Below are 72,089 nucleotides of genomic sequence, written 5' to 3'. Positions count from 1 at the left end.
TTTGTAATGTTTTTGTTGTTGGTGTAGCTTCAAATAAGACTAAACCTAATCAAATTAGGAAAAAGAAATAAGGAAATTAGCGTTTGGTTAAATTTGGACTATAAACTATTTCCATGTGGGCTAAGATTTTTCCTTCTTAATTTAAGTTTTTGTTTTCTTATTAATTTAGGATTGTGTTTAAGGCTAGCTCTATACACTCCCATGTGACTCTATGTTTTTAATTCATTTATTAGTTTTGTGATCTTAGAGAGAGGTACACAATAGTGAGAGTGAGAGACAAATCCTTGGAGAGAGAGTTTGTGAGATTGAGTGCGAGAGACTCTTGTAACTCCTTTCATATTGATCTTGGTAAATCCATAGTGGACGTAACCCTTAATTTGGGTGAACCATATAAATCTCTTGTTTTGTTTTGTTTTGTTTTGTTTTGTTGAGATTGATTTTTCGTTATTTTACTTCTCCGTTCTAGTTCCGTTGTGTTCATGATTGTTTGCTTAGGTCTTGAAATTTGGCATTAATCATATATACCATAACAATTTTAATCTTATTATATTAATAAAATTTAAACTATATTTGTTATACATATAAATATAGTTAATAAACAAAATTGAGGTGAATGTGGGGGAGCAAAATTTGTCTCAGGCTCAATTTCTAATCGAGGCAAGAAAAACTTGTGTTGGCTGTAACGGGAGAAGGAGGTTGGGTTTGAGATATTTGGCACCTATGGAGAACTTTTAAAATTAGGCCCTTAATAGATAATTTTAAAAAATAAAAATTTCCATAAAATGATAGGTACTTATATTTTTTTTATTTGCATCTACATAAATTCTATTTGTATATATAATGACTAAAATTATATATTAAATTTATTTACATAGATCAAGATCTGAAAAATTAATTACAATAACTAAAAAATATGATTTTACTGCTTTATGAGCTAACAAATATAGATTACAACAAAAGGAAAAATAAAATAAAATTTAAACTTATAATGCAAAATAAAAATTAAATCAATTACAACATTCGGTTGATTCTACTTACACCACTATTTAACCTCTTTACACCCTCTATTTCATTACACTACTAAAAAAAATGTAATTCTCATTACACCCCTAATATATTATCAAAATTAACTCTAAATTAACTATTTCATCTCTTTACACCACTAAATATGGTAACACGGTGCTAAATAATTTACATTATTCTAGTGTTATGTTGCTAGAAAAAATAGATCTCTCTAGTATTTTGTTGCTATACATTTCCAGAGATACTTTCTTCCAAACAATAATTTTTTAATTTGTGGTGGGCCTGTTCGGTAATACAACGCTAATTAATTTGAATTACTCCAGTGCCATGTTATCGGACAATATTTTTTTTCCCAGCATTATGTTGCCGTCCAATTAGATGATAACAAGAAATTAATTTGGGCCACTTGTGAAGTGCATTGTAATGGCCCAATTTTTTTTTTAAATAGCCAGTACATAATTTAATTGAGAAATTTTTTGAATTCGATTGCTGTGTAAATTTTGTACGAAAACAGTTTGGTTTTGTATTTTTTAAAAATAGTTCCCGATCTCATAAAATTTTGTGCGAAAACAGTTTGGTTTTGTATTTTTTAAAAATAGTTCCCGATCTCATAAAATTATGAAATTTTTATATGTTGTTCCCATATGAGTCTAGCACATTGGATACAAATTTCAAAATTAAATGATAAATATTTATTTTATGAAAATTCACGGACTGATTGGTGTTCAGTTTAATTTATAACAGAATTTAAAATTTAGTTTTGGGTGTTCGGACCATGACTTGAGATAAATTTGTTGGGTCTATTTTGGTACATAATTGGACCATGTTTGACTTATAGGTGAGACCCATGATTTAGATTTAATTTAATTTGAGTTTGTTCAGTGACTCATGTTTAACTGTTTGACCCCTTTTAATTACGTGATTGGTAGTAACCACCTTGGGAGTCGTTATTATTTATTACATAGGATTATAATAAATATTTGATAGTTGATTTTATAGTGTGTACCATATGGTAAAAAAATTATATATTTTTATAGTGAATGAAATTGGTGTATATTTCATAGTGAACAAAATATTATATTTTGTGGTGTACGAAAATATTACATTTTGTGGTGAAAAAAATTATATCATTTTATAATTTATATTATAAATTTTAAAATATTATTACAAAAATTATATTGTATTTTTTTTTTTTGAAAAAAGTCAATTCTTGGGAAGGCATCTCGTCCATCTTTTCCTTTCATCTTTTTTGCTTGCATTTGCAGAGCTTCTTTCCCTCTCTCTCTCTCTCTCTCTCTCTCAGCGTGTATCTCTCTCTCTCTCCCTCTTTCTTTATTTTCCATTGTTGCTCAATCTTTGTGTTTCGAATGTGAGTCTTTAGAGTGAGATTTTACAAAAGTGTTGTAAATCAAAGTTGGAGAGCTCGTCGTGATCTTCGCAATTGTGTTCTCGGATTCATGATCGGGTGATGTTTGCATTTTCGGATTACTTTTCTTCATATTTGACGTAGAGACTTTCTTCATATTATTACATTAAAAATATGTTCGGATTATTTTGAGAAAATATATATTCATAGGAGGCATTACATATATATATATATATATATATTTTCAGATTTTTATTTGGTAATTTTTAGAAGAGAAATTATATTGAAATGTTAAGAATATTGTTATTTAGAAATTGATTTGGAAAAAACATCTTATGTTGGAAATACTTGTTAAAAATTCGAGAATAAAATAAAATAAAATAAAATAAATAGTTGTATGAGTTGTATCTACCTCATATTATGGTTAGATAATTTATTTTGGAAAAATAATGTTGAAATATTTATCTCATCTTTGAGTTTTGAAATTTATTTTTGAGAAAAAAAAAATTGATATTGATGAATATGGTGTGAATTGTTAAGTTGAGATTATACAATGATTTTGGAATTTAAGACTCTAAAAGTGTGATATTTATGATGTTTTGTAAATATTAATTTATTAATTTTAGAAAAGTTGTGAAATTGTGGTTTGTAGAGATTTGGGAAAAGTGGCTAGGCATGAAATGTGGTGGTATTTTGAGTGATGAGTCATGTGAATTTATGTTTAGTGTTATTAATTTGGAAGATAGTGAACTTAATGGGTTTACTAATTTGATGAATTAAATTAGTTTGGTTAATATTTAAAATCCTTCGTAATTAAAGGGGTGTTATTAGGTTTAAATTCCTAACTTTTAATATTATGAGATTAAAAGTGATGATGTTAACCAAGAATGAGATTTGGGGAAATTAAGCGAGATTAAGTTGATGTGATATGGTATTTGGTCCATAGTTTTACTAGTTGAGTTATGTTATCATAATAATACATAAAATTCATATATGAGATATTCGAATTGTTTTGGCAGATTTTGACAATAAAGGAAAATAATATGATTTTACCTCGTTTGGAGCAAATGGATGAATTGGATTAAAACAAGAATGAGTTATCAAAATTTTTATTTATTTATTTATTTTTCCTTGGTTTAATTTGATGCGGTTGATGTTGATAATCGGAAAGTGAACACTTACGTTATATTTTATATTTATAGTCAAGAGAAGGTTTTGATATAATTGATTAAATGTTAGTATATTCACTTATGCTTATTGAGAATTATGATTGAACTTGAAGATCTCGAGATTTCACTTGCATGAGAACAATAAGAATTTGATTCTATTTAATGTTTGAAATGGGGATGAGTTTTGAAAAGATTGTAATTATATTTCATTGATAAAGTATGTGAGTTAGAAATCGATGAAAACTTGAACCCACTTTGGTGTCATATGTTATTGCTATTGATGAACCTATCGCTTAGAAGTTTTAGTTTTGATAACTGGTAGAGGATTGCCACGCTGGTATTTAAATGAGGAGATTTTTGGAAAAGTAAGAAAATGTTTGACTTTGGAAGTTTGTTTTATATAAGGAATATTGTTGAATTGTCTTGAAAAGACTAAGTTAGAAGTTGTTGATTTACATGTGGTAAATATATGAACATTGGCATTGTTATATTATCTCTTGGGATTGTATCATGATATTACATTGATAAGGATGTGGAAATTGATCACAATGGAGAATTGTGTGGAGGAAATTAGAAATTGAATCATATGAAGGATTATACATTTTGCATTATCATTTTATCAAATCACTATTGAAATTGACTTTTAATCTTTCATTGGAAGGTTATGGTTTTAAAAGAGAAATTGTTTTATGAAACAAGATCTATTGTTTTGTTTTTGGTAAATATGTTGGTAAGTCCGGATAGGGGGTGTAGTTAGTATTGGTTAAGTTGGCCTGAGTGTCCATGGTGAAAGACCAGAAACCCGTGCGGATAGGTGTCGAGTCTTCCAGTTAATACTGGCAAAAATGACAGATTATAGGTGTCGAGCCTTCCAGTTAATGCTGGTAAAAATGACAAATTGGTAGTACTTGTATAGTCTACTTGCAGACACCAACCTAGGGATTACCTGAGTCGTATTTACCATCTTGAAATTTTATTGAAATTGTTGGATTAATGTGTTTTCAAAATGGCATTGTGTGTAAGATTTTCAAAAGATGAGAAAAATATTTTGAGCATGACATGGCATATGCATTCATCTCATAAGACTATATAAAATGGATTTGATGAATTGTTTAATTATTTGATTCAATTGATAATGAGATAATTGAATGAATTGAAAAGGATGTCCTGTTGCTATTGAAACATGTTTATTTATTTAAGTTAACTTGTTGTGGTTAATTAAATAAATTAGATTTAAGAGATTATATAATAAAATCATATGGTTTTGACATGATATGATTTCACGTGTAACGCCCTCAAAATTAACCCATTATATATCATTGACATGCATTATTTAAAGAAGACAATTTATTAATTCATTCATCAGAGTATTACCAAATAAAGCATTACATGTAACATCGAATAAAATGCCCTACAGGCTTACATCTTTCCAAGCCAACACTTGGATTCAAAAATATGAGTTCTAATCTCAATACAAGAAAAGCCCTAGGCTTGAATGTTTACATGTACTAATAAATAACAACTATTAACTAAAAGTAGTCTCCTTCAATCCAGATGCCAAACCCTCCCAAGCTAAGTCCTTGGAGGTAGTTTATCGCCTGAACCTGAAAATGATGTTCCCATAAAGGGTGAGCCACAGCCCGGTAGAAATATACTAAACCACCCATAAGCAATGAATAAAGCAATAGCATTCAACAGATGGTCAACCAAAATAATCAATTACTTCATTTCACAGTCTCATGACACTATTGCCAAAGATACGTTTTACTTTCCAATTTTATCAACATGGCTCAGAACCTGGCCAAACTTACAACAGTGAATCACATATATCATATTCACATCCTTCCAATAACAACAACAAATGAGACTCAAGCTCAAATCAACACTTCATACTTCCAGATTGATACACATTTTAGTGCTGTATCAATAAAACACTTCTATATAAATAAGCACACATAAAAGTGATGCCAATGGAGTCCATCCCCTATCTCCTCCCAAACAAAATCCGGTTTAGAGGTCCATCCCCTATCTTCCCCTAAACCGTGGAGTACATCCCCTATCTCCTCCCACACAAAACAATGTATGCAAATGCAATGCTCAATCAATACATGTATTTTCTGTATCAATGCAATAGTCAAAATTAATGACTTAACCAATGTGATTAGTTTCAGTTATTCCTAATCCACATGCAATGTCTACAACAATCACGACTATCCTCCACCGATAGCCCAAAACAGTTATTTCTAAACTGAAAATAACTATGTCGACAATTCAATAGACAAATAATTCAAATTATCCAACTACGCCATTTAATCAATGAATTCCCCAATTCCATGAATTTAACCATCTTTTCCCAATTCCATGAATTAATTATACAAATTAATTTAATAATACAACTAGGGTTTTTTCCCAAAATTTACCAAAGTATCTCCAACATATCAAAATACCAAAGCTTAGAACAAAACCTATAAAATGGAGTAGGAAATCCCTACCTCGAAGACAACAACTCAAAAGGTGAAGACAGAGATGAGTGCCCAAATACCAATGTGCTCCAACTCGCCAAATGTTCAGATTAAATGAAAGACCTCAACTCACTCTATCTTTTTAATGAAGGATCTAGGGTAGAAACACACCCTAAGTGGATCAAATCTAAGAGAGAAGGTGAATAGGGAGAGAGAGAAGTCGGACCTAGGGTTTGGAATCAAAAAGAATATGAAAAAGACTGATCAAAACCCGCTGTTGCGTATATAAACTGGACAGGCTCGCTCGAGCGAAGACTTGGTCGCTCGAGCGACCAGACACAGAGAAACTACGCTCGAGCCAAGGAAGCCTTGCTCGAGCCAACAAGCCAAGAGCTCGCTCGAGCGAAAGAAAGCTCGATCGAGCGAAGAACTCAAACCCTCAGGTCTGTAACCAGACACACGCTCGAGCGAAGGAACAATTGCTCGAGCGAAGAACGAACTAACTCGCTCGAGCGAAGAAAAGCTCGCTCGAGCCAAGAATGCAAAGCTACAGGTCCAAACCAGACACAAACTCTCGCTCGAGCTACCAAACCCCGGCTCGAGCGAAGAACCAAAAACAACAGCTCGCTCGAGCGACAAACTCCTCGCTTGAGCGAAGATCCAAAATACTGGACAGCAACACTTGATTTCTAAACCCAACCAACCTGAAACAAACCTGCCCAACACATCCTATAATTCCAAATGAGAAATAAGGGACAACAACAACCGTTATACGATGACAGAATCTACGGAACCTAAGTCCGGATACAATAATCAAATGGGAGAAGGCCGGGGTCGCTATATCACGTATATGTACAAGTATTTTGGTACCCGCATATCTTCTAATGCTTTAATATGAGATTGCTTGGTGAGTTAGTGGTTACTCACCCCCTGCCTGTACATGTGTACAGGGAATGTTTTCGGATTTGAAGATCAAACAATGGTTTTTACCATTTCATAAGTGTAATGTAGTGATGGATTGTACTATTTCATTTGTTGTTTGGCTGAGTGCTATTTTTTTTTTTGTAAAGAGTAGTGTCCTCTCTTTTATTGTAAGCCTTAGGGCATTTCTTTTATTTGTATGTAAATGTCATTGTTGTATAACGAGAGAGAATATGTATATTTAATTATTCATCATTTCCTCCAAGGACGAAATGTTATTTGTAAATGGACTTAATTAATGAATATTGGTAAGGTTATCCGAGTAATAAAATATGGGGCGTTACAACATGGTATCAGAGCTAGTTGACCTATCACTTGAGTGCAGGCATATCACACATGGGAACTCTCGCTTGTGACTATGTCACCGAAGCAAGACTCTCCGCCCATGAGGTGACGATGTACCGTTGGCATCGGTGGCCGGCTAGGCTGATAGGTCCAGTTGTTGGATGACATGGTGTGCCCATGATCAGTGACATGCATGTTCAGTGACACATTGTTATACAAATTGAATTACTCTAGTGTCATGTTGCCAAACTACAATAGAGTTGTTTAGACCCTCGTTACTGTACATTGAAAGATTTACTTTTTCCTTGAAGAATACATAAAAAAATTTATAAATCAAACACGTATCCATAAAATCATACATAAAAAGTATCCATAAAATTATTCATAAAAACATCAAGTGTACGAATATCTATAAAATATCCATAAAATCTATCATTGTTGCATCCATTAATCAAACATGTTATTACAATTAGTCTTGGTAATTTGTGGGTTATTTTTTTTCGTTTAATAGAAATAGATATCTACACTTTTTAGAACACGTCAACCTCAATCGTTCCCCCTTGATCTTCCTGTTGTCTCTATAGTAACCACTTCTTTTACAAACAAGTGTATGTCCTGGTTTTTTACCTTTGCCTCCCGTATTTGATGTCTTTATAACAATGACAAATCTAGTCTTCTTCCCAACGTCAGAAACCCATTTAATTAATGCTTATGACTACTAAAAATCTAAAGATAATAAATACATTTATACGTCAAATTATTAATAAAACTCAACACAAATTAAAAATAAGAAAAAATTGTATTCATGAAAAAAAAAACTTAACAAACCTCTTCTGTAATGAATTCATGACTACAGTCCACTAATATTGCAGTACTTGCATTGTTGCAATGAGTATAAGTATAATCCTTCTAGGCAAAAAAATAAAAATATAAAAAAATGAAACTGAAAATATATGGTAATGAGAAGCCGAACAAATTAAAAAAATTCAGTTTGGGATTACCGGAAATGTATCTTGAAAAATCTAGAAATCCCTTAGATATTGATTTGTGATTTTGTATCAATTTTAATGAGTAAATAGTAATCCCAATCAAATAATTAAAAACAAATCAACACAACGATTTAATGTGGAAAACCACAATTGGAGCACCTCCAATTGTGATAAAAAATCACGGACAAAAGTCACAAAACAATCCACTAAGAAGACATAAAGGAATTACATAAGTGTACTCTCAATTACCTAGCGAATCCACACCCAAATCGAACCGACCCCTATATGCCTCTTCCAACCTCGTCTTCACCTCGGAATTGTCCTACCCAACGTTGAATCCACAACACCGATGTCGAATCACGACGATAAGGCACTCCGAAATCCACCAAAGCTTCAGGCCCAAATTGCACGAAATCCACCGAAGAACAACACTCTCTTTTGTATTAAATAAAATAAACAATCCTTTGATGTATACTTTTCAAACCAGATTTAAACTCAAACAAAACATCAAAGAAACTAGCAAAGAAGCTCCAGATATAAACCTTAATATCCAAGAAGAAGATCTGGAAGCCGTAACTTAAAATCTGATTGAACCGCACCTTTTATAGCAAACTGTTCCGCAGTCTCCGCTCGAGCGGACTGATGCTCGAGCGCAGGAAGTCCCGTTCAAGCACAAAAACACAACTTCCAGTACTTTTGCTGACAGTTCAAACTTCTAGAACCAAAGATTCTCCACTCGAGCGCACAAATGGCCGCTCAGCTCAATCCCCGACATAGTCAGCGAAGTGGCAAACATAAAAGAATAAACTTCTGAAACATCTCTGCAAGGCATAATTCAGGGTTGGATTCGCATCAAAAAACTCATAGCCTCATTGAAATAAAAGTTGAACAAAATTACAATTGAAAGGAGTTTGGTCAAACAAAATTGTCAAGAATAAAAACCTAACAATCTCCCCCTTTGCCAATGCCGTGACAAAACACACCTAACAAATAAAATCCTAATCACCCCAACTCATTACAACTAACAAAAAACAAACTTCTTCTCAAGGTCATGATTTTCAAAACAGCTATTAGTGCCACAATCTCCTAAATAACTATTAGTGCCACAAGAGTTTATGAAAAAGCAATAGACATATGACAAGATTATCTTGAAGCATGAGATGGAAATATGAATAGATGTAAATTGGAGATTCTAAGAACATGAAGCATGAATAGATGAAAATCCCAAGACGCATACACCATGTAGCATGAATAGATGAAAATCCTAAGACACATGCACCCTCAAACTTTCTCCTCATTGTCATGAATTGACAAAGAAAGCAAGATCAAAAACCACACAAACAGGGCAAAAGGATGTAAAAATTAATAACCTGCGAGAAGAAACAATAAATATGTAGTGGATAGCAACATACAAACCAACTAATGCCAATATCTCTTGCCAAACTAATAAATTTAAGGTCATGCTAAAAAAAACACCTTGCAATGATAAGCCAAACTTCTCCTCACTAAAAGTAACCACAAACACTAAAAATAGTAAACAAGAAGAAAGAGACAAAAATAATATGGTGGAGCAAGCAAGGAATTTCAGATTTGTACCTTAAAAACACACAGGATTATCCAAGAAACACAATTACTTGAAAACACAATGCGCACAATCTCTAGAAGATTCCTCATAAAAAAAAAAGTGATGCATTATGTAAAAAGCATAGATCCCATGATAAAAGTGTGTGTGTGACTCTTGGAGTTCGACAAACACTAGATTCAAATCCTAGTAGCGATCTGAAAGCTGGACCTCTGACAAGAGAATCTAAGCACAACTAAGAAAAGTCAAACCACTAGGAAACAAAGGGGCATTTGGTGAGTAAAAGCAGAGGCTCCCTGTAGACACCCCATTTTTGACCGCCTTTAAGACCTGGGTGCCACTGATTACTTACTTGATGGTGAAGGTTATGTTGTGCAAAGGTTCGATTTCTTCGGCAAGATGAGCTCCAAATCCTAACCTCACACCCCATTTTTGGACCAAAACAATTTTGACCAAAATGATTTTTAGACCTTAAAACCCTTCTTTTCAAAATATTTTTGAAAAACGTTTCTACGATGTTTCAAGGCTCGCATTTCATTAAATGTTGCGCTTTTCAATAAACCGAGCAAGGACAAAGTGAAAATGAATAAAAGAGAGGGGAAATCTATAGCGATCCTGATTTTACCTTCATTGTTTAATTGTAATATATGACAACTTTTCAAAGATTATACATGATTATACTAGATTCATTTCATTAGTAAGATACATGTACATCAATTAGATGGTGACTAATCATTGATACCTATTTATACAATGTATAGAAGACTAATGCTAATACATTGAATGTGATGGATTTATTATGAATGAATCTTAGAGATGCATTATGTATCTATTATGAATATGTAAGATACATTAATCTATCTAATGAATTCATTAATATAGAAGATGCATTATGTATCATGAATGTATGAGATACATTAATCAATTTAATGAAGTTCATTGAATGAATAACTTGAGAGTTTCTCTCTCTAGACTACATCTTCTCTCTATAAATACATCTAGTTCTAGTGATCTTCTACCCTAGTTCCTTTGTATTGAGTGTGGAGCTTCCCTTGATCTTCATTTTAATCTGAAAATTTGGCGATTTGGAGCACTTTGGTTTTTGGCCTTCATCTTCTCCTTTTGAGGTAGGGATTTCTTTGTTCTTTTTCAATACTCCGTCTATAGATGGACATGTGGTAATTTTGTATTGCATGAAAATCATATCCGTGTTGGATTTGTTTGAAAATCATGAGGGGAACCTAGGGTTGGTTGTTTGAGAATGGTTTTGTTATCATTGACTGTGGTTTGGACTAATTAGAGAATAAAATTAGCATGTTATTATTGAAAGAAGAGAAAGCCCTAAATTATATTTTGATTTGGTAAAATAAAAAGGGTTTATGGTTGAACAATGTTAGTAAATTTCTATTGTTAATATGAGTTGTGTAGAAGGTGTTAACAGTTAAAGGATTAATTATGGTATTGGAGTTAACAGAGATACTGGATGCTCGGATTCCACGCTCGAGCGGCACTTCCCCCGCTCGAGCGGAAATGCAAAATCTGAAAATTCCAGATTGCACCTCCAAGCCAAAAACCAAGTTCAAAAGCATCAAAACCGATCCTCTTGGGCCCATTTTCTGGAAAACATTTATAAACACATAGAATAACATGTTTCAAAGCTCAATTTTAAGAAATCAAAGCCCAAGGGTGTTTAATTCAAACTCAATTTAAACCATTTTTCAAGCACAAGAAGAACATGCAAACATGCATGAATTCAAACCATTTTGAAGCTCCAATTTGATGCTCTAAGGAGCCAATTGATCCAAAAACAAGTTAAAAACATGGACCATTACAAAATTATGGACATGCATGCACCATTTTGCCATGAACTCAACTCCAAATTCAACCAAGCACACATGCAAGCATGAATTATGCTCTATATCAACATGTATGAACTAAAACATGACTTAGCTCTACAATTTAACATGGACCATGCAAGAATTAGTTCAAACACAAGAATGAGAAGGTAAAATTCATACCTAAGGTCCTTGAATGCAAGTCTAGGGGTTCAATCTAGCAATCCACCTTTCAATTAGCAAGCAATACACCAAGCAATTCAAGCCAATTCAACAAAATGAACTCAATTCTCTCCTCTAGTCTCTCTCTAGTCGGCAAGGCAAGGAAGAAGGCTGAGGTAAACGTTTTTGGCTCAAGTATAATGAACTCAAAAGTGTATAGGTAGTGGCCCACTCAAGGGCAAGGTTGTAATTAAGGCCAACTCTGTATTTTATCAATATTTAATCTAATTTAATCATACCTAATCAATTTTCAAATAATTATACCATAAAATCACATTAATTATGACGATCATAGGACACCAATCGGTTTCTAATTCGGCCGTCGATAAGGCCTTCAATTAGCGGTTTAAACACAAAGGCATGAACAGATAATTAATCAATCAAACAGATAGAATATGCAACACAATAGATATACTTGGCTAATTCAGTTTCAATTTCAGTCAGTCGGTTCAGTACTTTAATCAGTCCAATTATCAGTCATTAATCGGTAAACAGTATGAGGGTTGTTACAGTCTCCCCTCCTTATAAAGAGTTTAGTCCTCTAAACTCAAGTTACCTTCATTCTGGAAGAAAACAGGGTTCAGTGGGAACAGTTCAGGATATCTTTTAGCCATGTCGTCTTCCCTTTCCCAAGTGGCATACATGCCACCATGGTTCTGCCAGTCGACTTTCACCAACGGGATCTCTTTGTTTCTCAACTTCTTGATTCGTCTATTTACAATCTGTATAGGCCGTTCCTCGTAAGTGTAGTCATCACTCAACACTACTCGAGTAGGCTCAATCACATGGAAGGGATCCCGGAGATAATCTCTTAACATCGAAATGTGGAAAACATTATGCATGTGCTTCATTTCAGGAGGGAGCGCGACTTGATACGCCACCGGATTAATTTTCTCAATAATCTCATATGGTCCGACGTATCTTGGCGCTAACTTGCCTTTGACTCCAAAACGAGTCTGGCCCTTCATTGGTGTCACTTTCACAAAAACGTGATCACCCACTTCATACTCTCTGTCCCGTCTTCTGACATCTGCATAACTTTTCTGACGGCTCTGTGCAATTTTCAATTTCTGCTGTATCAGTTTCACTTTCTCAGTTGTTTCATAAACAATCTCGGGCCCAAGCAAAGGCCCATCTCCAACTTCTGCCCAGCAAATCGGAGATCTACACTTTCTGCTATACAATGCCTCGAAAGGCGCCATACCAATACTCGAATGGTAGCTGTTGTTGTAGGCGAATTCAACTAATGGCAGATGACTCTCCCAATCTCCCTGAAAATCAAGGACACACATTCTCAGTAAATCCTCCAGAGTTTGGATGGTTCTTTCTGATTGGCCATCTGTCTGAGGATGATAGGCACTACTCAGCCTCAAATCAGTACCCAATACAGTCTGTAGACTTTGCCAAAACCTCGATGTAAACTTTGAATCCCTGTCAGAAACAATAGACACAGGCACTCCATGCAGTCTCACAATTTCATCAATATAGATAACGGCCAATTTGTCCGCATTATAGATTGTTTTGACAGGTAAGAAGTGAGCAGATTTGGTCAGTCTATCAACAATAACCCAAATTGAATCCATACCTTTTCTGGAGCGAGGTAACCCAACGATGAAATCCATCGTGATATGCTCCCATTTCCACTCTGGTATGGGTAGGGGTTGCAATAATCCGGCAGGTCGCTGATGTTCAGCTTTGACCTGTTGGCAATGAAGACATTTCGATACAAAATCGGCGATTTCTTTCTTCATTCCTGGCCACCAGAAATTCTGTTTCAGGTCTTGATACATTTTCGTATTCCCCGGGTGGATAGACAATTTCGAATTGTGGCCCTCTTGCAGAACTCTTCTTTTCAGTTCAGTATCATTTGGTACACACAGTCTTTCATGAAATTTCAGTACATTGTTCTCAAATTTGAATCCCGGTCTCGGTTTAGATTCTCTTTCTTCAATGATCTTCTTCAAGAAGTCATCCTGTTGCTGTTTCTCTTTAATTTCTTCAATCAGTGCCAGTTGAGCAGAAATAGCAGCTAAGATTCCACCTTGTTCTCTCAAAACAATTTCAATTTCAGATTTCTTAAGGTCACAAAGAAACTCTTTCTGTCCGGTGAGCAAACAAGCTAAGTTGGCAATTGACTTTCGGCTCAATGCATCGGCCACAGTATTGGCTTTTCCCGGATGGTACAGTATCTGTAGATCGTAGTCTTTGATCAGTTCTAGCCATTTGCGCTGTCTCATATTTAGTTCTTTCTGTGTGAAGAAATATCTTAAACTCTTGTGGTCGGTATACACTTCACATGTCACCCCGTACAGATAGTGACGCCAGATTTTCAGTGCAAATACTACTGCAGCAAGTTCCAGATCATGGGTCAGGTAGTTCTTTTCATGTGGTCTTAACTGTCGAGAAGCATAAGCAATGACTCTCCCATTCTGCATTAAAACACAGCCCAAACCCTTATGAGAAGCATCACTAAATACAGTATAACCATCCGTTCCTGAAGGTAAGGTAAGAACCGGTGCAGTCACTAATCGAGTTTTCAACTCCTGAAAAGCAGATTCTCTTTGGTCAGTCCAGTCAAATGGTATCTCCTTCTGAGTCAGTTGAGTCAATGGTAAAGCAATCTTGGAGAAATCTTTGACAAATTTTCTGTAATATCCAGCCAATCCCAAAAAGCTTCGGACTTCATTCACGTTTGTCGATCTAGGCCAGTTCACTACAGCTTCAATTTTCTGCGGATCAACAGAAATCCCATCTTTGCTAACAACATGCCCCAAAAACATAACATGGTCAAGCCAAAATTCACATTTAGACAATTTAGCATACAGTTTCTGTTCTCTTAAGGTTTGTAGGGCAAGTCTCAGATGATGTTCATGTTCTTCTATATTCTTGGAATAAATCAATATGTCATCAATAAATACAACAATAAAATTGTCAAGGTATGGTTTAAAAATTCTGTTCATAAGGTCCATAAATGCAGCAGGGGCATTCGTGACTCCGAATGGCATAACTAAAAATTCATAATGGCCATACCTTATTCTAAAAGCAGTTTTATCAATGTCTTCCGGTTTAACCTTCAGTTGATGATATCCCGATCTGAGATCGATCTTAGAAAACACTTGCGCACCCTGTAACTGATCAAATAAGTCATCAATGCGCGGTAATGGGTATTTATTTTTCACAGTTACCTTGTTCAGTTCACGGTAATCTATACACAATCTCAATGAGCCATCTTTCTTCTTTACAAACAAAACAGGCGCACCCCATGGTGAGGTACTGGGTCTGAAGAACTTTTTGTCTAACAGTTCTTGCAGTTGCACTTTCAGTTCTTTCAATTTAGTTGGAGCCATTCGGTACGGAGCTTTAGAAATAGGCTGTGTTCCGGGAACCATATCAACAGTAAACTCAATCTCTCTGTCAATCAAATCTCCTGGCAAATTGTCTGGAAAGACATCTGGGAATTCTCTGACTATAGGAATACAGTTCACGTTAACATTATCATCAGTAGATACAGTCAGTACAGAACACAGATATCCCTTACATCCCTTTCTAATTAATTTAACGGCTTTCACTGACGAAATCAGATACGGGGGAGGTACTACTCCACTCCCATTAAACACGAATTCAGGCAAACCAGGTGGACGGAAAACAACTTGCTTGGTCACACAATCAATAGTGGCATGATATTTTTGTAACCAATCCATCCCCAATATTACATCAAAATGATCAATGTTCAATGGTAGTAAATCAATAAACAGATGCATATCCCCAACAATGATTTCACATGCGGGGTACATATAAGCACATGCCATGGATCCTCCTACGGGTGATGATACGGCTAGCAGATAGTTCATGGGTTCTAAGGGTCTATTCAATTTCCGTGAGAAAGCATGCGATACATAAGAATGTGTAGACCCCGAATCAATCAATGCATATGCATTTTGTGTACAAATAGAGAGGATACCTGACACAACGGTCTCTGTATTTTGCACGTCTCCCGGTACTAGGGCGAATACTCGGCCCTGCCTCATGGGCTCTTTCCCGGTAGCTTTGGGGTTAGGCTTTGGTGCTACAGTTGATGCTGCCATGCTTGGTACAGCTTTACTACTGGCTTGTGGGGCAGAGGGGCAGTCTTTAACCATGTGACCCACCTTGCCACACCTGTAACAGGCTCCAGATAGTTTGTAGCTGACCCCTTTGTGCTTCTTGCCACACTCAGAATAGGGTGGTATGAACCCACTCCCTTGGCTGGGGTTGGTTGTCGACCCCGTATTCTGTTTCTTGTTGGCTGGGTTGTGCTTGCCTTTCTTGAATTTGAAACCCTGCCTCTTACTACGCCATTCCGACGTTGGTGTTTCAGTTTTCAGTGCTTCAATGTTTGATTCAGCCATCAAGGCTCGGTCAAGAACATTTACATAGTTCGGTAGCTTCAAAACATTTATTCTGTTGAGAATTGCAACATTAAGGCCGCCTTCAAATTTTCTGGCCTTCTTATATTCAGTATCCACCATATGCGGTGCATATCTAGCAAGCTCGGTGAATTTCATCTCATATTCCGCAACGGACATTGTGCCCTGCTTCAGCTGTTCAAATTCAGTCACTTTTCTATCCCTGACACACTGAGGGAAATACTTTTCAAAGAAGGACTCCTTGAACTGAGCCCAAGTCATAACAGTATTTGTATCGCGGATCAACATCCACCACCTTCTAGCTTCTTCTTGTAGGGTGAAGGTAGCTAACAATACTTTATTCACTTCTGAGCACGGGAACACCTCAAATAGTTTTTCTGTTTCAAGCACCCAAGCTTCAGCCTTTAGCGGTTCCAGTCCTCCCTGAAAGGATGGCGGTTTCATCTTGCTGAATTTATGGGTGAGAGCAATAATATCCCCATCATTCACATTCACATTAGGTTCCGGCTGTACCGGAGGAGGAGGAGGAGGTGGGGGTTGTTGGTTCTGTTGTTGTTCAAGTCTAGCAGTTATCAGTTCCATCATTCTTTCCATTCTTTCCATTCTTGCCTCAGTAGATAAGGATTTAGGTTCATTTTCATTGTCCATTTCACTATAAGCAGTTATAACAGTTATAGCAATTGTAACATAAACAGTTGCATATTTAGACAGTTATCACACCAACATGTATTCAGTCATAACATAGCCACACACTTTTCAAGTTCATGAAATGCCCTAATCACTTTTCTAGGACACCCTATAGCTCATTTGGACACGTGTGTGCGGTATAACTCGTGGTTAAGTATCGCTCTGATACCACTCTGTCACGACCCAAACCCGGCCCTATGGGTTTAGCACCGTAACCGGCCAGTAATCCGAGATTACCGAAGGCCTGCAGAACAGTAGAATAATAAAACAGAGTACAGGGCCTGGCGGAAGCCAATACAGTAAATAAATAATGTCCATTGAGCTGTGACAGTCTGCATGCCAAAAAGATTTTTCATGCATTCATACATACAAACAGTACAGTCTATACAATAATTTACAGTCACACAGTACAGGGACCTAATCCCTTGATAACAGTACAGTAAACATTCAGTCTATACAGAACAGTAGACGGTACAGAAGGGGGAATTGTAAAACACCCCTAAGCCTTAACACGATAGGCTCGGAACCTCGCAGTGAGGCACATAGGCTGGCTTGACAAAACTGGAGTTTAACTCACGCTCCTAGCTCCGATCTGGTGGCTGAGCACCTACATATATATATAAACAGTGAGCTAAAGCCCAGTGAATAACATGATGCGTAAAGGGTTTAAAAATGAATGTCCTTACAGTAATGAAAACAGTCCATTAAATCAGTATTTCAGTCAGAACAGTTATTCAATCATATGTGGTACATCCGTTAGCATAGCAGTAAACAGTAGGTCTTAAAGACCGAACAGTATTGATGGCCATCAATCAGTAAACAGTAGTGGTTCCACGAGGGAACCGACAGAGATCTCTGTAACAGTAACAGTCAGTAACAGTAGTTGCTAAGGATGCCACAATACAGTTCAGAATAGAGGACATACATTCATTCAATTAACAGTAACAGTTCAGAAAGCAGTACAGTTCAATTGTTCAGAAAATAATCATTTTGAACATATCTTTACACAGTTGTTACTCACAGAGTTTGGGCTACAGTATGCTAGAGCGCGCCTCCCCAGTCGCCAACCCTACACAGTTAACAGATTGAACACACACTAAGCTACACAGTTGGGAGATAACATAATTTAACCCCTAATGCCTCGGTGTGTTCTACATCTATCCTCAACAAGATGTCTAAAACTAGGCCTAAGAATGCCTAGAATGAAATGAGGATGCAAAGATGTGATCAGAAGACTGTTTCAAGATTTGCAGAAAAACAGAGTCCCGCTCGAGCGCAGGTTTCCCCGCTCGAGCGGTTATGCAACAAAGGTACACGCTCGAGCGTCAACTTTCCCGCTCGAGCGTATTGTAAAAGTACTAGATGGGTGAAATCTCCGCTCGACGCCCGCTCGAGCTTGAGACATGACTCCGCTCGAGCGCCCAATCCTCCACTCGAGCGGACTGTAAAACAGTGCAGAGATACTGGATGCTCGGATTCCACGCTCGAGCGGCACTTCCCCCGCTCGAGCGAAAATGCAAAATCTGGAAATTCCAGATTGCACCTCCAAGCCAAAAACCAAGTTCAAAAGCATCAAAACCGATCCTCTTGGGCCCATTTTCTGGAAAACATTTATAAACACATAGAATAACATGTTTCAAAGCTCAATTTTAAGAAATCAAAGCCCAAGGGTGTTTAATTCAAACTCAATTTAAACCATTTTTCAAGAACAAGATGAACATGCAAACATGCATGAATTCAAACCATTTTGAAGCTCCAATTTGATACTCTAAGGAGCCAATTGATCCAAAAACAAGTTAAAAACATGGACCATTACAAAATTATGGACATGCATGCACCATTTTGCCATGAACTCAACTCCAAATTCAACCAAGAACACATGCAAGCATGAATTATGCTCTATATCAACATGTATGAACTAAAACATGACTTAGCTCTACAATTTAACATGGACCATGCAAGAATTAGTTCAAACACAAGAATGAGAAGGTGAAATTCATACCTAAGGTCCTTGAATGCAAGTCTAGGGGTTCAATCTAGCAATCCACCCTTCAATTAGCAAGCAATACACCAAGCAATTCAAGCCAATTCAACAAAATGAACTCAATTCTCTCCTCTAGTCTCTCTCTAGTCGGCAAGGCAAGGAAGAAGGCTGAGGTAAACGTTTTTGGCTCAAGTATAATGAACTCAAAAGTGTATAGGTAGTGGCCCACTCAAGGGCAAGGTTGTAATTAAGGCCAACTCTGTATTTTATCAATAATCTAATTTAATCATACCTAATCAGTTTTCAAATAATTATACCATAACATCACATTAATTATGACGATCATAGGACACCAATCGGTTTCTAATTCGGCCGTCGATAAGGCCTTCAATTAGCGGTTTAAACACAAAGGCATGAACAGATAATTAATCAATCAAACAGATAGAATATGCAACACAATAGATATACTTAGCTAATTCAGTTTCAATTTCAGTCAGTCGGTTAAGTACTTTAATCAGTCCAATTATCAGTCATAATCAGTCATTAATCGGTAAACAGTATGAGGGTTGTTACAATGGACCTATAAACCGGATTTTGTTTGGGAGGAGATAGGGGATGGACTCCATTAGCACCACTATATGTGTGCTTGTTGATATTGGAAGTGTTTTTACATGTTGTTGACACAACACTAAAATGTGTATCATTTGTGAAGTATAGAAGTGTTTTTGGTTGATATTGATACAACACTAAAATGTGTATCATTTGTGAAGTATGGAAGTGTTTTTATCTGAGATTGATACAGTACTAAAATATATATCTATTATGAGGTATGAAATGTTTAAAATGAGTTATTATCTCGCTTATCGCTTGGCGTATCCTTAGCTTACTGTGCATATAGCCGGTAGAGCAGAGTTTTAATTGTTATCATCAGTGTATCTAAGTATGTTATGGGTTGCGATGGTTACAGTTTTGAAAGGCCGAGCTGCCTCATTTGTGGATTATATACATGTTGATGATTTGTTATTTCCCTTTCATTTAAGGCATGCATGTATTAATATGAATGTATTAGGAACAAACCAAAAGCCATTTTGAGATTTTGGAAAGTGTGAAGGAAAATGGGGTATTTGTGAACATGTTTTCAAAAAAGGTCATTTTGTTATAAGTACAGAAAATGGGGGAAGAGTAATGGGCTTGGTGAAATTGTTTTTTTCTAAAACTGTTATAGTCATGAAAGTTTGGAAAAATGGGTAATAAAAAGGAAAAAAAGAGGTGAACCGTTTATAGCGTCGAATGAAATGGTTGTTTTCGAGAAAAGTTCATACTTATGTATATTTTGTATAAACTGCCACATTACTATTCTAGTATGAGAATGAACATTCATGATCATAGCTATCTGTAAGTTGTTATTGTTGGAGATCATGTTGAGATCCCTACTGGACTATATGTTCATCCCACGTTGTTGAATTTTTTTCAGGTGATAGCTAGGATGTTCTACAAGGTTTTGGATCTTCTTATTTGTTGGCCACGGGGCCTCTTTTGTGTTGGCGGAATGCCATTTATGTAAAAAGGGTTATACCCTTCTTCTTGACTTTTAATGATGTAAGCCCAAGGGCAATTTATTTAGTGTAGTCATGTTGTATTTACTTGCATACGAATGAGAGCAATGTTATTCACTTCTACAAGTTGAATATACGAGTTTATTTCCACATGTTATCTCTGAAATGGAATTAAGTAAATGAAATTGGTAATGCTTTGAGTAATAAAAAGTGGGACGTGACAAAATCTTTGAAAAATCTTTCAAAACATCTTATTTATAGGTTTGAAGTTAAAGAAAAGTGGAGGAGAGGGAAGAAACCTAGTTGGGGAAGAAGTTGGGCATGAACCGTTAAAAGAGAACCGGACAGCCTTCAGTAAATCAGGTCTATCCTTTTGTACACTTGGATTTCAGCTATGAGGCCACCACCGCTGGAAAGTGGACTTCCGGGGCTTTACACTCAAGAATCTCCTAAAGCTGAGTCCGGATGAGGGAGATATGACTAGTTGAAGTTAGGCATCAATCCGATTGAGCTGGAAATGAGCAGTCTTCACTAAGATGAGAATATCTTTTTTCACACTTGGAATTTTGATGTGAGGCTTCCACCATTGGAAAGAAGACTTCTGGGGCTTTAATTTAGACTCGAGAATAACCTGTAAAGGAGTCCGGATGAAAGAGATATGCCTAATTGAAGTCAGGGCCAGAAACCAATTTTTGCTTTCCAGCCACTAATGAGGCTTGACGGCCATGTGTCGGCCACAAATGGACTTTGTCAGCCATGTGTTGTCCAAGGGTGACTCTTGTCGTCCACCAATGGTGGCCATCAGCCACCGATGGTTGCCGACCGGCCATGGGTGCAAAAATCAGATATTTTGTGCAGATCTTTTCCTCCAACTGTTTCACACTGCTCTAGTTGTCTCTAATTCAGATATTTTCGACCTGAGCTCTTGTATTTCTATATATAGAGGCCATTCCCTATTGTTTTAAAGGTTTGAAATTTTGGGAGCCTCTCTCTCTCTATAATTCTTTCTCTCTTACCCCTTTTGTGCATACAAGTAGAGATACGCTTCTAGTTTGCCTATCAACCCTTAACCAAAGTTTCTTATCTTTGGGTTGAGGTTATTTGGGACCCTCTTTGAGCTCTAGAAGGTGGTCTTGGCTTGATTTGGTGCCTCATTTGTGCCTATTTTGTGCTTTGGCTCTAAGAGGTGTATTACTTGCTTTGCTAGCTTGTTTTGCACACTTGCTTTGCCATCTTTTTCTACTATTTTTGGCCTAGTTTTCAACTGTAAAAACCTCTATTTTTATGACCTAAAAATGGTGGTTTGAGGCTATTTTGTGTTAAGGGGTAGACCACCCTTCTTGTCTATTTGTTTGTTAAGCTTTTGTGCCATTTTTCATCACCTTCGAATCAAACTTTTTAGGCCTTTTAACCACTGAAATTCAGAGGTTTTTCAGTGACAAAAACCTCATTTTGAAGTCCAAAATTGGAGGGGTTAGCCTCCCCTCTTTGTGTCTTGCTTGCATGCCTAGTTAGCCTCACATGTTAGCATGTTTTTCTAGCCTAACTTAGCTTTAGTCCACCATGTTTTTGCCTCTGTTTTGACCTGCTTTAGCTCTGTTTTGGGTTGTTTGGGTCATTTGAGCTTTGTATTGCATAGTTGTGGTGTAATTTACTTCATTGGCTTAGTGTTTCTAGGCTTTGAGCATCATTTGTGTGTCTTGGTTGCATGTTTTAATGCTTTTTCATGCCTAATTCCAGCACTTAAAATCTCTACAACCTCCCTTTTTGCTTCACTCTTTTATTTGCTATTGAGAGTTGTTTCAACCTTAGGGTTGTTTAAGCTTGAGGTGGAGGCTCATGCTTAATGGTTTAATCCTCTTTTGAGGGTTCATTACCAACGGCATAAAGCTTCCCTTATGCCTTGAACTACTCCTTGGTTGACACTTCTTTCGTTTTAGAAGACACTCATCAATGGACTAATTGACTAAGGAATGGTTTGGTAACGAAAATGAGTAAACAAAATTTGACAAGTAAAAGTGTGCAAGATAGGCATTCTTTGTGTTGCGTTGAATATGTTCGAATCGGACGTTAATTCGAACACAAGGGAAATGAGACATTTCATAGTCAAAAGTGATGAAATGTGCCACTTTCCTTGGTCACCATCACCCTTGATCATGAATGATAGGGTGGTGGTTTTTTGAGTCTTGTTTTGCACTCATTAAACTTGTACAAACTTGGTTCTTTGGCCATCATACACGGAAATTGCTTGGTTGATGGTTTGAGAGCCAAAAGTTACACTCTTTTGAGCTAGTGTGATGATAAGGAGGGTAACAGTACAGATAACCCTTGAGAATACATTGCTTTGCCTCTGTTTTCTCTCTGTTGTAGCAAAAGGGGAAGTTCTGGACAGGGGTAGCCGACCGGCCACTAGCAGTAGCCGACTGGCCACCAATGAAGAAAGTTGCTCAGCGTGACGGACAAGGGGAACAAAGTTGTTCTGGAAGTTGGCAAAATTTTCAAAGTTCAAATGTGCAAACAGAGCCACTCGGCAGCAAAGCAGTGACTTTTCGAGTGGAGAAACCGAGCATGCACGCATCCCTCGCTTTCCAAGGCCTTTTAGTTGCTTTGCTTAGTTAATTAGTGGTAGCTAATTCATACAAACGTTGTAATTATTTAAGTAGATTAGTTAGTTAATTTATGTTGTAATTAATTGGCCTAGTCGCTTTGTAATTAATTAGTTAAGTATTTAGCTAATCAGATTGATTTGTAATATTTAATTAGCTTAGAATAGTTAGTTAAATATTGTGTTGTAATTAGCTTAGCGTAGCTAGTTGGTTAGCTTATTCATTCAGACTCTCCTTCGTGAGGGCATAATGTTGTAATAAGTGTGTGCGCGTGTGTGTATGTCTTCTAACCCCACGTCTTTCTCCCTTTTATTTAATCGTTTTCGATGGTTAGATTAGGGACATTTTCAAGTAGCATACATTATGCTTGCATGATTGCATCCATTCATTTGTCTTGCATGCATCGAGGCTCGGCGCATCATTCAAACTGTATTTTTAGTTCAAATATTTCTTTGAATACGTATTTTAAAGCATGCTATCAAAGTGTTGCAAATACCATGATTAAGTAGCCGAGCCTATTTAGTTGCATTATTGCATGTGTTGCATTAGACACTTAACATAGTTAGGATCATGCATTTTTTTTAACTAGCTTTGTTTTGGCTCAGAGTACTCGGTGAGTTTTATGCTTTAGCATACCTGCATAAGTGTGATTGCCATGTTGCCATATTTAGCATGCTTGCCATGCGGCTATGTACTTATTTGCTAAACTGCATGAATGCCTGTGGATGGAGGCTTGTTGCTTAAATTGGAACAATTCAACGAATGTGTGTTTTAAGCCCACTTTGTTGTGGCAAAATCATGTTTTAAGCCCACTATGTTTAGTGGCAAAACCGCATCTTTAAGCCCACTTGAGGGTGGCAAATTCAAACCATTTTCGTAAATAAACATGAATTGAATTGTTCCAAGTCTTGCGATTAGTCTATACTTGTTTGTGTGCGTCACATAGTAAGGTCAGTTTAATAATCGGAATAAGAACACATAACATTTATAAAACGATATATCATGATTAGTAGAGGCCGATCATTGATCAGGCGAGCGGGGGTGCTCAATTCATGACCTTCCCCCTTCGTACCTAAGTTCCCGAGCCGAGGCAACTTTGGCGATGACGGACACGTGGCCTTTGGCACGAGTCAGGGTTTCTTAAATTTTCCCAATGTAAAAATATTTAGGTGGCGACTCTATAATCTGGCAAAGCAGTCCAATTTTGGCACTTTTTGATTTAAAATTGATTTTCCAAAACAATTTGCCAGATTTGGACTCTTTGGTGTTTTTCAATTTCACATTGCACTTGTGAGGCTAGATTCAGAACGGCGGGAGTCCGAACTGTGAGGCCTTTCTTTTCAAACCCTTTTCGAAAGGCGGGGCGTGGAAAAAGGCGAGCCCACACTCCCCCTCAATCAATGAATTTTTCTTTTTTTCTTTCTTTCTTTCTTTTGCACATTTTTTCTTTTCTTTCTTTTACATATTTTCTTTCTTTCTTTTGTACACTCATTGGCAGCTGACACACTCAAGAGTCTGGAAACTGAACCAGAAAAGCATGGAGACAATAAGGATAGCCTAGTTGGTGTCTCTGAGGTAGCCTTTTTCTCATGCCTTACCTGCAAAGAACTGAGGGGAAAGCCATGGAGATGCAAAAAGATAGAAGGTGGTTAAGAGACTCAGCATCACCCATGATATGCTAGTATAGGTCAATTCCTCTAGAAAAGCAAAAGATACAATGCCAGAAGTCCATAGAGAAAAAAAAAACACTAAGGCTGAAGACTACAATATTGCTAATTCAAGAGTGTGTATAGAATGAGACATACTAATCAAAGAACACACACTCCAAAATGAGTAATGACCACAGAAAGTACACACATATTAATATGTAATGGATATTCTCATCAATTCCAATATGAACCAAGGACTTCTTCAAAATTTCAAGCTTGCAAAACCATACTAAGGAAATCTTTTTGGTTTTTGTTTGTTTTTTTTTTTTTTTCAAGACAAGTCAAAAAAAAAGAAAGAACAAGTACACACAAAAAAACCCAAACTGAAAATAAAACAAAATTCTAAAACACAAGAAGAAAAAACACACAAACGAATAAACATATTAACACAAGTCGAGCTTTCTCACCCAAACCACTTTAGTATGAACAAAATTGTGAGAATTGTAGTTCTTGGGTCGTGTCTTGACATTGTGGTTCCCTTCCCCTTCAATGGGAACCCGTCTCAACTTGGTTTCAAACCTCTTACTCCAAGGTCTAGGCAAATGCAAACTCGCTTCATGCTTGGTCTTAAGCAAATCAAAATAACGAGGTCTAATATGACCCTTAACCTCATTACCACCAATGATGTCGACTTGGTTTCAAACCTCTTACTCCAAGGTCTAGGCAAATGCAAACTCGCTTCATGCTTGGTCTTAAGCAAATCAAAATAACGAGGTCTAATATGACCCTTAACCTCATTACCACCAATGATGTGGCTTTTACCCCATGAGATGTTAAAATTTCTTCTATCTCTATGAGACATTCTCCCATGCAACTCATAACAATAAGGGTGAATATGACAATACATACCACAATGATGACAAATAAAAACAGGGTGTACCTTCTTTTCTTTGACCTTACCAACTCTAGGAAGATTGAGAAGTCTTTCCTCTCGTTGAATCTTTTGCTCCCCCTGCCCTTGAGTTCTAATATCATGAGATGTGGATGCACTCTATTTTTTCTCTTTCTTACCACCAAAGCCAATGCCACTCTTGTCATAAGACATTTGTTGAGACCCAATGATATTGCCCAAAGTCTTTGATCCTTTGTTCCAAAGACCAATAGTAGCCATAGCACACTTGAGCTTTTCCTCTTTCTTGATCATTAGTTCTTCCAAGGCAACTTGAGACATCTCAAGAGTTTCAATCTTTTCTTCATATGTTGCATAGATTTGATGTAGCTCATTCCTCTCTGTCTCACAAGTCAAAAGTTTCGCACAAAGAGCTTGTTGATCAATAGAAATCTTAATAGCATCTTTCCTAGCCTCGGAAATCTCCTTCTTTAATTTGACATTCTCACTTTCATATGCTTTAAGTTTCGTAGTGAGTTTGTCATTCAATTTGGATAAGTTAAGAGATTCCTTATACAACTTTTCATAAGCTTGCTGAAGCTCTTCATTTTCACTCCTCGAGGATTCATCATCTATGACACTCTCAACTGGCCTCTTCGGATACTCTATTTGTCCTTCAGTTTCGGAAGCCGCCATGAAAGCAAAGAATTGTTAATGCCCCTCTTCACTTTGTGCTTCGTTGTCATTTTTATCTTTATTAGACTCGGATTCATCATCCCAAGTGATAGCGAAGGCTTTCTTCTTCCTCAACCAATTAGGCATTCTTGAGAAAAGTGGCCAAATCCTTGGCATTCATAGCATTGGACTCTTTCAGAGTTCCTTTGTATTTTTCCTTTCTCCTTCTTGGTTATAGAATTAATTTTGAATTTATCTTTGCCTTTGGATTTATGAGTTGATTCCAAAAGATTAAGATTCTTTTTCAGAAAAGATTTTTTAAATTGTTTTACAAAAGCATTTGTAATCTTGGAATTAATCTCACAATCCTCATCAGAATCCTTTCCAACTCTATGAGCGCTACTTAAAGCAATATCATCTTTTTGTTTCTTTTTGAAATTTCTATGTGCCTCATAAGTTTGGAGATTTCTAACCAATGATCCAGCTTGAGGTTGTCAACATCTTGAGCCTTCTCAATAGTCGTAACTTTTGGTTGGAACCGATCGGGCAAGGATCTCAAAATGTTTTACACAACCTTGGATTCCGGTATTTTTTCACCTAAATTGAAGCTGGAATTTACAATGTCACCCAACTTCGCATAAAATTCATCAAAGGTCTCACTATTTTTCATTGAAAGGTTTTCAAAACTAGACGTGAGCCTTTGAAGTTTTGAGCGTTTAACAGAAGGAGTGCCCTCATGAATAGTTTGTAAGATATCCCAAACCTCTTTTGCGACTTCATAATTGCAAATATGACTAAACTCTTTTGGTGTGACAGTGCAAAAGAGAGAATTGATAGTTTTACTATTCCAGCTACTATTTTGATAATCAGTTGTGTCCCACTTATCAATTGGTTTGGGGAAGGTTACTCCATCAATGGTAATCATCGGTTCGGTCCACCCAGACATCACAGATTGCCAAACTTTTTCATTAATAGATTTTTAAAACGATTTTATCCGAGCTTTCCAAAAAGAATAATTGGATCTGTCAAGTAGGGTTGGTCGAACCATAGAATTTCCCTCACGAATTGAATCTATTATCAAAAATCAAACAAGATCTCGCTCTAAAAGATTTTTTTTTAAAAAAAATAGAGTGACTTACTCTGATACCAATTGAAAAATCTAGAAATCCCCTAGATATTGATTTGTGATTATGCATCAATTTTAATGAGTAAATAGCAATCCTAATCAAACAATCAAAGACAAATCAACACAATGATTTAACGTGGAAAAACCATAATTAGAGTGCCTCCAATTGTGATAGAAAAACCATGGGCAAAAGTCACAAAAAAATCCACTAAGAAGACATAAAGGAATTACACAAGTGTACTCTTAATTACCTAGTGAATTCACTCCTGAATCGAACCGACCTGACCCCTATGTGCCTCTTCCAGCCCCGTTTTCACCTCGGAATTGTCTTGCCCAATGTTGAATCCACAACGCCGATGTCGAATCACGACGATGAGCCACTCGGGAATCTACCAAAGCTTCAGGTCCGAATTCCACCAAAAAACAACACTCTCTTTTGTGTTGAACGAAACAAACAATCCTTTGATGTATACTTTTCAAACCTGATTTAAACTCAAAAAAAACATCAAAGAAACTAGGAAAGAAACTCCAGATATAAACCCTAATATCCAAGAAGAAGATCTGGAAGCCGTAACCTAAAATCTAACTGAACCGTACCTTTTATAGCAAACTGTTTTGTGAACTTCGCTCGAGCGCAAGAATGGTTGCTTGAGCGAGCTGACACTCGAGCGCAAAATCACAAATTCTAGTACTTTTGCAAACAGTTCAAACTTCTGGAACCAAAGATTCTCCGCTCGAGCGCACAAATGGCCGCTCGAGCGGACAAGCAGCTCGATCCCCGACATAGTCAGTGAAGTGGAAAACATAAAATAATTAACTTCTGAAACATCTCTGCAAGGCACAATTCGGGTTGGATTCGCATCTAAAAACTCGTAGCCTCACTGAAATAAAAGTTGAACAAAATTGCAACTGAAAGGAGTTTTATCAAATGGGATTGCCAAGAATAAAAACCTAACATATCTTTTATTCGGTAGTTGGTTTACCAGACTTATATTTTTTGTTCGACAATGTGATGTCGGACTATTTTATTTTGTTCGATTTCGAACCACCAAACGAAAATCGAACACCAGTCCAGAAAAACGAAACAAAAACCTACCAAATAAATAAATAAATAAAATCACCATTTCACTTTTTTGATGGTTCTTCACCACCGTTTCTTCATCCATTGCTTTCTTTAATGATCAAAATACTATGATTCTTACTTTTTTAAAAGAGATGTGTAAGAGAAAGAAAAATTAAGAAAGGAAAAAGAGGAGTAGGGATTGAAGGCCAAGGGGTGTAAGGAGCTAACAAAATATATTTAATTTAAGTGTTTTGTCCTTAAAGGTAATTTCATACATGGATAAAATTGGAAAAAAGAAAAAAAAAAAACTCAAATGAAAGGTGTAAAGAGGTAAAGTAGTGGTGTAAGTAGAATCACCCAATATTAAATAGTATCCTTATCATATTTTTTAATGTATAATTACTAACTAAGCATTATTGGGTATTATTTAATAGAGATAAATATCATAAAATTAAACTTTTAAAATAAAATTATTTTCTCCATACATTAGGCATTTTTAACTAATAGTGAAAATTTTGGTATGAAATATTAATTATACGCGAGCAAACTAAAAATGATATGATGCAATAATAAAAAAATAAATTGATTGGATTAGTATTGATGTAATTTTGATATAAATATAAAATGACACAACGCAATATCCAACCTAATTAGGAGCCCTACATTTTGTTTAAATTTGAGGCCTGAGGTGACCACCTTGATTGCCTCATCTCAAGGTCCGCCTTGACCACCTTCAGCTTCATCTATCACTTTTACTACTCTCTCTTTCATAACATGACCACCACCATGAACTCCAGGCACCATTGGTGAGGCAAGGCGGGGGCGTGCTTGTAGTGCCCCGCTTTAGCCTTCTATCATATCAAGGGCGAGACAAATGAGAGACAATGGAAAAGGGGTGAAGTCAACTTATTTTTTTTAATATTATTTTTGTCTTATTATATCTAAGAAATATAAATTATATATATCTTACATGCATATAAATATATTTAATAAATATTTAGAATGGGTAAAATGAGTCGAGGGTAGCAAAAAAAAAAAATTCAAAGATTGACTCTTTAACAAATTAAATACTAAATTTTTAATTTTCTTATTTTCAATCCTAAATTTTGATTTGTTTTTAATTTAATCAATTTGCTTATTTCCATTAAGCAAAATCGATGGAAAAGAAGATATCATAGTCATTTAAATCAATGACAATTATATTGTTTCATGTATACGTATATTGAGTTTAATGACTAAAATACTATTTTTCTATTGGTTTTACTTAATAAAAATAAGTGAATGATTTAAATTGAAAATAAATTAAAATATTAGAGTTTAAATTAACAAAATTAAAAACCCATGGTTTATTTCAAGCTCAAATCCTAAGTTGCTGTTGTTGTTGTGTTTTTTTTTTTTTAATTGTCAAAAAAATTAACTAAATAATGAAATTATATAATTATTTTTATTGAATTGATCTAAATATTTTTAAAATGATTTAGATACAAAAACTCAAAAATTAAAAATGAAATCTATCATTAAAATAGGCTTATATATATATATATATATATATGTCTTACCCTGATTTGCCTCGCCTTCAATATGATACGAGGCATGGCGATGGTAAATTATCATACCCATTGCTATATCATAAGGTTGGATGCTTAAATGAAATATATGTATGAATATCAGTGGATGGAGGTTGTTTTGCTTGTGTTGGAATGTGATTGATTCTTATGCTTCTGAGTTTGTACAAAAAGACTTTTCAAAATGCATGAAATCAAAATATAACTAAAATTGTCGACACAATCCATACTTGATTGTCTCAGATAGTAATGTTAGCATTATTAAACATCGAACTATGAGCATATATTGATTATAAAAATCACATCATGACTTAGTTGAGGCCGAGCTTTTGATCGGGTGAGGAGAGTGCTCAATTAAAAGCATTTCCCCATTCATACCTAAGTTCCCGAGCCGAGACACTTTGGTTATGACGAAGAGTGGCCTTTGGCATGAATGACGGGCTTTTTTAATTTTCTCAAAAGATTAGGCATCAACTCTAAGATTTGATGATGTAGTCCATTTTCAGCAAAGGTATACAAAAGTTGCCAGATATGGACTCTCATTTTCTGTTTCACATTGTACTAGTGAAACTAGATCAAGAAATTGGGAGTCTGAACTGTAGGCTGCGCATGGTAACCCCAAAAGCATCCCACATTTTTTGGCAACTCTACTAGGGTCATTAAGAAAAATTGTCTTGAATTTCATGGTGTGGATTTTATTTTCGTATATATGTTCATCGCATTACATGCATAGTGCGCTTAAGTCATTATATTTGCCACCTAACACCCCGGACGACTTGCCAGCCATGGGCTCTGTTGTGATGAGAACACAAGCCTTGAATCCAGATCACCAACATACTACTTGATCCTCCCTTCAGTCATAGGTGTTGGGTAGGGTAGGTATATCGGTGTCTTGTTGAGGTACCCGTTTTGACTAGTCTGGCCTAGCATATATATAGATGCTCTAGCAACTTCCAAAATTAGGAGATGATGTTTTCCCGTGTCTAAAATGTGATGATGCCGCTTATTTGAATAGTGGAGCACTAGATCGTCCCAAAGCTAGGACAAGGTAACCTAAATCCCCATAGGTGTGTTTTATTTGCCTTACTTGCTATGTGCTATGTGTGTGGAGATCTATACAGGGGTTTTTTAGTTTATATCAGTGGTTTGGATATATCAGTGGTTGGGTTAAGAATAACTTAGTGGAGTACATAGTGATTAATAGTACATACATGATAACTAAGTCGAAATGTTGCCAGATTGTACCTAATGTATGTTTTGTTTCTTTGTTTGTTTTTCTTTTACTAGGTAGTTAGTTTATCATAGCTTCAGAAAACCCTGACATCCCTCAAAATCTATGGACTCGTGCTGGTAGGCTCTACAAAACTACAGATCTAGTTCAAGGTCAGCTACTGCTGGTGTCACTTTCATCAATTGTCAATAGAAGAAGAATTAGACAAACCCAGCTAGATCAGAGTCCTCATATGTCACCTCTCAGATCCCTTCAACAAATTCCACATTAGTCACCTGTCTGATCCCCTCTGCATAATATCCTAGTTGTTCGTTCACCAATTTCTACAATGGCTCAGAATCCACTAGATTTAGTAGAGATGATTACCAATCTTCAGCGAACCATGGACAATCTTAATCACACCATAACTATTCAAGGCGATGCCATTGGTAGCATGCAACAACCAACAGGGGCAATTACCACACATCCATTACTAATCAATCATTTGGTTTTAGACCCACTTCCGATGGTCACGAATTTCCCAGAACTTGGCCAGTAAGAGAAGCCAGCTCAAGCCCTAACCTTAAAAGCTCCAACACAGCCTATTGAAGGGCTTTTCCTCCTTGACCTCGCTGAATTTGATTCGGCTATGTTAAAGATAGCCAAATTGGAGAAGATGTTCAAAAAATCCTAAGGGATCAATTCCATTCCAAACATAAAAGATAGGTATACAAAGGCGGCTGTGAGATTACCGAAAAGGTTCAAAATGCCACATATGGATTGGTTTGATGGGTTTGGGGACCCTATGGTGCATATCTGCTTATTTTCAGATGTTTTGAAACCCATGGGTCTGACCTGTCCTCAGAAATTGTCTCTATTTGTGAGGACTTTTTCGAGAGTAACTGTCACCTAGTATGCCAAGTTGGAGGATAAAGTAAAAGAAAATTTAGAGGAGTTAGCTGAGGCTTTCATTACTCAATATTCCTATAACACTTAGATCGAGGTAACCACTCTAGAGTTAGAGGTTACCCGTCAATAACCAAATGAGAGCTTTGTGGAGTTTGTAATTAGGTAGAGAGCTAAGGCGGCCATTCGAATGGTGGTTAGAAATATGCATGGAAAAATGTTATAAAAGATGATAGTCCTTCCACTCTTTAGTTTCAAGGAATTACATGAGATGGGGGTCCAGATTGAGGACGCCATAAAGTAGGGAATTATAGTAGATGAGAAAGAGCTCATGAGAAAAACATTTCTTTGCGGTTCCAATGCTATTAGCAGTAGTGGTACAGTTGTGAAGCCTTCAGAAGTCAGTACTATTACTGTATTGGCCAAAATAGTCAACTCGTTTGCCAATACCCACCCACAACCCCACAATTCAAACCGACCCCTGAATCGTAACTTTTACCCCTTTTACATGATCCTATTCTGAGCCATGAAAGTGTTGGTCGAGAAAGGCCACCTAAAATCTCTTGACCCTCACCCTCTTTCTGACATTCTTTTTTCCAGGTACGATGCATCTAAATACTGTTCCTTTCACTGGCAACATGGCCATGAAACTAACCGGTGTGTTCGCCTCCGTCATGAGATTCAGGATCTCATTGATCATAAAATCATAGCTCCACCACAAAGGCCAAAATGTCACCATCAACCCACTGCCTCCCCCTAACCGAATACAACTATCTTCTCGCCTTAACCTTACCCATACACTACCACCCACCTTTAAACCCAGCATATATATCACCCCTTCCCACTTACCTAGACCCGAGGTCCATATTCCTGAGAGCACTAATCTATGCATGATGGATACTTCTCAACCCCAGCCAAGACCTAAAGATCTTGTGATGGCAGTGGCATCACAATTTGAAGAGAAAGAGATAATGATAGAGAAAGAGGAGTCCGTTCCAAACTCGACCCGTCATACAATATATAGTAAATATTAAGTATTGACTTTTATATTTAAAACAAAAAATTAAATAGACACAAGGAGTAAGACTCAAACCTCTGATCTTAGGTCAGGTAAATAATACTCTTACCGCTTAACTAGCACATAATATATATAGCAAATATTTTATTTTATTGTTATTTATTTGTGTTGCATATGTATCACATGTGCTAACCGCTAGACTGTATATAAAAGTGAACACTTATGTTGGTGTACAGAAGCCTTTACTTCTCTATGTGCCAAGTGGATTTTTCAATTTAAATATATATATATATATATATTAAAAAATAGGATAAAACTTGAACCTAACACCTTAGGTTTGATAAAGAATACACTTACTATTTGAGTGACACACAAAATGTAATATTTGTTTGTTTTGTTTGTACTTATTTTAATTACGCACATATTGCATATACCACCCACTAGTAAATATATATTCACAACTAAAAACTTATACTCTTAAAAAAATAAAGGTATATTACACTTTATTCCTTTATGTTTGGCTAATTTTTCACTTTGCTTCATAATAATATATATTTTTTCTTCCACTTTGGCCCTTTTGTTTCAAATTTATCTCAATTAATCTAAAAACTGACTTATGTCCAAATTAGAAAAAAAATAGCACATTGATAGACATGTGTCATAAAAATATTTTATTATATATAAATCACACATTTAACACAAAGCCAAATCATAATATAATAACATATTTTTATCTCATGTGGTAGTTAACGTGATTTTTTTGTATAATTTAAAAAGAAAAAAAGAAAAAGGATAAACTAGAAAAAAAAATTGAAACATGAATGAGCAAAAAAACAAAAAAAAAAGAAAAAAGAACTAAAGTGAGAAAATGACCAAATATATAAGAACAAAGTATAATTTATCAAGAAAAATAAAAAAAAAATTACAAAAACAATATCACAGTTACTCTTGTAACAAAATAAATCTTAAGTTTTTCATTTTATTACTTTAAAGAGATATTTACCAATAAATCTTATCTGACAAACAAGTACTTCAATTAGTACAAAGTTTTTTCTATTGATCTGTTAAGTCCTGTTAGTAGAGAGTTTCTTTCGTGTGATCCTATTTTTTTATTTTGGTAGTGTTTTAGTGGACAACTATACCCTTTATTAATGTGACAGGTATGATATGACACTCCAATGTGGCAAGTATTAATGTGGCACTCCAACGACGTGACACTCCAAAAAAATTAATAACTCCTCAATGTACCTTTTCTAAATGTGACAATGTAGTAGGTATGATGTGACACTCCAAAACTTTTATTCAAAAAAAATAAAAACTCTTTAGTGTACTTTTTTCAAATGTAACAACGGGGCCAGTATGATATAACACTTCAAAAAAAAAAAAAAACTCATTGATGTACTTTTTTCAAATGTGACAACGTGACAGACATGATGTGACACTCTAAAAAAAATTAAAAATTCCGTAGTTTACTTTTTCCAAACGTGACATATGATATACCAATGTGGCGAGTACAATATGACACTCTAAAAAAATTAAAAATTATTTAGTGTACTTTTTGTCAAATGTGACACTCTAACGTGGCGGATATGATGTAACACTAAAAAACTCTTTAGTGCTCTTTTTCCAAATGTAATACTATAATATGGCGAACAAATGAGTTATTATATATCCAAAAGGACTAAATGGATCACAAGGAAAAAATATGAGATTACATGGATTTCAAGTCCAAAATATGGGACTTATTGGTCAATCTCCCAAATTTAAACCCCAAATATTTTTTTTTTCAATATAAACCGTTTACCTATTTTCATTATTAAGTAAAATCGATAATAAAAAATAATGTTATTTTAGAGCAACCTCATCAAACTCGGTAGAGTTCTTTTCCAACTAAACTAGTGAGATAAACTCTAAAAAACCAGGTCCATCAATTTCGCTATAAGCACGCCAAAATTTAAGGGTGCTACAGTATCTCGCTACAACAAACGAGGTACTGTTCATCGTTATTCATTTTTTATTATTTCTTTTTTTTTTCTATCGCGCTAAACTCTACCCTCTTCCTCTTCTGTGCCAAAACCATAGAGCGGCAACCACTCCACAGCATCTGCTTTCACCATATCTTAAGCTCAGGTTCTCTCTCTCTCTCTCTCTGTTATACTCTAGATTTGGATTAGATTGGATAAATTGGGCTTTATAATTTTATTTGAGAACCATCAGTGGCTCTTTGATTGAATTAAGTTGTTTCATGCTAAACATCTTTAAAACTTTGTGTGCACAAAATTTTTGTATCACAATTGTTCGATAAATTGCCTCAATGAAAGTGAAATGTATTGTTGATTGCTCATTGTCTACCACTGTTTAATTGAAAGTGATCAAGTGTGAAATGTATTGTTGATTGTTCATGTCATTGAATATAACTCTTAGAGAGAGGATGGAATGCAGAGTAGAATGATCGAAGAATATGGTTCAATTTTGGATTTGGGGTTTTGCCCAAAAAGCACCAGTTGGCTACCATGTCGGTGACTTTCTAATGATCCGATCTGTTTATATTTTAGAGTTGATTGAGTAGATCAATCACAAAAATTTTCAACTCAATCGGAGATCAACACGATGAATGCCCGAGTTGAACCACAAGCACTCGTTTCCTCTAGTTTTACCTTTATAAAGGAACATATGAATTGTTTGGCTGGCATTCTAGTACTACTTGATCAAGCCAGCTCATCAATTTAATAATAATAAAAATAACAAATACAATAAAAAAATAATATTTTAATAGGATTGAGTTAGAATAAAGAGTTTAATGAAGTGGTACTAAAAAAGTTACTAGCTAAAATAACAAAATAACTTTTTAAGTTATAATTTGATTAAGAATTTGAAGAGATTGGTATGGATGCTCTTAGCATGAAACTCAACCTATGTGTATAAGAAATGTTTAATATATATATATATATATATATTTGTTAAATTTAATGTCTAAAATATATATTTTTTGTCGATTTTACTTTTTAAGTAGATAAATGATTTAAATTAAAAATAAATCAAAAAATTATGATTTAAATTGAAAAATTGAAAAATTTGTTACTATTTTTTATTTTTATTTTGTAACTTCTCAAAAAAAGAAAGAAAAATAAAGGAAGAAGAAAGAGAGGGTTTTAAACATTACCAGTGGCAGCAACAAGCAGAGAAAAGTGGCAGGAAAATGGAGGGAGAGACAGTGATATACCTGCAACTGCACAAGCTATCAACCATAAAGTCCCAAGAAGACCTCCAACACATCCTCTCCACTCTTTGGAATACCAGAAAAACCGGTCTCTCTGGCCCCAACAAATCTTCCCTTCAGTCTCTCCTCAATCTTCCTTCCTCCCCCGAACTCGATCCTGTAATCTTTCTCTCTGTATCTCTTTTCAAACAATTTTTATTTTATTTATTTATTTTTCAATTCTATGAGTTTTGGTTTTGAAACGCAAAAGATAGGTTGCAATTCGAGAAATGCAGAGAAAACAGTGCCAAATTTTGCTTGATGTGTTTAGAGTTCAAAGAATTACAGTGAAATGGAGCAAAAATTGTTGGGTTAGCTAGAATAACACTAAATTTTCCCAGAAAATCTTGGGGTTTATATAATATGAAAATATTTCAGCCTGTACATATTTTTAAAACAAATCTAGTGCTGCATTGTTTCATTACATTTTTGAAAAAACCTGTTTTAGCAATTTTAAAATTTTATTTTCTGTTTTGTGGGTTTTGGTTTTCAAAGCACAGGAAATTCATTCCAAGAAATGTAGAGAAAACATTACGAGTTTTGTTTGATTTTTTTTAGAGCTCTAAGAAGTAAGTACTACAGTGAAGCTAATTTTGAGCTAGCATGGATATGCACTTTTCTTTTCTTTTCTTTTATGTAATTTTTTTTTTTAAATTTTAATTTTTAACTAACCTATTGCTGCATTGTTCCCATTTTTGAAAAACCTGGTATAATAATTAATTTTGTTATCAGTTAAACAATTTTGATTGTTGCCCATCTGCACCCTAAAAAAGGCCAAAACAGCAAATCTTTCACTTTGCCATACAGTCTTTAGGACATATTAATCTTGGGTCTCTTTTACTTCCCTCTGTGGTGGACCTTCGGTTCTATTTTTTATTGTACTTTTTTGTTGTATATTAATAATATTTTGTTTGTTGCTATGGATATTACTTCACTTGTGTTCTTATTTTTTCTATCCAGTACTATAATCCATCTATAATTACCCCCCCCCCCCCTCCCTTTTCAAACCAGCTTTGGCATATAAATAATGTACAAATACTGACCATAGGTTCTGGCATGCCTTCGTTCACTTATCAGAAAATGTGTAAATGAGAGCTTCACCGGTGATGATATTCTGAAGCTGTTTCCACCTGATCTGCCTCTTGATTTGCAAAGCACTCTTATTCTGTTATTCCAGAAATATCAGGACCAGTGGAAAGAAGAAATGTCCAGAGAGCAGGTGATGCTTCTCTAACTTGTTTATCATAATAGGTACAATATTTATAGTAGAATTTGTTGGATGTGTGTGTCTTTGTGTCTTGCATATGTAGCATGTTTGACAAATGGGAACATTTATTGGTTGATTTTTAAATTTGAACTCGTAGCTTTGTTAGATTGTTCACGTTACAGAACCACTAACTAGAGGTAGCAGGCTGCACTTTAAAAACAGAACTAGGGGACTCACACGTTCTAAAATTTTATATGCATATATTTGAAGATTATAGCCTGTTATGGTGTATACTTCCGTTGAAGGCTCCTTGACGTAGCATTGTCATCATGATAGCATTCAATGATTCCTGCCAGTGTAAAATGAAACTAGGGAAGAAGGGATTTTCTGAGAAGAAAAATCTTGTTAATTATTTGATTTTCTCAACATAAATGTTTTACATTGGGAAATTTTTGGTGGAAAATTTTCTTCTATTGTAGTTCTTAATTGAATCTTTGAAAATAATTACTTAGGTTTACACACTTAAAAGTACCTATTCTTGCACTACATGCATGTGTGTGATTGTTGAGACACGTATTTCTATAATATATTAATACTTGAGGGTAGTTTAATTATTGTCAGTTGCTTCACTTTTCTTAGGGTATCATTGTTTATTAGGTTCTTTTGTATTATGTAATTTTATTTAGGCAATAACTGAGCAGCCATTAAGTCCTTTTTCTCTTTTCCAATCTCTGCTAACATGGTATTAGAGCTTGGACTTTTCTGAAACTATAGTTACCAGAATCATTGTCATCATCGTTGGAATTGTTGTCAACCAGATCCATTGGCAAATCATTTCTCTCCGTTGGTGTTTGACTTCATCGCCAATCAAATTTGAAACACTAGTTGGATGACCTTCCTTCGAACCCTAGCTAACAGCCTCCATGGTTCACCTCACAATTCAAACCTAGACCATTGGAACCTCAACGAACAAGGCGAACTAGTTGGAACCTCTTTTTCTCTCTTTCGATCATCACAAACTCTTGCCGCCATCTTTCATGGAATCTCCTTCTTCATAAAAGAAATTCCAGCCCCAGTCTTCGTCTTGAAAGGAATTGATAACAGATTGTAATGACTTAGTGGGTTGAAGAACACCTTTCCTACTAATAGGACCTGAAGATCCATTGACCGAGACAATATGTGGTGTAACAGGAGTCAAAGTAGAAAAAAGATATGAATTACCAGACATATGAGAGCAAGCTCTGGAATATCTATGAGCCAAGGTTGGTGTGAATTGGCTACACATGCAATATTACCTAAATAAGCCAAGTTGGCAGTAAAAGATGAGGGAAGAAATGTTTGGACAAGCTCAACATGATTACTAATTTGAGTAGTGAGTGCATTATGAGAATCAAAAGCAGGAGTCACATGTCCATGAGTGGAAATTTGTTGTGGTAGTGTAGCATCATCGTTCAGTATGGTTAGTGGAACCACAATATGGTCACACTTATTACCACGTCCATGTGAACCACCACCTCAGGAACCACCTTGCGAATCACACTTACCAAGGCCATCACAAAATCACTGCAAGAACTATCCCGTCTTCAATTGCTAGAAACTAAAGTTGAAGATGCTAATGAAGAGGTAGTGGGTAAAGGCTCACTAGCAAGAAAATGATCTTTAAAGCCCTGCAAATTTGAATCTAATCTAGACAGCCATGATGCAATCATAAACTTTTCCCAAGGTTGCTTTTGTTGTTTCAACTCAGTGGTAAAAAGCCTATGTTGTGATAACTGATCTCACAAATTTTTTTAGAGTGCTGTAATAGCCAGACAACTGTTGTCGATACTGCTTATTGGTAAAAAAAACTTCTCATATATTTGAGAAACATTACTTTGATGTGAAAAAGAGTCTGCAAGAGAATCCCAAATTTGTTTAAGAGACTCACAAAGATCAACTTTGGGCTTTTGTGTCTAAGCCTTTTAGAGGAGCTCTATTTTTCTTGATTTTTAGGGATTGAGCTACTATTTGCCATTCCTAGTTTTGGGCTTTTTTGTTTTTGTTTTTGTTTTTGTTGTTGTTTTAGAACTTCTTGTTTGAGGACAACTTGTCCTCTTTCTCTTTTCTTGATTGTGCTTAATAATATTCTTCATCACTTTTTTTTAAAAAAAAAAAGAGGGGGGGGGGGGGGGGGGGTTCCAAACTGTAGCAGAGCTTCTCACATAATAATGGAATTCCCACTCAACCAATCATCATGTGTGGAATTCCCTTGCGGGGGAGGTAGGACTGTAATAAATTTCACTCTTTTTCCTATGCAGAAATACTTTACTGGCATGTGCCCATGCCAAATAAATCAATCCTTTCAACTTCTTCATGGTAATCGATTTTGGTAAATCATCATCTTGAAGTAAAGGGAGTTTTGCTCAGCTATAGTAGATCAACCAAGCCAACAAGTTTACAAAAACAAAAATCTTGTACCAAACCCACTGTGAACCAACATATGCACTACCAAAGCAAAGGAGGTCCAGACCCAGCCAAGGATAATAAACCAATCAGAGAACAAGGCCATAGGAAGAGCCAAACAATGCAAATAGGGCGAGAACTTGACTGCCAAACACAACTTCTCTCATTGCCGACTCCAAAAAAAATCCCAAGACCACCACATCATCAAAAAAACACCAAAAGAGACTTGTAAAATGTATTTTGGTCCCATAGAAGGAATCCCAATCATCAAACCGTATGGACCAGTCTACATCTTGCGGATCAAAAAATAGGGGTAAAAAACTGAAAATGCTTTGAAATAGAAAAGTTGCAACAAACAACCTCAAAAAAAGAAAAAAAAAAAAGAAAGGAAAAAAAAATCACAATAATTATCAGGAGGGAAGGGAGAGAGAATTCAGAGAGGGTACTTGCTGTACATTGGCTGTTGATGTCATCATAGGTTGCTGACATCAACACTCTGTTATTATGTGTCAACAGTCTTTGGAGATCTGTAATGGCTTCTAGGATTGGTATAGAGTACTCTGATACCAAGGTGAAGTGTTAAATACAAAGAGAAGGGCAGAGAAATAAGAGAAGACAAGAAGAGAATTAGACAAATAGATTTTCGGTATTCTATCAAATCCTCCACCTTGGCACATTTTTATTAAAACAGTAGAAGATTAAAATAGTGCCCTTAGTGCCCTTACCACAGCATAAGCACTCGAATACTCTAACAGTATGCAAGTAGCTCTAGCTTGGCTCACTTGGTTGTTGCAACAATCATGATGTTGAAAACTTTAACTTACCCAAACTCTGACAGAAAGCTTTGGCATGTTCTTTTGGGGCTACAAGTACAAGTCTACAATTAAGAAATGTCAAAGAACCTGATAAGTTTGGCTCACTTATCAAAACTAAACAAGCAAAAATCCAATGCATTCTATTATGTTCATGTGTTGTACCCTTTCAAGGAAACATTTGTCGTCATTCATGAGTCTACTTAGTTGAGCTCACTAAAGATCGAGCTCAGCTCGTCTATGAAACAAGTTTTGAAATTGAGCTGGAGCTGGGCTCATTTATGTGTTGAATGAGTTTGAAGGCACACTGACAAGTGTTTTGTGAACAACTCACTTTATTTGCGGCCCCAGTTGGATCTAAATCTAAACTCAAATTAGAGAATGCTGGTTCAAGTCTAAGGGCAGACAATTAAAATTTTGCCAATGGTTAGGTTCATATCCAGTCTTCTCTACCCAACACCCTGGCTTGTAGGGGACTTGCATTGGGGAATAGTCTAAATGAGACACCACAGAAATGCTTTGAAAAGGGTGGGACTTGAGAGAGAGCGAGAGAGATGGGAATAGAATGGAAAAGTCTAGGCCCTGGTTGTAAGAGGAGTTATAATATAAACATCAACTCCAATTGTTCCCTATGGTTATGGACATATAATATTTATGTATGCTTTGTTCAAAGCTTGTTGAGCACAGCTTAAGATTGCTTGGACTCAGCTCATTATAAAGTGAACCTTAAATGCTGCTCACGGTTGTTTTTATTTTTTCAGTTGAACAAATCATTTCCAAGCTGAGAGCTGCTGGGCTCATTTTCTGGCTCTCTTATTAAAATTTTGAAGCTTAAGTAAATAATAAATATTTGTACATATTATAGACAAGTCTTTCAAGATTTTGTAGTCTGATTAGGCAATAATTTTGAAATGGCTTTTGAATTCCACTGGTCCACCCCATTTTGAATGTCGAGTTTTTATGTGCATGGTTAACTGTTTACTTACCCTTGTTATTTTTCTGCTGTTATTTGATTATTGTATTGTTCATTTGCAACTTTGCCAGCATCTATTGCCAAGGACTAGTGTCTCCCACCAGGTCAATGTGGGTTTTCTACCTTCTTTCACATCTTTCCCCCTAACAGAAAATTTTGCTTCACTGTGGCCTCGGCAAGATGATCCCATTAATCGGTTTAGTGGAAATGATTTTGGGGCTTCTACACCAATCACTGCTGAAATTAATGTGTCACACATGGCTTCGATCCCTCTCTAGCCAAATGTTGGTCCAACTGACAATCTGGTATGTTGAAATAAAAAGTTAATTTTTACTCCTCATTGCTTTTATATTATTCAATTTAGTGTCTTCATGTTAGTTTGTAATAAGAATGCATTTCATTGAATGTCCTTTTCTTTTGTTTATTAATTTTTTTTTTTTAATTTGAATTTTACTGCTACCTTTGCAATATCCTAGCTTGTCGTTATAATGTTGTGTGTTTGACCTTCCTTCGAACCCTAGCTAATAGCCTCCTTGGTTCACCTCACAATTTGAACCTAGACAATTGGAGCCTCAACGAACAAGTCAAACTAGTTGGGACCTCTTTTTCTTTCTTTCAATCATCACAAACTCTTGCCGCCATCAGTCATGGAATCTCCTTCATAATCGAAATTCCAGCCCCAATCTTCGGCTTGAAAGGAATTGAACAGATTGTAATAACTTAGTGGGTTGAAGAACACCTTTCCTGCTAATAGGACTTGAAGATCCATTGACTGAGACAATATGTGGTGTAATAGGAGTCAAAGTAGAAAAAAAAAAAAAAAAAAGAAGAAGAAGAAGAATTACTAGACATATGAGAGCAAGCTCTGGAATCTATGAGCCAAGGTTGGTGTGAATTGGCTACACATGCAATATTACCTAAATAAGCCAAGGTGGCAGTAAAAGACGAGGGAAGAAATGTTTGGACAAGCTCAACAAGATTACTAATCTGAGTAGTGAGTGCATTATGAAAATCAGAAGCAGGAGTCACTGGAAATTTGTTGTGGCAGTGTAGCACTATGGTTCAGTATGGTTAGTGGAACCACAATGGTCACACTTATTACCACGTCCATGTGAACCACCACCATAGGAACACCTTGAGAATCACGCTTACCAAGGCCATCACAAAAATCACTGCAGGAACTATCCCGTCTTCAATTGCTAGAAACTAAAGTTGAAGATGCTAACGGAGTGGTAGTGGGTAAAGTCTCACTAGCAAGAAAATGATCTTTAAAGCCCTGCAAATTTGAATCTAATCTAGACAACCATGATGCAATCATAAACTTTTCCCAAGGTTGCTTTTGTTGTTTCAACTCAATGGTAAAAGCCTATGTTGTGGTAACTGATCTCACAATTTTTTTTAGAGTGCTGTAATAGCCAGACAACTGTTGTCGATATTGCTTATTAGGAAAAAAATATTGTCATATATTTGAGAAACATTACTTTGATGTGAAAAAGAGTCTGCAAGAGAATCCCAAATTTGTTTAAGAGACTCACAAAGATCAACTTCGCTTTGGGCTTTTGTGTCTAAGCCTTTTAGAGGAGTTCTATTTTTCTTAATTTCTAGGGTTTGGGCTACTATTTTCCATTCCTAGTTTTGGGCTTTTTTGTTTTTGTTTTTGTTGTTCTGAAACTTCTTGTTTGAGGACTCTTTTGTGAGAATATTAGGTTCGGTTTATATATATGGCAGTGTTTCCTTTTCTGAGAGATTGTACAGGTATGTATTTATGGCAGTGTTTTAGGTGTATATATATGGTAGTGTTTCCTTTTTAGTTTTAGGGTTAGGTTTACTGTATAATTAGATGTATTCTTTGTATTAGTACACAATTTGAACATATAGATTATTATTCAGAAAACTTACATGGTATCTGTCACGACCCAAACCTGCCCTTAAAAAGTTTGGACATGACCGGCCTGAACTTAGGCCTCAAAACCAAGTTTCCTTAAGTTATATCCATTATTGGGGCCTGAACGGAAGCAACAATAACATTAAAATGTTATTCATTGAGCTGTGCCTAAATGTCAGGATCTTGACATATCATATCATACATAAATGCACGACATGTTCATATAAGACAAGGCATCCATTACATGTATAAGTCTATACAAATGGCTAACAAACTGAAAGTTAAGTATAAGACCCATCATCCAGAGGATTTGACAAAAATATGCTACCACACAAATCTTCTCAAACTAAAGCAAAAGGCCACAATGGGAGACTCGGCCAGACAGATCTAGCAAAAGGGCTTCTGGGGTTGACCTATGGTTGTCCTCCGGATTGGTCACCTACATAACACACTACATAAAAATGAGTAAGGCTTAGTGAATAATAGCAATGTAGTAAGATTCACGTGATTAAGCATAACATATTAAGATTATAATTAAACCAGTTATGAGCTTGTCTTAATCATAATTCCTTCCGAATGGCCTTGGCCCAAAATCATAACTTAGAACGACCTTGGGCCCAACATCATAGGACAGAACGACCTTAGGCCCAACAGCACAATATAGAATGGCCATAGGCCCAACATAAGCAGAACGGCCTTAGGCCCAATATATACAGAACGGCCTTAGGCCCAATATATACCATTGTTTTTATTGTTCAATCGTGTTAGGTAGTCCATTCAACATAGCTTATGTATCATGCATTATTCTTAAACATAGTGGATAAGGTATGAGCACAATTTGTAAAATAAACATATTGATACACTACTACTACTCACAGTGATGTGGACAAGTAACAGTTCCCTCATGCACGTGACCTACTTATAGCATACAAGTCACAAGTAAGTCACTTTCCTTTAACTTTTTCCTTTTTGGTAAATGTTCGATTCGTTAATCTATGAGGAATTGTAAGCACTTTTGAAGGATCAAACGTATACAATAATAATTTTTGAGGGTCAAATAGGGCTAAATAAAGCAACATAAATTTTCCCCATGTGCCGCACGTGCGGGAGTCCTTCACCACACGTGCGGTCCACACGTGCGGTCCACACGTGCTTTTATTGCAGAAGCTTCAATCTGTCTCCCCAGTTTTCTGCACGTGCAGTCGTACGGCTGTACATCCCGCACGTGCAGCCATGGCCTCCGCACGTGTGGTCGTGTGCCCTGTTTGAGCAGTCCGAACAACTCCAAACATCAAACTCTTCAAGACCATTATTAAGGTGAATAACAAGCAAATTCTCTTCCAATATCGCTACATGTAAACATAATAAACATGAATCTCATACGTACTTAGATCATAACTCATTTAAAAGGAATTTCATGCAACTTGATGATCATAATTCATGTTATCCATTTATCTTTTTAAAATTAACCAAAAGAGAGACAAACATATAGAGATCAAAACTTGCAAGCTTGAAGATATCCTCTCAAGTTAACTAAAACAAACCCAAAATACGAGAACTAACTCTGAAATTAGACAAATATAATGCATCTTGATGCTTACAACGAATATTTCCTCAAACAAGGGTTTTTATATCATAACCCTAACTTAGATGAGTATAAAGCTTCATTTACTTGCCTAATAACAATGAATTGGAAGAAAGTTTAGGATATTTGAGTTGTTATACACTTAACTTTGATCTCTAATCTTTGATTTCCTTCAAATTCTTCAAGCTCCTAGGTGATTCCCCTTTTCTCTCTCTCTTTTCTCTTATCCTTTCTTCTTTCTCAAGGAAAGTTTATGTTTTTGACTCTAAGTGTTCCTTGTCTCTCATATCTAGGCTTATATAAGGCTAGCCCAATTAAATCAATTTAATTCATTACAAATCAGGTTTTTACGAAAATATATATTATGTCCTAAAAATCATGCTAATCCTAAATGTAAAGTCAATTTCGGATTATCACGCCTCTAAGGCTTTCAATTTCTTGTCCAAATATCTCAATTTTAATAGATTTTCTTATAACCGACAGATATGATTTCATAACCATATAATTCACATAGTTAAACACAATTTCACATAGAATTTCATATCAAGCACATAATAATTAAAGACTTAAGCATATATGAGGGTCGGGTTATTACAGTATCAGAGTTAGGTTCGAAACCCTAGCAGCCATTGTCCAAGCTTCTTTGCTTCATTGAGTTCTTAGGTTCAACCTTCTGAATACGTGCGACCCATCTAGTTCGAGATTGGGTTTGGTTCGTTTGGTCCTCTGTTCGAGTCGTCGTCTGATTTGTGTGGGTTCTCTAGTCTGGTTCGTAACTCCTCTACGGTTGACATCTCTGGTTCGTCCGACATCTCTAGACCTTGCGATTTCTAGCTCTAGTTCGTCGTCGTCGTCATGGTTCGTCTTCGCTAGTTGAAGGGCCATCCGTCTTGATCCCTCTTTGGTTCGTGACCTTCAGTCGGAACTCCTCTCACTATTGGTCTTCTCTTTCCTTTGATTTCGTTGACTTAGGGTTCATCAACTGGTTCTCATGGGTGGTCCTTGTTCCATGGTCCTCTGAGCACCAAAGTTCGTTCTTTCTGCTACTCTAGAATCGCGACCCATCGCGAGCACTCTGGTTCAATCTGGTTTGGAATTGCGACACCAAGCTGCTCTCTCTCTCTCTCTCTCTTGTTCGACTGGTTGATCTGGTGCTTTAGGTTGTCGGGTAATCTGATATTGATGTGGTTACTTTAGTCTACTTTGGGTTTATTACACTTTGACCACATCAGTATAAGTTTTGTGGTGATCTAGTTCTAATTGTCTATTTATTACCCTTTGACCCCTGGTTTGCCTATTTCGCTCTATTTTGGACTTATTATACTTGAACCCCTCTTCTCTGTCATTATTACGATGTCTCTAGCTTTTGATGAGTGTGCCTTCTGCCATCAAAGAGGTCATTGGAAGCATCAGTGTCCCAAGAAGAGGCACATGTTTGCCTCGTCGTCTCAGCAGTTTCAGATCCAATTCTGCACCCCTCCTTCGAGTACTTTTCGGTCTCCCGCCGATTTTACTGCATTTGCTCCGGCTCCTGATCCTCACTTGACTTCCTTAAGTGCTCAGATTAGTCAGCTGCAACATATATTGTCTACCTTCTAGCCATCTCCGTTTGCCTCCATTGTTTTCTCCCTTTATTCAGGTTTGGTTGGGTCTTCTTTAGGTATCTTTTCGTCTGTCTGGATTTTTAACTCTGGTGTCTCTCATCATATGATTCCTCATCTCTCATTACTTCAAAATTGTACTCCTTCTCCCTTTCCTATTACTATTAATGTTGCTAATGGGTCTGGTATGTTTATTATATCTGTTGGGTCTGTCCTACCGTCTGCTATGTCTGTTGTCATTCTATTTGTCTTATATGTTCCTCAGTTATTTGTCAGTTTATTATCTATCAGTCAGCTTGATGCTTCTAGTTTTGATGTTATATTTTCTTCTTTTATCTATTTTGTGCAAGATCGGATCTCCAATAGATAGATTGGGGTTGGCCGTAGAATTGGAGACCTCTATGTGGTAGAGAGTTTGCATCTGTCCATGAGCGAACAAAGCACATTGAGATTGATTGTCACTTTGTCCGTCAACATCTGTAGTCTAGCTCTATCTTGCTTCTTTTCATCTTTTCGGCTTTGCAACTTGCTGACTTTTTTTACTAGGACTCTAATCACTGCTCGGTTTCAATTATTTATTGGCAAACTCTCAGTGTTTTTTGCTACAACACCTTGAGTTTGAGCGGGGGTGTGAGAATATAAGGTTATGTTTTTTTATATATATATATATATATGGCAGTGTTTTGGGTGTATATATATGGCAGTGTTTCCTTTTTGGTCTTAGGGTTAGGTTTATTATATAATCAGATGTATTCTTTATATTAGTACACAATTTGAACATACAAATTATTATTCAGAAAACTTATATCCTTGTCGTCTTTCTCTTTTCTTGATTGTTCTTAATAATATTCTTTGTCGTTTTCTAAAAAAAAAAAAAAAAAGGGTTCCAAATTGTAGTAGAGCTCACATAATAATTGAATTCCCACTCAACTAATCATCATGTGTGGAATCCCCTTGCGTGGAAGGTAGGACTGTAATAAATTTCACTCTTTCTCCTATGCAGAAATACTTTATTGGCATGTGCCCATTCCAAATAAGTCATTCCTTTCAATTTCTTCATGGTAATCAATTCCTCTGCAGACGATGAAGCCCTTTACACCCTGGGACTCACTATCTCTGCTCTGGCTTTGACTCCGGGCACCTCTGCCCCTGCCTCTACCTTTGCCCTCCCCCCTGCCACCTGCGGGTGCTCGTCTATCTCTCTTCCATGCAGCAGGAAGGGGTGCCATAGGTGCCGTTGGTGCAGGCGAAGGCTAAAAAGAACCATTGTGAGAAACAGAGTATCAAAACAGTGTGGTACAGATACAGTATAAATATGGTGAAGAGAAATCAGTGCATGTCAGATGAGACAAAAGAGATACCTGATAATCGTGGTAAGTGAGCAATGCTTCCCTTTTCCGCACCATGTGGACCAAGGAGTCGACCAACTCGAGGAGGCCATCCACATAACCCACTGGCACCTACAAGTGAGTTTGAATATCAGTATACAAAGAAAAGAGAATGTGAAATACAAATGGCTGAACAAAGTGCATACCTGCTGGACGTCAAGGTCCCTAGCATACTTGTGCTTCTCCAGGGCGCTCAAGTGGAATCTAGTACCTTGTTCCGATTCCGAGAGATGAGGTGGAGGTAGTTGTGCCTGACTAGAGGCGATATGACGGTAGGTGCTTCCCCCGACGCCGCAATGTCAACACCTTTACCTACTGTCGCCGCTTCTTCGGCATAGTGACAACACGCAAGGTAATCTGAAACTCATACCGATTCTATTCCATCTCTATTGTTTCCATTTCATACTCTGACAACTGACTTCGATCTTGAATCTTTTGTTTGCAGGTTACCTGGCAGGCATGGGTGGTCACGTCCGCTGGGACAAGGGACAAGTATGTAGGTTCCTGGGATACCTCCCAGTTATGAATTCTGCTGGAGGGTCCCTTTTGTAGGACCTAGTACTTGGGAGAGCGCTTTAGGCGCCAGACTCTGGGCCTAGCTGACCCCATTGGTCTTGTTTCTCCTTCTTTCTTTATGAGGATCGCTGATTGTTTTCCTGTCAAGGCTATCGTGACATTCATGGCAGGGCAGGATGCCGATCTATTTCGCGGAGTCGGGGACTACACTATCTTCATCTGGACCCATCTCATGGCATCTCTGACCAAGGTTCACGCGGGTGGCGCTGCACATGTACCCGCCACTAGAGGTGCCACTCCTGCAGCTGAGCCTAATGCTGGAGGGGCTGCACCTACCATTTGTGTAGCCGATCTCCCCCTAATTCCGACCACGATCACATACTGGCAGCCGTTAATAGGTTGCAAATAGAAATAAAGGAAGAAAATGCATAGCAGAAAGCATAATTTACAACAGAAATTGAAATAGAAGTGCAAGGCATACCTTTCAAGCTCTCTAATAGCCCCGAACCATGTTTCCCTTGCCGGAGTTCATATAGCCATATAGGGTGGCAAGGCCATAGTAGCGGACATGAGGTAGCACCACCAGATTGATAAGAAGATACAGACCTACGGTGTTCCATCTGTTCGCGAACAAGGTGGTGTCGAAAAGATAGATCAAGAATCCATAAGCGTACTACTCCATCTACTCAGTCTCCGGCTGACTCCCGTGGAAATGGTCATAAAACCAATTGTACCTCACCATGGACAACCTATCCAAAGGATGGCATGCTCCCAGAAAATGGACCTAAGCGGCTTGCCACTGGCCCATGTCTAGATCAAAGGAGATCGGATCACCCCCTACTCGTAGCCCCGTGATCATGGAGAAATCATAGGGCTTCATCGTCATCTCCCCGGTAGTGGAGAAGTGGAAGGAGTTGGTTATGTCCGATCACCTGTCCACTAAGGCGTCGAGCAAAGACCGGCTCGCCTGTAGCCGAGAGAGCCCGGAGCAGAATAAGTCGAAGCCTGCCTCATCGACCATCTCCCAAACTCAAGCAGGGAGCTCCTGATACCAGTCCCTCGCTGTCATGGCGCCATATCCTCTCCAGGCATACGCATCACCCTGTGGTAAAAGAAGAATTTGTTTAGTGCATGGCCAGATGAAAGACTATAATGAGTGTTATTGTGAGAACCTGAATGTAAAAATGAAGTAAATAATTAAGTAATAATAATTTTACAATCTCAAATATTTTGCTTATGAATCTTTAAGTGCAAATTAAATATTATTGGAGGGTCTTTTAATTAATTTTAAAACCTAAAATAAATTTATGGTGAAAGTCTTTAATTTAGAGGCAAGATTTATTATTTAGAAAAAAATAGGGGCAAATTAGTAAGTATATTTTGATCTAATAATATTGGTATTTTATTTAAATTAATGGAGAGAGAATAAAATAATATAAAGAGATAATAATTTAAGAACTTTTGTTTAGATATATAAAAAAACAACTCTAGTTTTCCTAACAAAAGCCCTAACCCTTATTATAATTGTTTTCCACAACACTTTCAACATATAGCAGCCACCTGCGCGCCGGGGGGGGGGAGGGGGGAAGAGAGAGAGAGAGAGAGAGAGAGAGAGAAGAAAAGAAGAAGTTGCAATCAAAGAAGATATTTTGGGTGTGTGGTAGGTTTTCAGCTTTCTTCTTTCTTTTATTTTTGTTCTTTATCCTTATTCTATTTTATGATTTAATTCATTGATAGGGAGGTTGTAGGTGTATGTATTTTGTGTATACAGATATATATTGTTAAGAAATTTGAGGAGTTAAATTCATGCATAAAGAATGGGTGTAATTCTTAGTTCAAAAATTCTGCACAAAATCACAAACTTTAAAAATCGAGAAATCATATCAAACGAATGAATTTTGAACTGAAAATTTTTCAGTAGATTAATTATATATTGAATTACATATCAAAATTTTCTCATAATTTTTGGGAGTTAAAATCTATATTAAACAGTGTGTTCAACTCTGTCCAAAAAACTGGTGTAAAACAGTAACTTCGAAAGTGTCGTTCTCTTTGGGTATAAATCTGAAAATTATCAAATCAGTGTCATTAGAACTGGTTATGAGTTTAGTTTCTTAAATTTTTGGCCTTGCGTTGATTTCTCGTGTGTACTAAGAGAACCATTAATTTCTTTAAAGTGCTGCAGAAAACAATCTGTTTGGACATAATTAATTATAAATAATTATTTTGATAAGAAAATCAGGTAAAACCAATTGGGTTTGAAACTTAGGATATATTAATTGATATCTGGAGAGTTTTTGAATTTTTTGAGCAGCGTGGAGTGAGTTTTTAATTTTCAAAGTTAGCGAATAGATTGGGCAAACTTGTCTAAAATTCAGTTTTATCTTAAAGTTATTTTTAATTAAGTTTCAATCTGAACCCATGTCATGAGTGATTTTAGATCTTGAAAAACATGAGCTTAGGTAATATTTAAGAGTAACGGTGAGTTGGGTTGAGCCATGTTAGTGCGCTCTAGTTTGGGGTTACTTTTAGTTTGTTATTTTTTAGTATTTTTAAATTAGTAGTGACGTGTAGTTTTCATACTTGGTTCAGGGCACTAGTTAGACTTTCATACTTTATTCGAGGATTACATTATTCCGTTTTTAGGTGAGTAGTTGCATGCTATATATTTTTATAAATGTTCCCATAGCCTGAATTGTTGGAAAATCAAATTGTTGTTTTAAGACTAAACTGTTTTGATAAATTATCATATTATCAATAGAATTAAATTATTTCTGAAACATGTGTAAACTTGGCACATTGTAAACTATTAGTTATGGTCTTATGTTTTTAATGGTGAACTACCATGTTTTGCGGAGCTGATGTGTATTGATTATTGGGACAATCTTTATATTTTAGTCCAGGGAAATTATTCCACTGTGTGTGGTGACTCTGGCCACTAGGGAACAGATCCGAGTTGGGCCGTGATGACTCTAGTGTTCAACGATTGGAAGGAAAAGACCTAGGCCAGGCTAGGTGACCTTCAATTGGATCGTCTTAGAGAAAAGGCCTAGGTTGCCACCCCAAGGATGACTCTTGGTTCGATATTAGATCCAATGGGGCTTATTGCCTTGAGAACTGTGTGACACGTTACTTGTTATTCTTGGGACCTAGAAAATTATTGGTGTTTATGTTGTACTCTGTTTTAAGTGGAAAATGTCATTTATCATGTTCTTGAGAGACATGAGTGTTTTAACTATTGAATTGTGGAGCCTTTTTTTTGAAACAGATTATCTTTATCAAAAGTGTATGCCAATCTAGTTTCTGTGATATATATCTTATTTTGGAATTGAACCCTGTTTTCAAAATTGTATTTACTATCCATGTTGCTACTCACTGAGCTATCAGCTGACTTAATTGTTTATCACTTCTAGGGGTTAGAATGACTTAGAGTGGACTCATGGCGTAGTGGAGACTCAGTTGCATGGACCTCTAGGACATTTGTTTATTTTGTTTTAGATTGTTATGTCAAGTTTGTGCATATTTATTTTTATTTTTATTGAGGTTCATTTAGACTTATTTTATTTTATGGGCGGTTTGTGTTCTATTTAATATATATTTTTAGAAGTTGGTTATGGCTAGTTTCACCATTTATACTTGTGACTTGTTACTGGTTTGGGTTTTGATTCATTTATTTATGGGCTATCATCACATTTATTCTTTGTGATTTTGGGTTCATGTTTAGGTTTATGTGTGCCTTGGGCTAAGTTCCTGTGAATCACGGTCGGTCATGTCTGGATTTGGGGTGTGACAGCTAAAGCAAAGTACGTGAAGGAATAAAGGTTCTTACCTTAAAAGCATCATATGAGAGCTTACGTAGGAGAAAGTACTTGGGCATGCCTCGGGCAAAGTCCTCAATCCGCAACATACCACTGGGAGCCATCGCATGTGTGCGCTGGTGGTAGGTAGTTGAGTCGAATGGCCTTACCCTCAGCGGTGATGACTCATTAGGGTTTGGAGGGTAAATTTCCTCTGCAGCGATGTTAGCAGCAATATCCTCTGCCACCATGTTTGTCTCCTCTATCATCGGATCCTCTATACCTGCGGTAGGTGGAGGAATAGGTACCTCGGAAGGGCCACCGTCATGTAGAACATCATTAGCTATGAGAATGTGGTGGGTGGTGAGAGAAAAATGAGGAAACTGAGAGAAATATGTGAAAACCCAAAAAACCAAACCTTAAAAGAGAGAAAATGAGAGGAAAAAGTGAAAACTCGAAAGAGAGTACGTAAAGACCAAGAAAACTCGTGAGAAACAAGAAAAAAAACAATGAGAAACCTAAAACTCGACCGAATCAAAATTAATTCAGTTCAAAGTGTAGAGGGTCAAAAGGGTTTCGCAAAAAAGTTTGCGTGGGTCGTTGGGTAAAGAGAATAGGATGAAAATCTAGAGAGAGAGAGAGAGAGAGAGAGAGAGAGAGGAGGTTTTCAGACAGTTTATGGGTGACACAATGAGCTAAACATGTGTTTTAATGGGCCACAGGTGTGAAAACCCGATTCTGTCCCGACATCAGCATGATTGGCCGACTGACCAATATATCCTATGGTCGGCTCATCTTTTGGCCGGCCAACTGCTCAAGGGTGTTTTGATGAGTTTTGCTGGAATTTTACTTGATTTAGAGCATGGTTGTTCTGGTATTCATCTGAAAAATGGAAAATTGAAGTATTTGGGTTTGTTTCAACTTCAAACAATTCTAAAATTCAATTCTGGATGCACCGTTATAGGTCTCGTCATTTTTTCGAAGTGTGAATGTGCCTTGACCTCAAACTTAAGTAGGTTTTACCCTCTTTTCAGCATGTAAGAACCTTTGATTGTGAGTTGAAGGTGGAAGTTTGAAAAATAGAAAAAGAACAGGAAGATCCCTAGCAGAACAGGGTTGTTCATCGCCAGTTTCCCCCATGAGGTGTTTTCAAAGCCACCGTTTTTTATCTTTTCTATTATGTTGCATGGAACATGTATTGCATTGTATTTTGCATCAACTACAATAATTATCTTGCATCTATATCCATCGTGCCTATTACCTTATTGTTTCTACCTTTATCAACTGACGCTGTGATTTGGCTTGTTGCATGTATTTGGTTTGCATCTTTCACCCTCTCTACGTGAAACATAATTTGGTTCGCATCTCTCACCTCTCTGCGTGAAACGTAGTTAGGCTTGCATTTTTCACACCCATTCTACGCGAAGCGTAGTTTGACTTGCACCTTTTCGCCCTTTCTACGTGAAACGTAGTTTGGCTTGTATCTTTTGTTTCACCCTCTTTGCGTGAAATTGTAGCTCGACTTTTTCGCGCCCCCTATCGGAAGACGAATAAGCCCTACAGTACTGGACTCCCATGTTTTTGAATCTGATCTCACAAGTGCAATGTGAAATAGATAAACACTAAAGAGTCCTAATCTGACAAATTTTTTGAAAAATCGATTTTGAATCAAATTGTCAAAAATAGACTGCTTTGCCAGATACAGAGTCGCCATCTAAATATTTTTTGAGAAATTTAGGAAACCCATGACTCGTACCAAAGGCCACGTGCTCGTCATCACCAAGATTGTCTCAACTTGGGAACTTAGGTACGAGAGGGGAAGGTCATGAATTGAGCACCCCCGCCCGATCAAAGATCAGCCTCTACTAATCATGATATGAATCTTATTTACATTATATGCCCTTGTTCCGATTATTAGGCTAGCATTACTATGTGATGCGCATACATACAAGTATAGACTAACATTGCAAGAATTGGAACACTTGATTCATATTTATTTTTGAAAATTGTTTCGAATATGTACCACTTGAAAAAGTGATCGCATATGAACATTACTCAAATTATTCCAATTCAAGCAATTAGCATTCATCCACAGGCATTCAAGTAGTTATAGCACTTAAGCAATTAGACTCATGACAAGCATGCTAAACATGGCAAAAATCACACATGCGATATGCTAAAGCAAGTAAAGGCTTACCTAATACTCCAAGCCAAAAGATAAATGAGTTAGAAAAATGCATGATTCCTAACTATGCAATATGACTAATGCAACGCATACGATATGCAATCTAAATATGCTCGACTACTTAACATGACATATGAAATAATTTGATAGCATGCGGTCTAAGCATATATTCAAAGAAGTATTAAACTAATAATGCAGTTAGAAGGATGCACCGAGCCCCAGTGCATGCAATGTAAATGGATGCAAATATGAAGTATGCTAAACAAAACATGATGTCACTAAACTAACCCTTATAAGCTAGTAAAATAAAAGAGAGAGAGACGTGGGTTTGGATGACATATACATTATTACAACATTTCGCTCTTACAAAGGAGAGTCCGAATAAACTAACTAGCTAACTAGCTAAGCTAATTATTACAAAACAAATTAAATTAGCTAAACTACTTAACTAATTATTACAACAAATGAATTAACTATTCTAGTTAACTAAAATAATTACAAGACGAGATCAAACAACTAGTTAACTAACTAATTATTACAACATTTTACAAAATTAACTAGCTACAACTAATTAATTACAACAAATATCTAAACTAAATATTTAAACTTAAACATGCTCGGTATGCGAGGAATGCTCATGTACGTGTTCGGTTTCCACCCGAAAAGGCCACTTTTTTGCTTCTAGAAGGTCTCTGTTGCGAGTAGAACACTTACACCTTTGTCCACCTCTAGAATAGCTCTGCTTTGCTCAAAAAACACACTGCTGAATTTTGCATTGGTGGCCTGCTAACCATGGAAAGTGGCTTGCCAGCCACAACTGCACAGTTCATCTTGCTATAATAGAGAACAAACAGAATATGCACAGAGTATTCTAAAGGGTTTGTATGCATAATTTACTCCTCCTTATCATGAACAAATTAAAGAGTAGTAAACTTTGGTCCACAAACCAGCAACTCAAGCAATTTCATTGCATGATGGCTTATGAACCAAAGTGTGCAAGTTCAATAAATGCAACAAAATAAGACTTTAACCTCCTCCCTTTCATGAATTGATCTAGGGAAGTGTTAACCTTGGAAACTTGAATAATTTCATCACTAATTAGTATGAAATTCCTCAAGTTTCCATGTGTTCAATTAACGTCCGATTGAACACAAAACTAAATTCTTATCTTGCATCCTTTTAGTCCCATTTTGATTACTTCATTTTAAATTACCAACTATCCTTTAATTCATTGAGTTCGAAGGGTGAAGCTAAGTCCTCTAATGGAAAGAGAGTTCAAACCAAGTGTTATTTTGGGTATAAAAGAGACATCATACCGTTGGTAATGAATCCCTTAAGGGATTAAACCATTAACCATTACATCTCAATTTCATGCTTTGAACAAACAAGTTGTTTGAAACCACTTTCAAAGTAAAACAAAAGCTAAGAAAGGAGGGAGGTTGCAGAGCTGATTAAGAGTGATCACAAGTATGGAAAGCCATAAATAAATGCAATCAACTCAAACAAGATGGTGTCTAAGGCTTAGAACACCAAACTCATGAGGATAATTACGCTATGAGTATACAAAACAAAGCTTAAATGAAACTATCAACCAAAAACAGTGCTTACGCTATGAGTATACAAAACAAAGCTTAAATGAAACTATCAACCAAAAACAGTGCTAAAACACTCTAAAAACAGTCCTAAAACATGCTGGAATAAAGACAAAAAATGCTAGATTAATAAACTAAAACATAGCACAAGCTAGGCTAGTAAGCAAGACACAAGGAGGGGAAGTTAATCCCTCCAATTTTGGATTTCAAAACATGATTTTGACCCCTGAAATAACTCTAAAAAATAATGTTTAAAAGCTGAAAAAAAGGTCGTAAAAGGATGGTGTAGCGCTCGACTTTCTTCGCGCGCCCCCCTTTCAGAGAGGTGCGAATAGGTCCTACAGTTTGGACTCCTGTTACGATTCTGAATCTAATCTCACAAAGTACAATGTAAGACTGATAAATCACCAAAGAGTCCAATCCAGCAAATCATTTTGGAAAATCAGATTTTGAATCAAATAATGCCAAACTGGACTACTTTGCCAGATTACAGAGTTGCCACATAAATATTATTTTTGGGAAATTTAGGAAATCCTAACTCGTGCCAAAGGCCACGTGTTCGTCATCACCAAAGTTGCATCGGCTCGGAAACTTGGATACGAGAGGGGAAGGTCCTGAAATGAGCACCCCCGTTCGGCCGATCAAATGATCGGTCTCTACTAAGCATGATATGTTGTTTTATAAATCTCATGTGTTCTTATTCCGATTATTAGCTAACCTTACTACATGATGCACACAGCATACAAGTATAGACTAAATCACAAGAATTGGAACAAAACAACTCATGTTTGTTTTCGAAAATAGTTTGAAAATGCCACCCGCAAGTGGGCCAAAGCGCGGATTTGCCACCTTCTAGTGGGCTTAAAAACATGATTTACCACTTCACAAAGTGGGCTTAAAACTCACATTTGATGAATTGTCCCAATCCAAGTAATAAAACCTTCATCCACAGACATTCATGCAGTTTAGCATATAAGCGCATAGCCTCATGGCAAGCATGCGAAATATGGTAGCACTCACACTCATGCAAGGATGCTAAAGCGTAAATACTTACATTGTACTCCAAGTCAAAACAGAAAACTAGTTAGAAATATGCATAATCCTAACTATACAAGATGCCTAATGCAACACATGTAATAATGCAACTAAAATAGGCTCGGCTATCTAAGATGGCATATGAATGCGACAATTTGATACATGTATTCAAAGAGGTATTGAAATATGATGCAGTTTGGATGATGCGCCGATGCCGGTGCATGTAAGACAAATGAATGATGTAAATATGCAAGCATAAGGTATGCTAATCAAAACGTGCCCTAATCTAACCACCGAAAGCGGGTAAATAAAAGGGAGAAAGACGTGGGGTTGGAAGACATGCACACACACGCGCGCACACACACACACACTTATTACAATATTATGCCCTCTCGAAGGAGGGTCCGAATAAATAAGTTAAGCTACACTAGGCTAAGCTAATTATTACAAACCCAACTAATTAACTATTCTAGCTAATTAATTATTACAACACAATTGAATAACTAGCTAATTTAAGCTAATTAAAATATTACAAAACAAATTAAACTAATTAATTACAACACGTGTAATAATTAGCTACAACTAGCTAATAAAGCAATGAAAATGGCCTCGCGGGCAAGGGAGACATGCATGTTCAGTTGCGTCCTCCCGAAAATCTACCATCTTTCTCTAAATGCCTCTGTTTGCACATCTTTGGACCTCTGAAAATTATGCCAACCTCCAAATGCTTCTGTTTGACCTCAAGAATACACTGATGGCTGATTGGCTATGATTGGTGGCCATCGACCACTACTGGTGGCCAGTCGGCTAGTACATGTGGCCAGTCGGCCACTAATCTCCTGAACTTCCTCCTTTTGCTGCAACAGAGAGCAAACAGAGGCATGGCAGTGTATTTGTCAACGGATGTGTGTACTGCCACACTCCTTATCATTTCTCAAGCTCAAAGGAGTGTGACACTTGATTCTCAAGCCACCAACCAAGCATTTTCAATGCATGGTGGCCAAGAACCAAGCTTGTACAATGTTAATTAATGCACACATAAGACTCAAATGGCAATCAACCTATCATGTATGATCAAGGGTGACGGTGACCAAGAAATGTGACACGTTTCATCACTTTGAGTATGAAACGTCTCACATTTCTTGTGTTTGGACTAACGTTCGATCCAAACACATGCAATGCAATACAAATGCTTATCTTACACAAGGTTTACTTCGTTCAATTCTTGTTTACACATTTTACATTACCGATTAATCCTTTAACCGATTAAGTCCAATGTGAAAGTCCTCTAATGAGAGAGGGGTCAACCGAAAGATGATTTAAGACATAAGAGAGATCATGCCTTTAGCTAGGAGGAACCCTCAACAGAGAGTTAAAGCCATTGGGCACAAGCTCTATCTCAAGCTTAAACACAACCCTAAGGCTAACCAACACTCAAAGCAAATTAAAAGTGAATAAATGAGAGAGGTTGAAGAATTTTCAGTGTTGAAATTGCATGCTAAAGACACTAAATCATGTAAGCAATGCATGCAAAACATGTTCAAAAACCATAAACACTTAAACTAGTGAAGAGCCCAACAATAGAGGCATGCAATACTAAGCTTGAATGACCAAACCAGCTCTGGACAGAGCTTAAACATGCCAAATCAGTAGCCAAAACATGCGGAATTAAGGCATAGAAAGCAAGAAAAACATGCTTGCATGTTGGCTCACAAACAAGGCACAAAGCACAACTCTCAAAAGCAATGAAAGAGTGGAATATGTGAGAGTGTGGCAGAGATATAGGCACTGAAATTACATGTTAAATGATGCTATATCATGCAATCATCTCAAGCAAAGCATGTTAAAGGCCTTGAAACATAAAGCTAGTGAAGGCACTTGAACTATAGCTATACAAAGCATGAGTCATATGACCAAGACCACTCAAAACAGAGTTAAAGCATGTCAAAACATGAGCAAAAGCATGCTGAGATAGAGCTAACATAAGCTAAAATGATAGGCTAACTCATTAGGCATACTAAGCTAGTAAGCATGATTACACTACAAGTGTAAGAAGCAAGCAACAAGTGATCCAACCAGCCAAAACAGAGCTAAAGCTGGTCAAAAAAGTAGCAAAAACATGTTGAGATCAAGCCATGAGATGGTAGAAAAACATGCTCACATGTTGGGCCATCAACATTTGTAAAGAAAACACAAGGAGGGGAGGCCACCCCCTCCTATTTTGGACTTCAAAACCAAGTTTTTGCCACTGAAAATCCCCTGGATTTTAGAGGTTGAAAGGCCAAAAAAAAGTTGTTTGAAAAGCTTTAAAAGGTAGCACAAATGGCTTCACAAGCCAAATAGCGAAATAGGAGACAACAATAAGGCTTAAACCACCATTTTAAAACCTTAAAATCAGAGTTTTTTATGGTTGAAAAATCAGGTCAAAATAGCTTAAAGAGATGGCCAAGCACTTTAAAACAAAGCTTGAAAGAGGTAAGTCCTTACCCTTGAAGCATATCAGCAAAACTGGTGCAATTTTGAACTAAAACCAAGCTTTAGACCTCAAATGGGAACCATTGAAGTGGGAACCATTTTCCGAAATGAAGTGGGAACCATTGTCCGAAATGATCTCATTCGAAATGATCTCACTTCTTTCTTGAGATGGGAACCATTGTCCGAAATGATCTCATTCGAGACCCCATACCGACAGATAATGTTGTTCCTGATGAACGTGGCTACGTGCGACGCTTTCAACGCTGCATAGGATTGGGCCTCAACCCACTTTGTAATGTAGTCTATTGCCACCAGGATATACTCGTGCCCATTTGACCTCTTCGGAGTAACTACCCCAATAACATCAATTTCCCATACTGAAAAAGTCCACGGAGAAGTCATGTTGTATTGCATTGACGGCGGAATATTCATGTGGTTTGCATAGATCTGACACTTGTGGCATCGCTGAACAAAATCGATACAATTCTCCTCCATGGTTGACCAGTAGTAACCCTGCCTGAGAATCTTTCGAGCTAGCATTACTCCACTCATGTGTGATCCGCACTTTCCTCCATGGATGGCCTCCATTAAGCGCTTGGACTCTTCTTCATCAACACATAACTTGTGCATTCCCAGATGACCTTGTTTGTACAATTTACCCCACAGATGATAAACTGAGCGCCATTCGCCATATTGCCCTTTTATCTTTGGCATTTGCCCCTAGTGGATAAGCCTCATTTTCCAAGAAGTCCCAGACATCGTGATACCAGGGGCTCTGATCTTGTACTTCATCTATGGCGGCAATCAGTTCGTAGGCTGGCACATACCTTTGTTCAATAATGATCGGACGCAACCGGACTCCTAAAGGGATGTCTATCATGGAAGATATAGTTGATAAAGCGTCAGCGAACCTGTTGTTCTCTCTTAATAGATGGGTGAAGGTCAGCTTTTCAAACCGTGGAATCAGAACGTCCAAGGTCTGGTGGTAGGTTTTCATTCTTTCTTCTTTAGCTTTCCAATCTCCTTTTGCTTGAGATACAACCAGGTTCGAGTTCCCAATGACGTCCAACCGTTTTGCCCCCAGTTCCAAGGCGGCTTCCAAACCAGTGATACATGCTTCGTGTTCTGGTTCGTTGTTTGACACTTTGAACCGGAGTTTGAAGGCTAAGGGTATGTGGGAATTGTCGGGCGCTATCAGCAACACCCCTATCCTATACCCGTACTGATTAGACGCTCTGTCAAAGTACATAGTCCAAATCTTTTATTCGATGTGCAGAATGGCCTCATCTGGGAACAGATACTCTACTGCTTCATCTCCCTACACTGGGTGATCGTCTAGGAACTCCGCTACCGCTCTTCCTTTCACAGACTTGTGCGTCACATACTTTAAGTCGAATTTGGAGAGAAGAAACAACCAACGGGCTAGCCTACCCGTAAGCGCTGGTTTCTCGAAGAGATATTTGATGGGATCTAATCTCGAAACCAGTATTACAGAGTGAGCTAACAGGTAGTGTCACAACTTCCTGGTGGCCCATACCAAAGCTAAGCAAGCCTTTTCCAGTGAAGTATAACGGGTCTCATATTCCAGCATCTTTTTGCTTAGGTAATAGATGGTTTTCTCCACTATATCTTCAGATTCCTACGCAAGCATGTAGCCCATTGTCGTGTCGATTACTGACATATACAAAATCAACGGCTTCCCCGGCTCTGGTGGTGACAACATGAGTGGGTTCTGTCGATGCTGCTTGATCTGCTCGAAAGCAACTTGGCATCGGTCATCCCATTAGAATTTCTTTCCTTTCTTTAGGAGACCAAATAGTGGTTCACAAGTCAAGGTTAATTTTGTAATAAGCCGTCTTATAAATTGCACTTTACCTAGAAAGCCACGCACCTCCTTTTCAGTCCTTGATGGTGGCATTTCTAAGATGGCCTAGAAAACTAGTTAGAATATGCATGATCCTAACTCTACAAGATGGTTAATGCAACACATGCAATAATGCAACTAAAATAGGCTCGGCTATCTAAGATGGCATATGAATGCGACAATTTGATACATGTATTTAAAGAGGTATTGAAATATGATGCAGTTTGAATGATGCACTGAGCCTGGTGCATGCAAGACAAATGAATGATGCAAACATGCAAGCATAAGGTATGCTAATCAAAACGTGCCCTAATCTAACCATCAAAAGTGGGTAAATAAAATGGAGAAAGACGTGTGGTCGGAAGACATGCATACACATACGCACATTTATTACAACATTATGCCCTCCCGAAAGAGGGTCTAAATAAATAAGCTAAGCTACACTAAGCTAAGCTAATTATTACAAACCCAACTAATTAACTATTCTAGCTAATTAATTATTACAACACAATTGAATAACTAGCTAATTTAAGCTAATTAAAATATTACAAAACAAATTAAACTAATTAATTACAACACATGTAATAATTAGCTACAATTAGCTAATAAAGCAATGAAAATAGCCTTGCGGGCGAGGGAGACATGCATGCTCGGTTGCGTCCTCTCAAAAATCCACCACCTTGTCTCTAAATGCCTCTGTTTGCACGTTTTTGGACCTCTGAAAATTATGCCAACCTCCAGATTGCTTTTACTTGACCTCAAGAATACACTGATGGCTAATCGGCTATGATTGGTGGCCATCGACCACTACTAGTGGCCAGTCGGCTGGCTTTGGTGGCCGGTCGGCTAGTACATGTGGCCGGTCGGCCACTAATCTCCCGAACTTCCTCCTTTTGCTGCAACAGAGAGCAAACAGAGGCATGACAGTGTATTTGTCAAGGGATGTGTGTATTGCCACACTCCTTATCATTTCTCAAGCTCAAAAGAGTGTGGCACTTGGCTCTGAAGTCACCAACCAAGCATTTTCAATGCATGGTGGCCAAGAACCAAGCTTGTACAATGTTAATTAATGCACACATAAGACTCAAATGGCCACCACCCTATCATGTATGATCAAGGGTGACGGCGACCAAGAAATGTGACACGTTTCATCACTTTGAGTATGAAACGTCTCACATTTCTTATGTTTGGATTAACGTCCGATCCATACACATGCAATGCAACACAAATGCTTATCTTGCACAAGTTTTACTTCGTTCAATTTTTGTTTACACATTTTACATTACCGATTAATCCTTTAACTGATTAAGTCCAATGTGATAGTCCTCTAATGAGAGAGGGGTCAACCGAAGGATGATTTAAGACATGAGAGAGATCATGCCTTTGGTTAGAAGAAACTCTCAAAAGAGAGTTAAAGCCATTGGGCACAAGCTCTATCTCAAGCTTAAACACAACCCTAAGGCTAAACTAAATTAAAAGTGAAGAAATGAGGGAGGTTGTGGAATTTTCAGTGCTGAAATGACATGTTAAAGACACTAAATCATGTAAGCAATGCATGCAAAACATGTTCAAAAGCCATAAACACTTAAACTAGTGAAGAGCACAACACTAGAGGCATGCAATACTAAGCTTGAATGACCAAACCAGCTCTGGACAGAGCTTAAACATGCCAAATCAATAGTCAAAACATGCTAGAATTATGGCATAGAAAGCAAGAAAAACATGCTCGCATGTTGGCTCACAAACAAGGCACAAAGCACAACTCTCAAAAGCAATGAAAGAGTGGAATATGTGAGAGTGTGACAGAGATATAGGCACTGAAATTATATGTTAAATGATGCTATATCATGCAATCATCTCAAGCAAAGCATGTTAAAGGCCTTGAAACATAAAGCTAGTGAAGGCACTTGCACTATAGCTATACAAAGCATGAGTTATATGACCAAGACCACTCAAAACAGAGTTAAAACATGTCAAAACATGAGCAAAAGCATGCTGAGATAGAGTTAAAACTAATTAAAATGATAGGCTAACTCATTAGGCATACTAAGCTAGTAAGCATGATTACACTACAAGTGTAAGAAACAAGCAACAAGTGACCCAACCAACCAAAAACAGAGCTAAAGCAGGTTAAAAAAGTAGCAAAAACATGTTGAGATCAAGCCATGAGATGGTAGAAAAACATGCTCACATGTTGGGCCATCAACCCTTGCAAAGAAAACACAAGGGAGGGGAGGCCACCCCCTTCTATTTTGGACCTCAAAACTAAGTTTTTACCACTGAAAATTCACTGGATTTCAGTGGTTGAAAGGCCAAAAAAAAGTTGTTTGAAAAGCTTTAAAAGGTAGGACAAATGGCTTCACAAGCCAAATAGCAAAATAGGAGACAACCCCCTTAACTCAACAAGGCTTAAACCACCATTTTAAAACCTTTAAATCATAGTTTTTTATGGTTGAAAAACCAGGTCAAAATAACTTAAAGAGATGGCCAAGCACTTAATTAAAACAAAGCTTGAAAGAGGTAAGTCCTTACCCTTGAAGCACAACAGCAAAACAAGTGCAATTCTGAGCTAAAACCAAGCTTTAGACCTCAAATAGGACCTCCAAGAACCTCAGCTCCAAGATGAAGGTTTTTGACTAGGGTCTTAGTGCAAATGTGTAGAGAAATCTAAATTCTAAGCACAAAATATAGAAAGAGAATTTTAGAAAGAGAGGCCGAATTTTTGCTCACAAAATTTCTGAGCCCTCAAAATGGGGAAGAGACCTCCCCTTATATAGAAAAACAAGCAAAAAGCTTGCCTTCATCCCTCCATACACGTGTATGGTGGAGGCTTTTAGTGTTCAACAATTGGCACAACTGGCACATAAAATATCTGTAAAAGGAGAAAAATGGCCGTCAGGAACAAGCCATGGCCGATGGACATTGGGGATGGCCAACAAGCCACCCTCTCCTCCAGATGCAAAGCACAAAGCTCTTGGTCCACAACCAAGCACAAAATAGACAGGTTTTAAAAGCTCAAAGGCAAGGCACTCCGCCAAGAACTTCGGGCATTCAAAATGAAAACAAACATGGATGATCATCGAGTGTTCAAATGATGACGTCCAAGTCTTGAGGACGGTCAAAATGGGGTGTCTATAGATGGAAAAACACAAGGGAAAAGGCCTTCAAAACAAGGTGTAAAGAAGGGTGAACTACCCTCAACCTTTAATGGCCTTAAAACCCAAGTTTCAGCCTAAAAATATAGAGTTTTTACAGCTCAAAAACACTTGGAAAATTGCAAGAAAAAGAGTAGTCAAAGCAAGTGAAGAGGCAAAGCCTTATATCTCTTGAAGAGAAAATCAATTCCAAGCAACAAAACTAAGCAAACACACCATCAAGAGCTCCAACAAGCCTCAAAGATACCTCAACTCAAATATGAAGAGGTTTGGTTAACGGTGTATAGGCAAAGGTGAAGGATATGTAGGCAAAAGTGTAGAGATTTGGAAGAGAGAGAAAAAATTTTGCTCTAAAATTTTTCTACCCTTAAAACATGAGAGGGAGGCCCTTTATATATAGAAAACTTGAATTTCCCTCAAGAACATCTAGCCATACACCTGGGAGCAGATGCAAGCATCTATGTAAACAGCTAGCACAATTATCACAAAATATCTGCAAAAGACATTGGTGGCCGACAGGTCACATCAGTGGCCAGCAGCCAAGAGTGATGGTCAGCAGCCCAAAAAGGTGGCCGGCAGGCCACCAGGGGTTGCATGCTTGAAAAACATTAGGTTTGGTCCAAAAATGAGGCAACAGGTGTACAAGGTTTGAAGGCTCAAAGCTGTGGCGTTCTGCTGAGGACTTAGAGCACTTGACAAGCGTATAGACTCATCATCGAGTGTGCAAGCGATGGTGTCCAAGTCCTAAGGGCGGTCCAAAATGGGGTGTCTACTGTTGCCCCTCTTTGACAGAACTCGGAGTCGTGAAATGACGTGAGTAAATGTCAAAGCCCGACCGTAAGACTTGGACAAGCAAACAAGACAGAAATAAAACGATTGCATCCGCAGGTTGCCTACGTATCCCTTTGCAAGGAATCAAACCAGCGTAATTCTGGGGCAAGAGCAAATGATATGCACAATGCAATTTTGAAAGCTGGATTCACACGTCACGCGAAGCCGACTATTTTGAAAACTCATGATCATGCGAGATGATGCAATAAGCAATAACAGATGCAATAAACAAAATAACAAGATACAACATATGAATGAACAGCTTCAAGCTAAAAACCAAAACAAGCTTCAGGCAAAAAGATCTAAAACACACTCTAACCACGCCAAAACGAGGAACGAGGAAAGAAAACATAGCTTAGGGTTGTGTTTCATGCATCCTGAGAAACTGAGAAATGAAAATCGCTTGGGGTTGCATTTCACACGTCCCGAGAAATTAAAGAGAGAAAATCGCTCGGGGTTGCGTTTCACGCGTATTGAGAACCAGAGGAACAAAAATCGCTCGGGCTCGTGTTTCACACATCCCGAGAAAAATTACTTGGTCTTACGCTTCATGCGTCCCGAGAAGCAAGAGAACTCGTTCGGAATCGTGCTACACGCATCTTGAGAAACAAGAAAGAAAAGCCGCTCGGGGTCGCGTTTCATGCGTCTTGAGATAAAACACGCCCAGAGCCACACATCACGTGTCCTGAGATACTATAAAATCGCTCGGGCTCACACTTCACGTGTCCCGAGATGAAACATGCAGTGCGTCCTGAGATACAAGAGAAATCGCTTGGGCTCGCGCTTCACGCGTCCCGAGATAAAACACGCCTAGGGCCATGCTTCATGTGTCCTGAGGTACAAGAGAGACCACTGGGGCTCGTGCTTCACGCGGCCCGAGATAAAAACACACACAGGGTCGTGCTTCACGCATCCTAACATACAAGAGAAACTGCTTGGGCTCGCGCTTCACGCATCCCAAGATAAAACACGCCCAGGGCCGCGCTTCACTCGTCCTAAGATACTATAAAACTGCTTGGGCTTGCGCTACACGTGTCTTGAGATAAAACATGCCCAGAGCCGCACTTCACACATCCTAAGATACAAGAGAAATCGCTCAGGCTTGCACTTCACGCGTCCCAAGATAAAACACGACAAAAGATGAAAAGAGGAATGAACGTGTACGATAGATGCACAAAGTATGATGAGTTTGTGCAATAGATGCACAGGAAATGCAGTAAACAAACAAAGCGACACTTTAGAAAGTACCTCGTGGGGTGAGTGGCGATGAATCGCTCTACTCTGACGGGGATCTACCCCTTGTGTTCTTCGAACTCTTACTTTCAACTCACAATTCAAAGGCCCTCAAATGCTGACAAGGGGTAACCTCTGCAGATAGAAGCCACGGATGCCACTTTTCTTCCTGATCATATTCACAACTTTCCCTATTCTCCAACGGGGTGACAGACTAGGTTGGGTCAGTATCTAGAATTAAGGTGCATACAAGCTACCTCAACCTATGGGGCTGCCATACAGATTTCAAGCCGATGATACACCCCTGGGTATTTAAACCAGACTTTAGTCTCAGAAATTCTGAACTTTTATGTTCTAGGCATTGCCATTCGAATTCTAGTTTCCAATCTCCTAGGAACTCATCGCAAATACAGTCAGGCGGCTATACCAGACTGCCTGAAGCTGTTCGGGCACATCAAACACAAAAGGAATTGCTCCTTTAGAGGATTTAAGGTCTCTTAGACCTAGTGAGTGTACAAGATAGTGCGATACACAGTGCACAAGATAGTGCAATTTAGGATGCGTAAGATAGTGCGAACAAAGGATGTGCAAGATAGCGATATAAAGGTGCGCAAGATAGTGCGATACAAGAGATGCGCAAGATAGCACGAATGGGGTTAGTGCACAAGATAGTGCGATTCAAAGTGCACAAGATAGTGCGATACAAGGCGAGATTGTGCGGTAGATGCACAAAGTGATTAGTTTGCAAAGCAATACATTGACAATGCATGTTCCATGTAAGATAGACAATCGATGTATGAGGTTAATTGAAAGCATGCTATCTGCAAGATGCAAGAAGCAAGAGCATATTCAATGCGAAATTGAAAGCATATGCTATGCATGAATCATAAACGATGCAAGGCACGTGTGCAGCATAAGTATATGTGAAAATGAACATTTTATGCAACAGAAGAGAGCATGTAATTTGACAGAACGACAAATCGAACAAAAGGTGTTGTTTAGCGACATCCTCCAATTTACCCCTCGGAGACTTTGTAACATGCTAAAAAAGGATACATCCTGTTCATATTGGTACGGGGTAACATCTGCATGCCGCTTTGATCACTATTTTGACTAGAAGTAGGCTTGAACTTGGGGTCGAGATACACTCATACTCCAAAGAAATGGCAAGGCCTGAGAAGGTGTACCTGGAATGCAATCTCGAAAATGCTGAATTTGAAACAAACTCAGATGCTCCAATTTTTCCTCTTTTCTTTTACTTTGCAGTCTAGAACCTATATAGCTTCAGATAGGTTTTTGGTTCGGTTGCTCTCTCTTTTGATCAAGGGTGGACCCTGCATTTTTATGAAAGAAGGAACCTTGTTTTGCATGACATGTTGGAATGGCATGGCACTCTGAGTACAAAATGATTTATTTTTACAAATCGAGAATGAGTTCTTAACCGGGTATTGAGCCTACGACTGACCATAGTACACCATAACTGAACAAAGGAAAAACAAAGTAAAACAACCTAAACACATCTATTTACACTCAGAATGACTCAAAACAAGAATCGAGACAAACAAGAACAACAAACACAACACTCGGATGTTTACCACCGGTGGGAGACCTCTCAGTTCATGGGGAGCCTGCTTCTTTAGGTATTGTTTCTCACTTTTTCTTATTTGTGATTCTCACATCACTTTAGCACTCAATCTCTATTTCTCTGACAAGCCCGTTCCTCACTTTTTCTCTCAGCGCAAATCTGCCTATTCTTTAATCTCTCTTATTTTTTTATCCCTCCCTTGGGTAGTTGATGGATAAGCAGGAAGTTGTGAGATCTTGCCCCTGCTATTCTGCTAGATTCTCCTTCTTTCTCTCACAACTAGTGAGCTTTCCCACAGAGGGATTATGGTGCGACTGGATGTGCAGTAGATCTGCGACTGACATCGGTTGACGATGCCCTTGGCTTAATTTGATCGAGATGAGTTATAACATATCCCATAGGCCAGGTATACAATTGATTGGCCTCACATATTACGTTTTCTATTTCCCCATTCCGGTTCAGACGCTAATTTGGGTGTGATCAAACCCGTCTAGATGAGGGGGTCGAATATCCAGCTCCATTTCTAGCTTGTGTTTCGCACTTGGCTTGATACCTCACTGCTTGGAGGATAAGAGACCTTTCGGCCTTTTGCTACTAGCTTCAGTTGTGCCCTTTCTGGCGAGTGCATTGATAATGGGGAAAGACAGAAAACCTAACTCGACTGTGCCCCTAGTTCATCATTTTGACCATTTTTTGTGTTTGGCTTTCTGCTAAAACAATTTTGAGCAATATGAGAGTTAGATTAACATGCTTATTCGACTTCCTGTTTTGAAATCATGTAAGTTAGGCTATGAACACTGAAATTTTTCATTTTTTGGGTCCAAGAAATGGTCAAATTTTAGAAAAATGGAATAATTTTCGAGCAAATTAGTCAACCTCATTAAAAATCTTCAAAAACTATTTTTGCAAATGGCCATTGCTCAACCAACGTAGATTTAACTCTTGAGATGCACAATCTCAGATCTGAACTTGATTTGTCTTCAAGCTGAATTTTCTAACGAAATAGGACAACCGAATTTGAATGAAGATTAGCACGAAGATGAGCCAATTTGCACGTAGAGAGAATAGCCGAGTTTGAATAAAGATAAGCCAATCAATCATAGATGAGACCAGTAGGTTGAAAATGGTTGGGGCCGAACTTCAGGATGAAGTTGCCTACGTATCCTAAAGATGAGAATCAGGCCGTATATAGTTCCGGGGGTTAAGGTACACTCGGGTGTTGACACTCTTCGTTTGTGCTCTAACTTTTGCCAAGGCTGTCCTTTCAGGTTTTCAACCTTGCGAGCTCTATTTTTTCTTGTCATTTTTCTTTTCTTTTTTTCCTTCTTTTGCTTTTCTTTTTTTTTTTTCTTTTCTCATTTTTCATTTTTGTTCTTTTTCTTTTTCTTGTTCTAACTTTTGCCTGAGTCATCCTTCCGGGTTTTCGGCCAGCCTCTCAAGGATAGAAAAGTTTAACTTATCCATGTTGATTGGCCGTAGGATCTCTAAGCCATCTGAATCCATGAGAATGGCTGTTGTTCCTGACTAAATAGTCTTGATGATGTAAGAGCCATCCAATTGGGTCTAAATTTGCCCCTGCTGTCGCAGAGAGAACTCGATTGTCCTTTCAACAATAAATTTTCTTCTCTCAGATTATGGGATTTGGCTTTCTTGCCAGTCTTCATTGGTTTGAGAAATGACCTAGTTTTGAATCTTCGAGCACCTCTGACCTGTTTTGCCCCTAGTTCAAGGGCTACTTCTAATCCAGTTATGCAAGCTTCCTTTGATCACACATAACCTTCTTACCCCCAGTTCAAGAGCTGTTTCGAATCCGGCCATGCAAGCCTCACATTGTGGTTGATTGTTTGAGCATTCTGCATCAAGGGTCGAGTCTCGAGACCGAGAGTGATCCTATGTTGTACAATCTCAAGATTAATTCAAGGCATGTCTTCGTAGGATCACGCAAAATATTTTTTTTGAAATTCTTTTAATAAAGCGACTAGTCGCTCATGCTCTTCTGAAGACAATGTAGAACTAATCTGGATCAAGCCAGGATCCTTCTCAGTACTCACATTAACAGATATGATCTCATTTATTAAGGGTTTAGCACGCCTCTCTTCCTCTCAGTTGATCAAATTTTTGCAAATCCTGAGAAATTCCTTCCTCTTTGTTTTCACTTGTGTTAAAAAAGTTTTGAAAAACTTAAGTCAATGCAATGATTTAAAGGCACAGAGAAGCAAGTGGAAATTGCTGCCGTTTCATTCAGATCTTCTAGCTCAACTGGCTCAATGATAGAAATAAACGCAAAAAAAAAGAGTCAAGACAAACACAAAACAAGAAAGTGATGTCCGAGTTAATACCCCCGAAATCACCAAAACTAGACTGACTAAATACAACAAGACTGACTCGATACCCAGTTCAGAAAGTAAAATAAACAGTATTTTCAAAGTGCTAAAACAGTACGTGCCATTCACCACATCTGGAATAAAATGAGCGCCATCAGCATGTGGTTTATCCCTGATCACATAGTCACATTATCTCCCCAGTTTATCGATCTAGTGCCGATAGACTTTGTAGGACCCGATGGAGTGATGACCTTATTGTCAATCGGATTTTGAACTTCATGGCAAAGATGAAAACAACTGTCAGTGTCGTGGCCGGTTTGTTAATAGAAGGCACAGTACTTGGCAGCTTTATACCTGGCTGGAAGGGGATTAGAGAGAGGCCGAGGGTCAAGGGGTTTGAGATGGTCTTGCCCTACGAGAATTTGAAGAGCTTTGGATAAGGTCATAAAAAGGGGATTGTAGGTGTGGTTACCTGTCCTAGAGGGATTGATAGAGGGGTTGGTCGGTGTTGACTGGGTTTGATGATCTCTTACGAGTGTAGGATTGGAGCCGAAATAGGTGTTTTTGGTACGACATTCCTTTTCTTGGCTTGCCTTTTGATGCAAAATGCTTCTAACCTGAGCAACAAAAATGTCATCCACAGTTTTTGCAACAACTGCAAGTACTTGCTGTTTGTTTAGCCCTTTACCCTTTAACGCCTTAATAGCCCACTGAAGCTATTCATAAGGATCAATACTTGCCCTGACCTTATTCTTCCCTCGTGCCTCCATTTTGCCAAGGGATTAGGTTGCTACATCGGAGCATAGCCCATTTATTGCTAATCTGTCATCACCCAGACTTAAGATTGCTTCGAGATGGCTCTTTTCAACTGCAGCTTGCCCCAAGATTGGGGAGCGTTTTGAAAAGATTAAAACCCCAAATGTTAAATCTGTCACCGTTCTCTGTAGATCTTCAATCATGCTCATCAGCTTAGAAGCAGTGGGTTCATGGGTTTGAGATGATTGGGGTTCAAATGCATCCATCATGCACAAGTACGTGCTTTCTGGAATGAACACCTCAGGCTTGGGTAAATTGGCTGGGGTGATGTATAT

The 72,089-nt window shown here is 37.4% G+C and overlaps 1 protein-coding gene and 1 long non-coding RNA gene across 2 annotated transcripts; one reads left to right on the top strand and one right to left on the bottom strand.

Annotated features, from left to right (window-relative positions):
• The first annotated feature begins 36,361 nt into the window (after positions 1–36,361).
• LOC114288884 (uncharacterized) lies at positions 36,362–42,773 on the top strand. Its single transcript, XM_028232511.2, has 3 exons — positions 36,362–36,633; positions 37,562–37,732; positions 42,019–42,773. The coding sequence occupies exons 1-3, from the start codon at positions 36,454–36,456 to the stop codon at positions 42,223–42,225; spliced, it is 558 nt and encodes a 185-aa protein (XP_028088312.2). The 5' UTR covers positions 36,362–36,453; the 3' UTR covers positions 42,226–42,773.
• Positions 42,774–43,969: 1,196 nt separating this feature from the next.
• LOC145804541 (uncharacterized) lies at positions 43,970–46,592 on the bottom strand. Its single transcript, XR_014346509.1, has 2 exons — positions 46,013–46,592; positions 43,970–44,283 (listed from the first exon to the last, which is right to left on the bottom strand). It is a non-coding gene; the product is annotated as an uncharacterized LOC145804541 (long non-coding RNA).
• Positions 46,593–72,089: the final 25,497 nt, after the last annotated feature.

The sequence above is a fragment of the Camellia sinensis genome, chromosome 12, assembly GCF_055761805.1.
Source record: "Camellia sinensis isolate YWXY chromosome 12, ASM5576180v1, whole genome shotgun sequence".
NCBI classification, from domain to species: domain Eukaryota; kingdom Viridiplantae; phylum Streptophyta; class Magnoliopsida; order Ericales; family Theaceae; genus Camellia; species Camellia sinensis.
The sequence above is the reverse complement of the archived record's forward strand: the minus strand, read 5'-3'. Positions and strand labels throughout refer to the sequence as shown.

Excerpts from the sequence above, each read along its gene's own strand:
- LOC114288884 (XM_028232511.2), top strand. The coding sequence starts at position 36,454 with ATGGAGGGAGAGACAGTGATATACCTGCAACTGCACAAGCTATCAACC. Across the intron at positions 36,634-37,561 it reads CCTCCCCCGAACTCGATCCT|GTTCTGGCATGCCTTCGTTC; the intron begins GTAATCTTTCTC and ends TACTGACCATAG. Across the intron at positions 37,733-42,018 it reads AAGAAATGTCCAGAGAGCAG|CATCTATTGCCAAGGACTAG; the intron begins GTGATGCTTCTC and ends CAACTTTGCCAG.